The sequence below is a fragment of the Protopterus annectens genome, chromosome 4.part0 (assembly GCF_019279795.1).
Source record: "Protopterus annectens isolate FY-2018-M chromosome 4.part0, PAN1.0, whole genome shotgun sequence".
In the NCBI taxonomy this organism is placed as follows: Eukaryota; Metazoa; Chordata; order Ceratodontiformes; family Protopteridae; genus Protopterus; species Protopterus annectens.
In genome coordinates, this window is record NC_056733.1 from 801275590 (window position 1) to 801347678 (window position 72089).

Sequence of the window (72089 nt, forward strand, 5' to 3'; positions counted from 1 at the left end):
TAGGTGCCAAAGCATTTTTGGTCAAACCAAGCTTGCCAATAATAACACTGCCTGGTCCAATGCTCCCTACAGGTTAACTGGGTTTGGTTAGGGTGATGTCACACTCCGGATGGAGTGGATCTAAACCTGTGAATCTCAGCCCTGCTCTACTTTCTTCATTCTGTTATTGGCCCTTCTAATAATGGCAGCACTTGTAAATGCATGAGGCTGTTCTCTGAGCTGGTCATTTAAAGAGAACAAAGATATTCTAATTTATTAGATAGTCGTACCTAGATTAGATCCAGGAGTGAGTAGAAGATGATTGATATCTGGTAGAGATTGAGTGAGCACCTGTCTTCCCTTCAGGGATTATCTACTCCAGACAACAGTGCTGGTACAGGTAAAAAGACCTGCAGAAGCACAGGTCTGACCAGCTGGCTGAGTGGGTTGACCAGGTAGAAGCGAAAAAACAGAGTTCTGTTGTAAGCATAACATTTTTTCTCATTTTTTGGTCTTATTAAAAATACAAAAAAGCAATAAGGTTGCACAACTGAAACAAGAAAAATATGTGTAACTGTGTGTATATATATATATATATATATATATATATATATATATATATATATATATATATATATATATTGAAATCTCACTTAATCAAATCCCATTACATCAAGATGAAAACAGCAAAACCTCACTTATGTGAAAGACCACATCAGCAAAAACAATGCCTGGGAAAGGAACCATTTTACCACTTTGGAGGTATGTGCCCTTTTCCCCACTATAGTGTGATCTCAGAGTTGGTATATTTAGTTAGGGGGCAGAAGGGCAAACCCCTCCACTTTGGCGGGTTTGATTTACTTTGGTGAGTGTAATGTGTGCATGTTGGCCAAGTGGTTCCTTTCCCGGGTGTTGTTTCCACTAATGTGGTTTTTCATATAAGTGGGGTTTTGCTATTTTCATCTCTATATAGCAGGATTTGATTATGTGGGGTTTCAACAATGTGAAGTAGATCCCTATATATATCTGCAAAGTGACTGCTGTCGACTGGCATGTGGTCGAAAGGCAGTTTTCAAATGGGCAGAATGCCATCTCAAAAATATTGACTACACTACAGCAAATGGGTAGTGTAGTTCAATTATCTAAGTTTAGCATTGTGAATGGAGATCACGGTTCATTGAGGAACAGGGAATTAACCAATTACCTCACTGTATTGCGATCTCCGAGTTTTTAGGTTCATAGGTAGGTACTAGGCTATTGGGCCTAGGGCCTATATAAGCCTAGCAAAAAGGTACCCTGGCTTTCACCACCCAAGAAAATTATTTTCCTGTGCCCCTGTTGAGCAGAGCCCCAGAGGCGATCCTTGGGGTGATTTTCCTATTTCCCATCCAATCATCAAGATTTTTCTTGAAGAGTGCTAATGAAGAGCTTTGTTTGATATAGATAGGTAGTTTGTTCCAGAGTATGGGAAGTCTCTGGGACAGGAATCTATTCCTCCAGCATGTTCTGTATATTGTGGTAACAACGTTTAGGTCCCTAGAGCATGTAGCTCTGAGGGATTGGGATTTCTTTAAGTGGAGCATGTCCAACAGCTCTGGATTTGACATAGCTTTGTATGTTAGGCAGAGATCACTTCTGATTAGTTGATATGCGATGGAGTAAAGCTGGATTTTTTTAGACAGTCTGCGTAGGGCATCTGTTTGAGGCAGGTAATCCTCTTTGTGAAGTATTTCTGTGGCCTTTCCAGTTGTTGTAGATGTCTTGTGAGGTACATACCAAAAGGGCATTGTACTCTATAATGGGTCTAATGAGTGACGAGTAGAGGGAAACAATGACCACTTTTTTCCTGGATGAGAAACCTTTTGTGATGAGGTGTGCCATGTAGAAGGATTTCCTTACTACTGTGGTGATGTGATTATCAAAGGAGAGACTACTGTCCACCTGTGTCCTAAGGTCTCTTATCACAATGTCAGTGTTAAGTGGACTGCCACCTACGTGGTAGCTCATGGGTACAGAGTTTTTACCAAAGGGGATGACAGTGCACTTTTTGGCATTGAGCTTAAGGCCATGGCTTTGACACCAGGCATCTGTCTCAGTGAGGCCCTTTTGTAGGATGTCCACATCGTTAGGAGTTTTGATTATGGCTCCTAATTTGCAGTCATCTGCGAACTTCATTAGCCAAAGACCTTCTGTGTTAGCCTGTACTTCAGAAAAGTAGATACCAAACAGGAGAGGACCCAGGACTGAACCCTGTGGTACTCCACTTGTCACTGGTCTGAAGTCAGATTTGGAGTCTGCTACTTTCACAGTGTGGATTCTGTCAGTGAGCCTGTTGGCAACCCATCTTGTAACATAGGGATTTATACCTAGTTTAGTGAGTTTATCTATAATTCCAGAGTTGGGGATGGTGTCAAAAGCCTTGGCGAGATCTAGATAGGCTGTGTGAACCACCTTACCCTCATCTACGGCTTTGGTGACTGCTTCAAAGAAGTCTATCAGGTTTAGGAGACATGATCTGCCTTTTACAAACCCAAACTGAATGGGGTCCTATGTAATTTGCAGGGGGAGTGGGGGCACAGCCCCCCATGTGGGGGTGCAGGGGGGCATGCCCCCCCCTGCAAAATAGTAAAATACAGGAACCATTGACTGTGGAATTTTATGGTACAGTAAGCTGCATAGCATGGGTGACCGTTGTCACCTCCTACTATGTCGAACACATCAAACTATGGGTGTTGATGTATTCAGTTTCAACTTAGCCACATTTTCACTATTCCAGAGTCAAGATTTTGGGTCGACCATGTAACCGATCGATGTATGCAGTTTCAATGTTTCAATAGTAAACATATATATATATATATATATATATATATATATATATATATATATATATATATATATATATATATATATATATATATGCATGTAAAATCTTATTATAAAAATACAAAAGAAAGCATAAACATATATAAAGACCTTTATCTGCATAAAAAGAAATGGAATATTTATGTGATAACATAAATGTCTGTAATGTCTGTATTAATAAAAACATGTAGCATATCTATGAGTAAAATAATAATCTGCATATATGCATACATATACTGTATATAGATAGTTATATGTGTGTGTGTTTCTGTAAATTATAACTATACCTCTGCATGAGTACACTTATAACTGCTTTTTTCTTTTATATAAATGTATATATTTATACAGAACCCCCCCAAAAAATTTTGCATTGCTACATAATTTCATTTAGCCTTGCATAACCTTATGCAGTAACTAAAGTATATGTAGCCAGTTTTCCTAAAGAAATTATTTTGTTTGCGTAGACCAGAAAATATTTATTAGTATAGTGATTGCATAAGACAGTTATTTCTTCCACAATACTAACTGCATGTACAAGATGACGGAACTCAGGCACCACACATTAGTCAGAGTAGAAGTTGAGGAGGGGGGTGAGGGGTACAGTGTCAAGGGAATGACCAGTGCATATGTTAACATAAAGTGACCAGTTGTATTACCTCTGTATTACTTTTGTAAACACTTTAAACCATCCTTATATAACCTTAGAAATATTAGTCATCAGACTATCAAAGCAAACATTTTGTACAGTTAAGGAACAGAAAACTTCCTTCAATTGCTACATTTTTCTGTATGTGTATACCTTCTACCTGAACACAGTTCACAAACTGTTAATATGTAAAGCATAACCTTTTAAAACACCATTCCACCAAACAGACAAGCTGTTCACACATATAAAAGTATAACAATTTATTTATAACTTGTAATAAAGAGAAGACTTGCAAATCTGAGAATCCAGATAACAATAAATATTTCAACAAATGCATGGTATGCAAATATGGTAGTGAGTGAGTGAAATGTCTTGCATATTATTTATTTTATTTATTTATTTGTTTATTTGCTGTTTGATTACCGGGGAAGTCCACTGGGCCGAAATGACCCATTTTCCGTGCAGGACCAGGTAGGAAAGCTTCAAGATGCATTATACAATTTAGATACAACTGATAGTTAATATTAAAGATAATATTATGTAGAATAGTTACTCATAAATGCATTCAATATCATGCATAGTTAACAAATTCATTAAGCCTGAAGGTAGGGATCATACAGTTTCATTAGAGGAAAACAGATGTGTTAGGTGTGGAAACAGTTTGCATACAAACCTTTTAAGAAAATGTAAATATGCTTTACATACACACATCAACAGTAGAATGCTATTTACAATATTTACAAGGTTGCTACATTTTTCTGCATGTGTTCACCTACCTGAACACAGTTCACAGACTGTTAACATGCAAAGCATAACCTTTATTACTAAATATATCAGTAATATTAAGGGAAAAGGAGGTGACATACAAGTAAACAACAATTATTTTATGTTTTCTTTTTCTAGCCCTATGTGGGGAATGAATTACAGCAGGGATAAGCAAGGTACTACTACAGCTATGCTGGTTGAAACTGCTGGTAAGCATGAATAAAGTAGTAAGCAGTACTGTGTGTATAAAAGATTTCATTAATACATATAAATAAATAACTTATAAAGGATGGAAATTGAAGCACTACAGTGCATGCAGTACATTACTGCCACCAAATGTAACAGATGTGTCAGTATAAAAGTGCAGTAGTCTGTCTTTGATTGAAAAACTACAGCACATTACTGCCACCAAATATAACAGATATGGCAGTATATAAGTGCAGTAGTCTGTCTTTAACTGATTTCATTAATATATATAAAGAAATAATTTATAAAGCATGGTAACCGAAGCATTACAGTACATTCAGTATATTACTGCAATCGAATTTAAAAGATATCCCAATATATAGGTGCTGTATTCTGTCTTTAATTGATTTTATAAGAAGTATTTATAAAAGGTGTTTTCAGTACAATATTGTGAACAAATGAATGTTAGTCACAAATGTGATCATTTATGTTAGTATAGTAGAATGTAAAATGTAAACCCCACCAAAACGTGGCAGCTATACAAGTTTTATTCTTAAGTACACATAAGCACTTTTCATATCATTATTCCCACATACACTTAAATGCTTACCTTACATTCTGTTTACTTTAATAAATATTTATAAAATTAAACACTGAATGTTGTATAACATGATGTGTGAATTTATTGTATCTATTTTCTATTTTTTGTAATTATGCATTCCTTTTACCTTTTCTATTTGATTTCTCTCCCATTTATGTTCATATTTTTTAAAGATCTAAATTCATCAGGAGTAGCCCAGATATGTGCCTCCCAGGTTGGGGAGCATTTGCCCTCTGTCTATCCAGGGATGTCCTGGTGGGTTCAAAGAGGTAGCACTGGTTCCTGCAGGTACCCCAGAAGTGGTAGCCTGGTGAGCCTCACTGAACTGGGCTTTTGGGACTTGGTTGAAGATGTGCCGAGCAAGGTCATGGAATGGTGGCTTCAGATAGTCAAGCCCTCTCTTCAGCAGGTTCATGGCTCACTGTCCCAGTCAGTGTGGATCCTCTCGCCACATTGCCACAGGTCCCTACTTACTCCTCCACTGCAACACCATTTGGCAATGGAAATGATTAAGGCCCTGTGGTCTGGGGGCTCTTGCTGGTGCCATTTCTTATCTCCCCTTCTTCCTTACCCTTTCTTGTATACACCCTCTTAACTATTTCCTATCCACACTGCCTTCTTATATAAAAAAATCTTGGAAAAATGAGTGGCACTATTCCCCACAAAAAACATAGTGCCCCTACATTTGCATCTCCTCCAGTACAACCCTTTTGATGTGTTCCTACTGTGTCTCCTTTTTTGTTGTGTCCCCCCTTTTTCAATCATTCCTATCACCCACTTTATATTCTTTAAAGCAAAAACAGGGTTTTGTACTTGCCTTTAAGTCTTTCAAGCATGACTTTGCATAGCTATGTCTGTCTACAGTATCCAAATACATTTAAAGTTATATGAAGCCTACAGCTTTCACGTGGTGTTTCATATGTACTTAATGCTTAACTTTAGCTACTTTGTACTTTTACCATAAGAAGGCATGTTTTTCAAAACTCCTTCACTTTTCCTTATTCAGAGCTAATAGTCTGTGCTTACCTTATTTGCATAAACATGTAGTGGCACTCGTCATGGATAACCACTACGTAGTTACAAAGCCTTACATTATGAATACCATCTGTTGTCTTTATTTTTCTTTTCTTTTCTTTTTTTATGTTCTTTATTTATTTACCAAGCAAGTCCACTGGACAAAAAAGTCCCTTTTCAGGGAAAGCATCTGCTTAAAGTACTTCCTTAGAGCTGCACATTAGTTAGACGGGGACTGTTACTGACTGTAGGTCCATTTGAATATAATTTCCTGATTTTGGAATAGAGCAGTATCCAGAGACAAAATATGATACTTTGAAAGAGTTAAGCTGTGGGGTAGTGGTACTCTATAAATCTGAGTTGAATGTCACCATAGATGTAATACAACCTCCTCAGATTAATAACTCTGAGATTCTTGCCACCAAATTGCAACTTAATAAAAATAAATGCATTAATATCATCTGTATGTACATTCCCCCAGGTAACAATATATCTACATTTGAAGATATCCTGCACTGGTTATCATGTCAATACCCCCAAGAAACCCTACTACTTGGAGACTTTAACATAGACTGGGGCACCTGTTCCTTAGAATCCCCAATCACCCATATTAACCTGCATGCATTTACACAAATCATATCCACCCCTACCAGGATAGGTAAACCCAACCAAAAAGAAAGTATACTCGACTGGGTACTCATAAACAGTCACCCCCAACTGTACACGTCTGGTACCCTCCTTAATAGCCTAAGCGATCACCTTCTCACATATGTAATTAAGCACAAAACCATTAATTCCCAACAACCCTTACACAAAAAGGTTAGAAACAATAAAAACTTTGACCCTGCCAAATTCCAACAAGAACTAAATTCATGTAATTGGTCTATTCTAAAACACCTCCCCTTAGAGGAAGAAGTAGCATACTTTAACAACAAATTCCTTGAGATCCTTGATTTGCATGCACCTGTTCGTTCAAAGAGAACCAAGGCAAAAACTGCACCATGGCTTTCTATAGAGTCTAAACTCAAAATTACCCTTAGAAACAAAGCATGGACTTTATGGCGTTCTTCTAAAGACTCTCAAGATCACATTAAATACAGGCAATCCAGGAACGAAACCAAAAAATCAATTTTACAAGACAAAAACAATACTACTGCAATTTACAGACAGTAAATCAAAATAACCCTCAGAAGTTTTGGGCAGGTTTAAATAATCTACTACATCCTGGACAAACTTCAACCCCAATCCCTGCTGCTACTATTGATAAAACCCTGAAGATGTTTCTGATAGTTTTAACCAATTCTTTACTGAGACAATTCAAGCCCTAGCTAGCCAACTACCTCCTAGCTCCCCTGGTCCTGAAAGTAGCACCCCTAGAAACCTACTTGCGTTCAGCTTCCAACCAGTCGCCACTTCACTTATCCGTACCTTGATCAAAAATTAAAACCCACTACACTTTCTGCTGATCAACTCCCTGCCGAGTACCTACAAAAATCAGCTGATGCTATTGCTTACCCCGTCTCAATACTAATAAATCAAACCATAGTAGAAGCTAAAATTCCCACCATCTGGAAAATATCCTATGTAATCCCACTTCACAAAGGAGGCACCTCTACTGAATTCTCCAATTATAGGCCAATAGCTATACTCTCTCCACTTGCAAAGATTATGGAAAAATGTATTCATAGACAATTCATGCACCACCTAATCCAAAATCGCCTTATGGCAGACACTCAGCATGGCTTCCGTCCTCATCACAGCACTACTTCAGCCCTCCTAGCCTTTACTAACACCATAAACCATAATCGCAACAATAATTATATATCCTCAGCCCTCTTTTTGGATCTTTCCAAGGCATTTGATATGGTTGATCACCAACTTTTAATCCACACCCTGCAAACATTCTGTCTAGATACTGGAGCCCTCCAATGGTTTCAATCCTACCTGAATGGTCGACAGCAGGCTGTCCTCTGGCAGAACAAACTCTCTAACCTTCTACCTAACACCCTCGGAGTACCACAAGGCTCTATACTAGGGCCCTTGCTGTTCTCCATCTTCATTAACGACCTTTATACTGTCATCCCAAAAGTCAGCTGTATCCAATATGCTGATGACTCTACTCTGATTTGCTCAGCCACATCTCCAGTAGAGTTATGGTCAGCTACCCAGACCACCTTTAATACAATAGAAAACTGGCTTTCTGAACATCGTCTGATCCTAAATCCCTAAAATGCTGTTATTTTCACCAACATGTAGGTCTACCGCTTTCACCTTTACCATAAAATCAAATGATGGCACAATAATCTCCCCTGACCCATCTACAAAACTATTAGGTGTCATCATAGACAATAATCTCAAATTTGACCTACATGTTAACCAAACTATCAAAACCATCAATAAAAAACTAGGGTCACTTTACAGAATAAAAGCCTTCCTAACCCCTCCAGCTAAAATTGCCATAGCTCGCTCTCACCTTCTTTCAACCCTTCTGTATGCATACCCTCTACTCTCAAATTTGAACAAGACTGTCCTTAACAAACTCTCAATTTGCTACAACCACATTGCCAGGTTTGCCACTGGGCTGCCTTTTAGGACACATCATTGCATCTATCTAAATCAGCTTGGTTGGCTTGAGCTACCTAACCTAATCCAGTATAACCAACTGATTATGGCCTATAAAATCCTCTATAATCCTGACAATACTCCTGCACTTAAAAATATTATCACCCCCTATAACAATCCTAGACCGCTTCGATCCTCTAACAAACTACTAATTCAGACTAGCAAAATTAATAACACAGCCGGTGATTCTCTCTTTGCAAACTCTGTAAGTAGATCCTAGAACTCACTTCCAGCTGATATTACCTTACTTTCCACCTTAGGTCAGTTTAAAACTAGACTCAAACAACATTTGTCACTTAACTGGCTATGTCAATGTATCAAGCCTGGCTAACTCGAATGTGTAAAAATCTGTTAACCAGTTTACTGTGTAATTTAATTTAATCCTGACTTGTGCTCAGGACTAACTTTAACCTGTGGAACTTGTTTAACTTGCTTACTTATGTAATCTCTGTAAATAATCTGTTTGTAATATGTAATGCTGGTATTATGTAATGCTGTATCTGCTTACCCTTGGGGCTTTTCTCCCCGGGCCTCCGCTGAAAATGGACATGCATCCAGTCGGACTATCCCGGTCAACAAATGTAAAATAAAATAAAATAAAATTCTTTCTTTCTTTCTTTTTCTTTCTTTCTTTTCCTGTGTGTGTTTTTTTTTGTGTGCCTTTTGCCCAAAGCATGTCTGAAAGAGTTCTTTGACCTGTCCACATACCTCCTTAGTAAATTAATGCATATAGCGGTATCTGGTCAGAAATGAATGGGCATAAAAGCTTGTAGTTCTATGTTCCTAGTTAATAGCTACAAGAGGTCAAAGTCTCATTTAGCCTAATATGCTACAGCTGTGCTATTGCCAATGATTACATGGTTATCAAACAGATGCAATGTAAGGCATGCAAGACCTTATCTAGGGCAAGTGTTTCCCATTTTGGAATTAATTATTTGAGGAACTAAAGAAAGTGTCAGACATCATATAGCCCAGTTTAGAAAGCACAGTTTGGAGAAGAACTTCTGAGAACATTAGACGCTTGTGCAGCTGTGCAACAACAAGGCTATTCACCTGATTTGTCTTTTTTCAGTCATTAAATTCATATCCTATCATGAGGGAGCAAATCTTAAGGGTGTGAGATATTAGTGTTAACTAGCCTTGCAGAGAATTAGTATTATCACACTTTCATATCTGTGACAAACAGCAAACAAATCATATCACAGTAGGACTATTTTAGCAGCACAACTGTGTGCACCTTCAAATGAAGATTAGAAAGAAAAACACTGCAGAAAAAATAGTAGAAACATAAGAGTACTGCTGCAAGTATTTTTATCTTATATATGTTGTTGTGATGGGTATAGTGGTTTAGTTGGGAAAATGGTAAAGTGTTGGTTTTATATTCAAATAACCACTGCTTTGATTGGCATTAGTGGATTATTATGTCTGGCAGTTAAAGCAAAAATCTAAAGCTCTCACTTGTTAATAAGCTGCTTTCTGTTCCAAGGGTACAGGGTTTGCATCTTTTCACATTAATTTGCATTCTGCGTGACCTTGAGCATTTCACTTAACCAGACAGTCTTTGGGGGCAGTTGAGAATTTGGGCTAGGCTTCTTAATGCTTTCCTTGACTGCATGCATAGTAGCTGACAATGAACTCATAGGTTCATAGATAGTTACAAGGCTATCGACCCCAAGGCCATTTCAAGCCTAACTATTTAAACCCCGATATGATACTAGATAGTAATGTCTATTCCCACTATGTAATGTTAACTCCATGATTTATCTTATCTAGCAAAGATTACCCATGTCTATGAGAGAAGCAGGGACAATCCCTAGCAGAAATGTATGATTTCCCATCCAGTTGTCAAGATTGCACTTAAACAGGGACATATAGGTGTTCTGCTTGATACGAACTGGAAGCATGTTCCAGATGAATGGTAACATCTGACAGATGTGTCTATCTCTCCAGTGAGTCATAATTATGTCACAAGTTAGATTAAGGTCTCTGAAGGGAAGATTTGTCTTATGGATGTGGAGCATTTCCAGTAGCTTTGGATCACAGGTAGCCCTGAAAGCCAGGTATAAGTCATCTCAAAGGAGTATATACACCACTGAGTACAGTGACAGCAATTTCAGCCTGTCCATATAGGTCATGTGCTGGAGACCTTGATTTTCTTAGTTAAGAATCTCTGAGGTTTCTCAAGCTGCTGCAGGTGTTTGGAACTGTACATGCGAAAGGGAGCTTTATACTCAATAACAGGCCTGATGACTAGTATAGGGGAGCTATAACCTCATTTGCTCTTGAGGTGATACCTTTGCTAATCAGTTGAGCAATGTAGAATGCCTTCCTCACCATGGTAGTCACATGATGGGCAAAGTTGAGGTCACAGTCAACTTGTGTCCTGAAGTCCCTCCTCACTGAATTGACCTACAGGGTATTATTGTTTATCTTGTAGTTAGCAGGAACATTGTTTTTGCCGAAGGGAATGATGATGCATTTTTAGCATTCAGTTTGAGTCCATGACTTTGACACCAGCCATTTGTCTGTGTAAGCCCCTTTTGAAGTACACTGACATCATTAGGAGATTCAATTATTGCACCTAATTTGCAGTCGTCCACAACCTTGGCTAGCCACAGTCCTTTCTTATTAGCCTGGACTTCTGAGAAGTACATGTCAAACAGGAGAAGGCCCAATACTGACCCTTGAGAGACTACAGTGGTGAAAGGTCTGCTGAAAGAAATGAAGTCTCCCACCTTGACAGAGTGCAACTAGTCAGTGAGCCAGTTAGTGACTCACCTGACCACTTAGGGGTTGGTATTCAACTGAACATTTCACATATGTAGCCTACCATGCTTGTTTATGGAGGACCTGAAACCATATTACAATTGGGCAGAATTCCAAGCAGTATGCCATCCTTCTCCTTATAGCGGGCCACCAATCTATAGTGTTTTGGAAAAGTGTGGACATTAGCCATTGTTACAGATGCAGCTGCATCTGCAGCAGGAACAGTCTTGAAGGAGCAGTTATTTTAATGGGATGTCATTTGAAGCCATTTTTGAGGTTTGTTGTGGTTTTCATGACAAAAGGGCAAATCCAGTGGGCTTGAAATAAATAAATAAAAAAATAAAAGAGAAAACAAAAAACATTGTAGTAACAATACAAACTGTAACCCTTGACACATTTTGTCATGAAATACATCTGGAGCAAGAACTTTAAAATGGAAAGAAATCACAATAAACCTAAATATTGACTGCAGCAAGGAAATTAAGGCCATTTTAGGTGCAGCTACATTGAACATCAAATTATTGACATCTATGAAAAAATCACGCTCTAAAGATAGATACTAACAGCTGAGAGTTTTCAAAGTATTTGTCTGGCCAATTGTTACATATGGGTGTGATACATACCTCTCAACTGTCCAGATTATTTTTGGTCTAGTCCTCAGAAAATGTGTAGTTTCCTGGCAAATTATTGAGGATTGAAGTCACTAAATACTGGCAAATATTTCAGGCTCAGACTTCATATCCTTGAGGAAAAAAACTGTTATTCTAACAATCTTCTTAGTTTATGAGAGTAATATGTAAAATCTGTCCCTATTTTTGGGTCTTTGTCCCCCTATTATTTTATTTAACTTTGTCCAGATTCCTTACCCTAAGGGGTTAAGAGGTATGGAGGCTGGATATGCAAGAAGAAGAATATCAGAAAGACGTGTATGAGATGCACAGGGATCACCGCATTTTGAAGGTAAGGTGGACTGGAAATCATTCAAATGAACTGATCCTTAAAGAACTTTGGACATGACAACTTGTAAGCACTAAATAACCTACTAATTACTACAGCACTCAACCTTCCTCATTACATAGAGGAAAGCAGTTTTGGTACTTACTTTCCTCACTTGCTTAGAGAAAAACAGCTCTTGTACTCACTTTTCTCACTTATCTAGAGGAAAATAGTTTTTTTTATTCAGGCATGTCCAAGGGTCAGCTCCCAGTGTTCTCTCCTGTCTATCTGATGAATCTGGGCATCTTGGGGCAATGTAGAAATTGTCTCATGTACACAGACAACCCTCTCCTCCTACCACCCAACACTACAACCTGTGAGAGATGCACTTATCTAGCCAAACTGGAGGTAAAGCTCTCTCCAATCAAGACTGAACTTGACAGTCAAGAGGAGAAGGTAAACACTTGCATCACACCACACTCATCACATAGTCTCACTAAATCTGCACCACCAAAATCCACACATAGAAATACAAAAACATTTGCGGAGGCTCTCAATAATAATCTGCTCAAGCAACAGAGACTTCCAAAGCAGAAATGTAAGCAACCTCTACCCCCCAACACAACCCAAATGACACATAGCCCGCAGACTCAGTGTGCCACTCAACCACAGCCAATAGGCAAAACAACATGCCCAACACACTAGTCATAGGCGACTCTATAGTCAGGCACACTGATGTCCCACTCACCAGGCTAAACAAGGAGAAGGTTACTGTCAGCTGCCTGTCGGGTGCCAGGATCTGCCACATAACCCACGCACTCAGGTCACTCCACAACAAGTACAAATATGACTCTGTCATTGTCCATGTTGGTGTGAATGACCTGAGAAGTACCTCCCTGGACTACATGAAAAGAGACATGGAAGAGCTCTCCGATCTTGGAGCCCAGGCAGGTATGACCCTAGCCCTGAGTAGCATTCTGCCATCACCCAGAATGATGCCGCAGTACAAGGACAAAATGATTGACTTCAACAATTGGCTAAGCTTCTGGTGTCATTCTAAAGGGATCCGGTATCTGTCTGCCTGGGATGACATGGTCAACAGACCACGATGCTTTGCCAGAAATGGCCTGCACCTGTCACGCCTGGGATTCCGGATACTGGCTAAGGTTCTTGCCGCCCCTATAGTGCCTTTTTTAGGCAAGGTTCAAATGACAAATTCACCACCATAACAGGAACAGGCAAGCAAAAACTGAGGGTGATGCTACTCAATGCCAGAAGTCTAAATCTCAAAATGCACTCACTCAAGGCACTCATTAAAATGGAGAACATCAATATCTGTGCAGTGACTGAGACCTGGTTCAAGGTTCCAGAGAGCACCCCTGCACTACCAGACTATAACTCATACCACACTTTTCGGCCATGTAACCTGGACCGGAACACCAAAGGCGGAGGTGTATCCATATTCATTAAGGATATCCACACCTCCAAGCTAGTTGCTCAGCATAATGCAGCTGAGGTTATCCAAGTGCAATTAACTCTGGGCAAAACTACAATCCAAATTGTAGCTTGCTACAGATCACCCACCATGCCCCAGGATTCCCACTCCTCTTTTCTTGATGTACTGGAAAATATTAGGGTTCAACCAAACACCCTAATAATGGGCGATTTCAAATACCCCACCATTAACTGGAAAAACTACTCATGTACCAACTCCTTCACTCAACGCTTTCTGGAATTCATAAACTCCAATGCCCTGGATCAATTTATCCACACCCCCACCATGGGCAACAATATCATAGATCTAGTCATTACCAATATGAGTGACCGGTGTTCCACACCTGAAGTCAGTGCCTCATTGGTCCGATCCGACCATAAGCTAATTACCCTAGATATCCACACCCTGCCTCCACCCCCCATTAAGGAAACCATAATAAAAAATTTCTCCAACGCCAACTTCATGCTTCTTAAGACAGAAGTGGTGAACTTCATGACACCCATGCAGATGGACAATACAGTTACGACTACTGAATCCTACACAATTGCACTTTATAAGCACTTACATGAGTGCATGGATCATGCTATCCCAAACAGAACCAAGACAATATCCTCCAAAAAAGGAAGCCAATCTAGTAGTTCCCTGCCATAAACAAACTGTACAACAGAAGGAAGAAACTCTTGCAAAAGAGAGTAAAATCCCATGAGTGGAGGAGTTCGCTGGTCAGCCTCAGTAAGAAGCTGCGATCCCTGATAAAATCCTCCAAAGCTAGTTACAAAAACAAAATCGCCACTGATTTTAAAGACAACCACAAAGCATTCTATAGCTATGTCAAGATTCTGAATGGCAACACTCAGATCTGCTCTGAGTTACAGCACAATGGCACTAAATATACAGACCCAACTGATATTGCCAACATCCTGGCAGATAGGTTCAGTGCTAACTTTACCCCCCTCTCACTGCCTAAAGAGCCCATCTCTATACTGGAAGAATGCAAAGTTCCTGTAATCACGGCTGCACAGGTAAAAACCACACTCTCCTAAGCCAAGAACACAGCATCCATGGGACCAGACAACATCCCAGGCTGCGTTCTACATGAACTACAGAACGAACTGGCAACCCACTTAAGTACCATGTTCAATCATAACCTCACCTCAGGCTTTGTGCCTGCTGAATGGTGCACAGCAATGGTTATCCCACTCCACAAGGGGGGAGCCACCGTGGACCCTGGGAACTACCGCCCCATTAGCCTGATGAGCCTGGTCTGCAAGGCCATGAAACGTATCATCATGGAACTTATAAACAAAGACATTGGTAATCTCCAAACTCTGGATCCCACCCAGTTTGGGTTTGTAAAAGGCAGATCATGTCTCCTAAACCTGATAGACTTCTTTGAAGCAGTCACCAAAGCCGTAGACAAGGGTAAGGTGGTTCACACAGATGGGTTGCCAACTGGCTCACTGACAGAACCCACACTGTGAAAGTAGCAGACTCCAAATTTGACTTCAGATCAGTGACAAGTGGAGTACCACAGGGTTCAGTCCTGGGTCCTCTCCTGTTTGTTATCTATTTCTCTGAATTACAGGCTAACACAGAAGGTCTTTGGCTAATGAAGTTCGCAGATGACTGCAAACTAGAAGCCATAATCGAAACTCCTAACGATGTGGACATCCTACAAAAGGGCCTCACTGAGACAGATGCCTGGTGTCAAAGCCATGGCCTCAAGCTCAGTGCCAAAAAGTGCATTGTCATCCCCTTTGGTAAAAACTCTGTACCCATGAACTACAACATAGGCGGTAGTATACTTAACACCGAAAGTGTGATAAGAGACCTTGAGACACAGGTGGACAGTAGTCTCAGCTTTGATAATCACATCGCCACAGTAGTCAGGAAATCCTTCTACGTGGCACACCTTATCACAAAAGGTTTCTTATCCAGAAAAAAAGAGGTCATTGTTCCCTTCTACTCATCACTCATTAGACCCATTATAGAGTACAACGCCCCTTTTGGTATGTACCTCACAAGACATCTCCAACAACTGGAAAGGCCGCAGAAATACCTCACAAAGAGGATTATCGGCCTCAAACAGATGCCCTACGCTGACCGTCTCAAAAAACTCCAACTTTACTCTGTCGCATATCACCTACTCAGAGGTGATCTCTGCCTAACATACAAAGCTATGTCAAACTCAGAGCTGTTGGACATGCTCCACTTAATGAAATCCCAATCCCTCTGAGCTACACGCTCTAGGGACTTAAACCTTGTCACCACAATAAACAGAACATGCCGGAGGGATAGATTCCAGTCCCAAAGATTTCCCATACTCTGGAATAAACTACCTACCGGTATCAAACAAAGCTCCTCATTAGCACTCTTCAAGAAAAATCTTGATGATTGGATGGGAAATAGGAAATTCACCCCAGGGATCACCTCTGTGGCTCTGCTCAACAGTGGCACAGGAAAATAATTTTCTTGGGTGGCAAAAGCCAGGGTACCTTTTTGGCTAGGCTTGTATAGGCCCCAGGGCCAGTAGCCTAGTACCTACCTATGAACCTATGAGCAGCATGTAAATATGATTGCTTGACAGAAAGTAAGATATTTTGGTCAAGGCAAAGAGATAAGGAGAGTTGTTGGTTATTCATTTTACAAGGTAAAGTGATAAGAAAATGATCGCAATGGTGACAGAAGTGAAGGTAGATGGGAGACATTAAATAATGTACTGAAATGGCACTGGTGTATTGCAATGTAGCAGCAGATGATTGAAAACATTGGCACAATATAATTTCATGAGCTTTAATGATCTCCATCCTTCTGAAATGAGGAAGGAAGATGTCAAGTTAAGTCAACAATTTAGATGGTGTTTTTACTAGTATTCCTTGTTTATAGTACATGAAGGAAACATTCCATATAGCCTTATTATTGTGAATGAAATATATCAATTGTAAGATCATCAGTTATGCATAATCAATACCCTTTATTTTCTAGTATAGAAATATTATTTGCAGCTGAACTGACTGATTTCACTATTAATGCAGGAACTATGAAATGATCCATGTCAATGGAGAGGCAGGCATTGTGTTTGATATATAAGAGGGATTTCTCTTTGCTGACACTGTTCAAATATAAAATTATGATCTGAATTTCAGTTATTAAGGTCTGTGGTTCTGAGAATTCCTGAGCTTAAGTAATGGCTACCTGCAATAATGCTTTGATGAAAGAAATTGGTTTTCTACCAGAGCTGCTGGTCCAGCATTTTACAAAGCCACCATAGGTACCAGTATGATTCCGTCATAGTCCATTTGGGTATAAATGACCTGAGACATACCTCTCTGGATTATATGAAAAGAGATGACATGAACCTCTGAATATGTCTTTTAAACTGGCATGTGCCTTGCATTGAGCAGCATTCTACCTTTACCAAGAATGATGCCACGGAATGAGCAAAAAAATGATTGACTTTAACAATTGGCTTAGTTTCTAGTATCAAATCCAGGGAGATTCAATATCTTTTATCCTGTGAGGACATGGTCAACAGGCCATGTTGCTTTGCCAGAGATAGCTTGCAAATGTCCCTCCCAGGCTTCGGGATTTTGGCTAAAATTTTATCCAGCCCCTTAGAACCTTTTTAGGCAATGCATCTCCAGCAGGATGGCATGCAAATGTCCCTCCTGGGCTTCTGGATTTTGGCTAAAATTTTATCCAGCTCCTTAGAACCTTTTTAGGCAATGCCAAAGTGACAAACCTACTGACCTAGCACATAAAACCCAAAGGAACCTAAAGGTCTTACTGGTAAATGCTAAGAGCCTTAACAAGAAACTCCATACCCTACAAGCTCTCCTCACTCTGGAGAATATAGATCTCTGTGCCATTAGCAAGACATGGTTTAAAGTCACAGAAAATACTCTGGCAATGCAAGACTACATGCCTTCTACACATTTAGACCATCAGCCACACAGATAGGAGTTAATGGCAGAGGTGTCTCAATTTACATCAGCAACAGATATACGTCAGGATTGGTTAAAAAGGATGATAGTCTGGAGTTCATTCATAAGCAAATCACCTTAGATAGAGTCCCTTGCCATATCTTAGCAAGCTTCAGGTCACCATCTATGTTTCAAGAATCCAACAACTCTTGCCTAGCCCTACTGGAAGCACTCTCCATCCAACCAAATACTCTATTCATGGGGGACTTTAACTACCCCTCTATAGACTGGGAAACATATACTGCCTCCAACTTGCAAGCACAATGTTTCCTGGACTTTATTAACACAAATAATCAGTACAAAATGATCAGTCAGTGCACACTTAAAACAGAGGTTCAGATCTACTGGACTTTGTTCTCACCAACATGGGTCAGAAGTACTGGACTTTGTTCTCACCAATATGGAGGAGTGCTACACCCCTCCCCTCATGCCACATCCTTGCTGGTGAGGTGATGTCAAAAAGCTGTCTCATTCAAAATAAAAAACAACTTGCAAAACCCATCACAACCTGTTACAGTTAGATACTACATCCTGTTAAGTGATAGTTTGACAGGATTCAGTGTCCCACCCAACCCATGCCTTGAAACAGCCTATGCAGAATATTCACAGTCACTATATGAATATGTATATGGCTATATAGAAGCCACTGTACCTACCAGAAGTAAGCCCAAAACAAACATCAAAAACAAACCACACTGGTAGAATCCTAATCTTATCAGAGTATATAACAAAAGGAAAAAAAGTCATGCTCAAATTCAGAAAGAGCAACTCTCATAATGGCAAGAGCTCACTAATAAAACTAAACAAGAAACTAAGGGGGTTAATGAAATCCAGTTAGGCCAATTACAAGGTCAAGATAGCTTCTCAGGCTAAAGACAACCACAAGACCTTCTACAGCTATAACCAAAACCTCTAAGGTAACACACAATAATGAGCACAACTGGCAGTTAATGGTACCACCTACACTGAGCAGAATGACATAACAAATTTGCTGATTGACGGATTCAGCTCAAACTTTATCCCCCACTCCATCTGCCCCCCTTTGTGAGGTTCCTACCAGCACACTCCTCCCCAACTAACAGCAGGGAGCAGGTCATAGCACCACACACTAATGCTAAAAACACAGTCTCAATGGGGCACGACAATATCCCAGATTGCCTGCTAAGTAGCCTGAAATATGCCCTATCAAGACCACTTGAATCATTTTCCAACTACAGCCTCAAAGCAGGCTACATACCAAGTGAATGGAGAATGGCAATTGTTATCCCCCTCCACAAGGCTGGACCATCAACTGACCCTGGAAACTACAGACCCATTAGTTTGACTAGTCTAATAGACATAGCCATAGAATGAATTATCATGGAAATGGCTAACAAAGACATTGGCAATCTACAGATACTGGACCTCTCCCACTTTGGCTTTGTCAAAGGAAGTGTATGCCTACATAACTTCTTTGAGAAGGCAACCAAGGCAATGGATGAAAGGAAAACAGTGCATACTACCTACCTAAACCTGGCTAAGGCATTCAACCTAGTACCACATTCAGGTATTGTGGTCAAACTCACTCAACTAGGCTTAAATCCCTACACAACTCATTGAATTGCCAGCTGGCTCACAGATGGGACCCAAGAGGTCAGGATTTATGAGATCACCTACACCAAGAGGCAGATCAATGTGCTGGGCCCACTCCCGTTTGATATCTATTTCTCAGAGATCAGGGCTAATATCATGGGCCTCTGGCTCAATAAGTTTGCACATGACTGCAAACTGGGAGCTTTCATAAATTCGCCCCTTGACACTAACATAAACAAATTACTGGTGCCAATGCCATGGATTAATCTCAATGTAAAGAAGTACATTATAGTGCCTTTTGGGAAAATGTCTACACAGGCAAATTATTCCACTGATAAGACACCTAGAGTTGATCTGATAGTTAAAGATATGGAAATATATGTAGATAGTAAAATGGCCTTTGAACACCACATAGCCAAGTTAGTAAGAAAATCATTCTATGTCACCCAACTTATAAGTAAATGTATGGCATCCAGGTCCAAGGAAGTTACAGTACCACTCTACTCATCTGCTATCAGACCCATCATTGAGTAATATACCCCCTTCAGCATGTACCTGACTAAGGATATGCAACAAATAAATGCTCAGAGAGGTTCCTCACAAGTGAATCCAGGGTAATAGCACACTGTCCTATTCAGAGCTACTTAGAGCCCTGTTTCTATACTCACTCTCCTACAGCTTGTTGAGAGGCAATCTGTGTTTGGCATATAATGCATCCTTAGATCTAGCTCCTATGGACGTTTTGCATATCTGCAAAATGAGCACCACTAGAAACACTAGCTCCAAGGTTTGAACTTGGCTTATGATCAGAACAATTCCTCACCCAAAACACTTCAGAAAGGAACTAAAACTCTACCTTCTTAACACTAAGACTTGTCCTTGTCATGTCCCTACCTAATCCACTAGACTGCCATATCTTCTCTCCCCTTCTCCATTGGCTTCCATCTACTTATCCTCCATAGTTTCTTTTTTTTTTTTCTGTATTCTTTGTAACCTCTGTGTATCTATTTATTGTACTCTCTGTAACATATGTATAATATGTATAATATTTCTCTATTTTGGCATGTAACTAACTACTAGTGTAATTTAGAATATTTGAAACTATGTATGTGCTAGTAATATTTGTAATGTCTGTTGGAGCTTATCTGCTCGAGTCTCCACTGAAAATGGGCTACTATCCCAGTTGGACTAACCCAGCTAACAAATGTCAAATAAAATAAATACCATTTTATTTATTTATTTAACATTTGTTGACCGGGTTAGTCTAACTGGGCCAGAGGCCCATTTTCCGTGGAGACCCGAGGAGAAAAGGTCCAATACAGATAATTTATAGTACATAAACTTCACTCTCCAATACAGAGAAATTTACAATACATAAGCTACAAATACAGAGAAGTGTAATATATAATGATAATGATACAGGGAAGTATAATACACATGATAGAAGAAAAAGTGAACAGTGATTGAGCTTTCGTAGCGAGAGCTATCAATGTAGTGGATGTAATTCTAATAAAGAGAGGTATTTAGATATGAGCAAACAATATTTACATATGTACATGTGAAGAAGTAGAGCTTTAGCTTTCACAGAGCATTCTTAACCTCAGATAGAATCAGTAAAATTAGTTCTTCCATAAAAGGAATATGTTGGAGATGTGAGCAAGTACACAATGCAGATTGGAACCACATTTTCTTTGACTGTGTTAAAATTAAGCCATTTTGGAATGGTATTAATAACATTCTACAAGCTTTATTTAATGAATAATTTTATTTAGCTAAATCTCTTGTATTATTAAATGTGAACAAAGGTCCTCATTTGAATAGGTCAAACGTGTATCTAGTATGGACAATACTTGCAATTTCAAGGAAGTATATAACAAGAAGGTGGAATACAAACACAACACCAACTTTGGAAGACATCTACAGCCTACTGAAGACCACAGCATTATTGGAAATAAAAATTAAAGAACTAAGAATTTATCCAAAGATATTTATCAACAACCCTTGGGGAAAAGTCTTATCATTGTTTGACACTATACAATAATTGATCAGACACTCTGATAATGGATTGGATATACTTATAAAGTAACTGTATACATTAACATCTGTTATAGTGTCAGGCTAATGTAAATAGTTGAGATATTTTTGGGTATCTGTCACTGCAGTAAATATTATAGCCCAGTGGTATTATTTCATTGTTTGTGATATGGGGTTTTTAGCCAGGTTTAAGATAAGGCTAGAATTTGTGGGGAGGTATGGGCTATCCAGGTATGAAGCTCTGTGACTTTGTTAACAAGACTTTGAATATTTAGAGAATGGAATAGAACATGCTAGTGAGACAGATATGTGGTTCAAAGGATCTCCATCAGAATTCATCCCTAACCCTATTCAAACTTAATGCCAACCATAGGATCGTAAGTCTCAAAGTAATCCCTGGGCTGGCACCCATGCCTCTAATAGACAGAGGTTGACAATAAACATTCCTTAACTAACACTGGATGGGCAATCATAAATTCATTCCCAGGCTGGCCCCCATGTTTCTTATAGACATAGGCCAACAATAAACTTCCCTAATTAGCATATCCCTCACATAACTTTTTATCAATCTCTTAACAAACATCCCACCCCACAATTAAGGTGCACATGCTAGAAGGGGATGCAATTGGGTTGGACTGCATGTCTAGGCTTATAAAGGCCGTGATGGTCTTTAGCCTAGCATATGCCTAAGAACCTATAACCAACATCCAAATCTTGACATGAAAGTGTCATAGTAGAGATGGATTACGTTGGTGTTTTCTGAATATCTGCATATGACAAATTGAGACTGCACACTAAATGTGACACAAGTCCTAATATGAAAAAATAAAAATATAATTCAAGAACTTTAGCATAAGGCATTGTCACAGCAATGAATACTGTATGCAGTTGAATGAAAGACCTTGCTGATGTTAAGTACAGTATGTCTACTAATAATATCCCCTTGTCAACTTCCTCTTTAACTCCGTCATAAAATTAATAAGATTTGACTGACATCTCCTCTCAGTTATTAATCCATGATGGATATTGTCCTGGAGATCGCAGTCCTTCAAAATGTTGCATAAAAAAGCAGTTTTAGAATATGAAGAGGTATGTATTAACCTTACCTTCTTGTTTGGTAGTCAACAACAAAATACTGGTACCTGGCAATTGCTTGAGGAGTATTCCATGCTGCAGTTAAGTCAAGAAAAACTGACTTGCCCAGTGGCCACTCATAAGTCAGGTTCCGCTTTTATTCAAATAGTATGTTAAGATGTTATGTTAATATGGCAAGGATTGTGCTTGGAAGGAGATGATGTGATCCTCTGAAGTGCTCAATCTTGAAAGTGCATTGATTTACTGCAGAATCAATATGCATGTTGATCCCATTGTTTATTGTTGTGTCACACCAATGTACTTAACCAGGAAAAAATGCCTTGAATGCATTTCAGGTTAGAGAGTAGCAGAAAACGCCTTCTCTAATGAAGTTATTCAGTGCCTTGACTGTTTGGAGTACAGAACATTCATGATTTCTGTTTCACATAATCAATACAAAACAATTACAAAAATGTGGGAAACAGAAAATTTACCACAGGACTGCCCCCTGTCCTACTAATGGAAATTGTGAATATTCTGTATTCCATATAGTTGAGACACTGAATAACTTTATTAGAGAAACCATTTTCTGCTACTCTGTAAGCTGAACTGCATTCAAGGCAGCTCCTAAATACTTTATTCAATGCATGTGTCCTCCCCCTCCATATTATCTATGGTATTTATTTATTTAGAAGCCTAGGGAGAAATGCTCCAGACATGCCTTTAGAATATTGGAGGAAACCAGAGCACCTGGAGAAAACCCATGCAAATGCAGGGAGGACATGCAGACACCACACAGAAGGCACCCCAGCCAAGAATCAAACTGGAGAACCTCTGGCTGTGATGTGACAATGTTAATGGCTGCACCACTGTACCGGTTGTCATTAAGGGTAATATATATTTATTGACCATAAGATGTGTAAGGTCTATCTCTAAATAAATGGGAAAAGTTAATTTGAGCACAAAAAGGGAAACTTGCAAGGTTTAAAATGGCCCTCAAGGGCAGCTAGCCTAGTACTTACCTATGAACCTAAAATATCTTATCCTTAGTGTTCAGTATTAGTTCCATTGCTCTTTTCTGTTTATATTAACAACAACCATTTGGACAGCCTCAATTTGAACTGTGTAATGTACACTGATGGCATTGTCCTATTTAAGGCCAGCAAGAATGGAACTTTGCTTAACAATAAATTACAATATTATTTTGCAGCCATTTAGAACTGGTATCTTAAGAATAAACCTTCCATCAAGAACAACAACACTTCTGTAAAGCTGTTTGGCACTCAAAGAAAGCTTAGTAGATTAAATAATTTTCTTATTGCTTACCCTCTAGAATCATTCATCTCACAACAGACATAGCTTGGTATAATTTTAGATCAATATCTTTCTAGAATCATGCTGAATATCAGGTAACTAAAGTGCTTCAGCAGCTTATAGCAGGCTATAAAATCTCAAGCGTAATAAATGTTGATGCTTGATGTGCCACTGCCATTAATGTTCTCCAGACCAGACTGGAGCATGGCTTCCCTATTATAACATTGCTGTCCTCACAGATCACTACATTCCTGCAAATAACAGAGAATAAGATTCTAAGGTTCCACATAGCAAGTAATCAAGAACACCACTATGTTACTCTGAGCTCCAATAGGTACCTCCCAGTCACTGCTAGAGCCATCCTGTTATTCAACACCTTAACGTATAAGTTACTGATGAGAGCTACTGCCCACCATTGTGCACTATTGTTTAGCAAACTGTACTATTGAGAACAAATGTATTCACTTGGAAATAATGAGGGTGTGCTACTGCAGACACCTCCCTTCACTCTTGCCACATGTGAATGAGTCTTTCCAAAGTCAGTGCCACCATTATGGAATGAGATATCTGAAGACATCAGGGCATTAGTCAATCTTCTGCCCTTCAAGAAATCTCTTACAGACCACTTATTTCTTGAAAATAATTGCAACTGTTTCATGGATACTGGCTAGATTACATTAACTTTCACATACATTCAACAGATGCATCACTGTGTACTGTGTAAAAAAAATACAAGTAATGTGGATGACTACTTTAGGGCTAATTCTCTTTCTCTTTACCAGTCCCATTCCCTTTTAGGCTACCACAGCAACCCCTCTTGGAGGTAGTTCCCCCTCAAAATCTCCTCACCTACTTCTACATATCTCCCTACCAACTACTCTCACTGTCACTCCTTCGCTATAGCACCATCTCTCTTTATGCATCCTAATTCATAATTACCTAAATTTAAACTCTTTCCTCTCCCTAAGTCACCTCTCATATCCAAACCTAGATATCATCTCCATAATAGCCACTTCAACTTCCTTAGAAAACTAATAGTCTACCTACTTTTATCTGGTGACATACATCCTAACCCTGGACCCACCCCTTGCACTTCCCTTCCGGTCTACCCCTCACAACTCCCCAGCCCTACAACTAATTCTTCTCACATTCCTACATCCACTTCAACAAAGAATCTAACTATACTATTTATGAACAGTCAAAGTATCATGAACAAAATCTCCCCTTTCCATGCTTGGGTAGCTAAACATTCCCCTGATATTCTGTGCCTCTTTGAAACCTGGCTCAAGCCTCACATTGCTGATATTGAAATACTTCCTCCTGGATATAATATCCTAAGGCACAACTGTATCAAAAAGAAAGGTGGAGGTGTAGCTATCCTCTATTCTAACCAACTCACCCTGCAACCTCTCTCTATCACTCCTCCAGACTTTCATCCTGCTGAAATCCTTAAAGCTAACTGTCATTTAAACACACACAAAAGATTTGTTATTGCTTCCATCTATATTCTCCTTGGAAAAAACATCCCTACTTTAGAATACTTTCTCTCCTGGATCTCCCAAACCATCTCATATGAGACCATTATCTTGGGAGATGTAAACATTGATTGGAACACCCAAACCTTAGAATCCCCTAACTCCTCCATTAACGTTTTTGGCTTCTCCCAACTTATCTCTAACCAAACCTGGTTAAACATACATACTAACTACAGCTCCACACTAGACTGGGTCTCACCTGCACTCCCAATCTGTACCATAACCCCTCCACTCTACCCAACATGCTTAGTGATCAAAATCCCACCTACATATTTAGACACTCACCTCAAATACACAAATCCCATAAATTTAAAGACTGCTGTAAACTCTCAAAGTTTAATCCTGACACTTTCAACAGCCTGCTCTCTTCAATAAACTGGTCCTTCCTCCACAATTTTCCCCTTGAAAATGCTGTTCTTGCCTTTAACAAGATTTTCCTGGAGACACTCAATTCTCTAGCTCCCATCAGGAAACTAAGGGTTAAAACTCAATATGCCCCCCTGGGTCACACAAGACACCAAAACCCTAATGAGTAAAAGAGAAGTGCCTGGAAAACATGAAACAAATCCAAATCCATCTCTGATTTTTATACCTACAGAGAGCTCCCCAATCTAACCAAAAAAAACATCATCCTTTACAAACAAAGTTTTTTTCCATAAGCCACTTAACAACACTCACTCTAACCCCCCAAAATTCTGGAAATCTGTTAATAAGTTGCTGCAACCTGGGTGTCCATCTCCCACTAATCCCCGCCCAAACAGCTCCCCCTCTGAGGCAGCTGCACTTCTAAATTCCTTCATCTACTCCGTTCGCAACCTCACCAAAACCGATACTAGTCCCTACCCCCCACCACCTATCACTACCAGTTCCCCCACCTTCTCTCTTAAACTAGTCCCCTCATCCTACATCAAATCACTTTTGTCCAAACTTAAAACATGCTCTCTATCAGTTGACAACCTACCCCCTCAATTCCTAAAACTAGCTGCTAATTCTACTGCTTTTCCTATCTCTATACTCCGTCAAGGAAAGCTCTTTGCCTGATATCTGGAAAAAGTTGATGTTATTACACTGCATAAAGGCGGTACAGCAACAGACCCTTCAAATTTCAGACCTATTTCCATCTTATCTCCCATCTAAAATACTTGAAGAATATATCCACAAACAGATTCTTGATCATATTCTCCAAGAAAATCTCCTTACTCCCACACAACATGGCTTTCGGCCAAAGCACAGTACTGCTACTGCTCTGACTTCCTTTATTAATACTATCTCAAATAACAATAAATTAGTTTCTTTCCTGTTTCTAGATCTATCAAAGGCATTTGATACCATCTCAAATAAGTTGCTACTTTCCAAACTTTCTTCCCTCAACCTCTCTAACTGTACTACATTGTGGTTCTCCAGCTACCTCTCTAATAGATTCGAGGCTGTGAAATGGCATGCAACTACTCTCCCTTTCTTCCAGCACAAACTGGGGTGCCTCAATGCTCCACCCTTGGTCCCCTACATATCAACATCTTAATGACCTCCACTCTGCTTGTCCACTCTCAACTATCATTCAATATAATGATGATTCCACAATTATCTCTAGCTCTGACAATATCACACACCTTCATACCTTAACCCAAGAATCCCTCCACTCTGTCGAAAAATGACTTACTTCCCACCAACTACTACTGAACCCTAAGAAAACCAGAATCCTCTTGTTCCTCCCCACCTCCCTATACCATCACAAAACCTCCTTCACTGTCTCCTCCCTGAATAATACTATTATCTCATCTGAATCCCATACCAAACTACTTGGTGTTATTATTGGTGACCATCTCAAATTCGATCTACACACTCAGCAGTGCATAAAAAAGACCCATCAAAAACTAGGTCTGCTCTATAGACATAATAAATACCTTACAAATGCTTCCAGAGTCTCCCTTGCACAACCCTTTCTACTCTCCACACTGCTATATGCAGCCCCTATTCTTACATACCTCCAGTCTAACATTCTCACTAAAATAGAACTCATCTATAACAAAATAGCTGAATTTGCCTCCAACCTAACTTACCGCACCCACCAATGTATCACCCTAAGAAACCTGCAATGCCTTGAATTATACCACCAAATCCTAATAACACAGGTTCTTTTGGCTCATGCAGTTCTACATCAGCCTTCTTCCTGTCCCTCTCTCTCCACTGTCATCCAGTCCTATACCCCCAATCATTCTCTCTGCAGCTCTCAAACAGAACCTTTCGCAAGTCTACATGCCCAACACAAATATTGGTAAACTACTCTATAGCTATTCCATAACAAATGCAGGGAACAAACTACCCCAAGAAGTCAGAAGTATCACAGATCCCAACACCTTTAAAACAACAATTAAAGACTGCTTCCACAAATCATAGAAGTGTCTCTGCCATGACTCAACATAAGCTATATTTCTTTAACATTGACTATTGCCCTCTCAGATAATGCCATACTTGTCACATGACTTCCTACCTGTTCTCCTCCTTTCTAGTCCTTACTCCTCTTACTTTTTTCCACTCTATACCAGCTCTAATCATATACCTTAGTAGTCCTCTCCACACAGTATACTCTTTATCTTGTGCTATTTCTAGATTATTCTCTTCTGTCACTACAACTTTCCTCAAATATACTAAACTCTGGTCACTATTTGTCTTCTACAATATTTTTACAAGCCCATTATCCTGTCTTTAATCCCTGTTGATAAATCTCTCAGCTACTTCTACTTTTGTATTAACTTCAGAATATGTTTTCTTTTGTAAAAACTGACCTAGCTATGTACTAAGAATGTTAGTTTTTTATTGTATTATTTTTCTTCTGTAAGTACTGTCTTTGTTAATTAATGTTTAAGTAATGTAATACAGGAGCTTTTCTCCTCGGGTCTCTGCTTTAAAAGGGCTCTGCCCCAGCCAGACTAACCCGGTTAACAAATGTCAAATAAATAAATAAACAAATAAATAAATAAATAATCTATTTATGTAATATTTTGTCTGCTGACTGGGAAACTCTTTTTCATCAAAGGATATATACTATTTACTGTACTTTTGCTTGGTAGTAGTTTTAATTTGGTCTACCAGTTACTGACTTGTTTTTAATGCTTGGTCTATTAACTTCTTTTATATTACAAGGCTTTATTATTATAACACTATGTATTGCTATACATTTACCCCAGGATTCATGAAGCTCAGCGCAAGGCTGGCGTTAGGCTTGTGCCGACCGTGCGGAGTGAAGATGGCGCAGTAGCGCCAAATGCATATTAATGAAGGCGCGCTGCCGCCACAGCCACGTGCATAGGAAAGGAACGCAAGTGCATAGGGCGTGTCAAAGTGCTGCACAGAGGCATGGAAATGTCAGCTGTCAATGTGCAACCTAAAATGCTTGTATATAACAATTTGCAAGCAATAGTAATCACATCTGTCAGTGTCCGTGGATACTGAAACGTATGCAAAGTATGCAAGACAGCTCCTGCGAACACAAAATGAAGAAGCAAACACAAATGCATGGTAGGGAATAACGGGTCCCTATCCCATGAACAAATGACATTGAAAACCCTGTGCCCATAGTTCAATGCAGTGTAGATAGTTATACCAAGTGGAAGTGAAACGCATCATATGTTAGCATGCCGCCAATAGGTACGTCCAGCCCAAAGGTCAGGGTCACCAGCTGACCCATATTGTGAGGGAGGGTACACAGCTGGGCAGATGTGTCCATAACAAAAAACATGATAAATGTACATATCTGGCGACCGTATGACCGAATTATATCCCACAATGCATGTAATAGTCACATACAATAGGTATGTCCGTATTTCACATACCAACTGTGACAGGAAATAGAATAAGCATGTAAACGAAAGAGAAGGAGCATATAAACTGCTACAACAACAAGGCAACATGTAGGCTGAAATGAACAGTATTATCCATACCGTTGACTGTGGGTACGTGTTGTCCAGTACATTCGGATATGTGTCCAGAATATATCCCATCCTGGACATAGGAAAAGGTGGCATCCTACCAATGATTAGAACAGTCGGCCAAAATCCGCACATCAGCAGTCCAAGCCGAACTTGTCAGGATGTGTCACAGTTGAACGGGTATTACCCGGGTATACCAACCATGTCATGAAAGTTAAGTATGGGCATGTACCTATGTGCGTGAGGTATAGCATGTGGAAAGTCAAACATGGCAGGGTAGTCCACACAACCATACAGGTACCTGACATATGTAGGGTATGAAATGTGTTACCTTGACCGTGTCATGGGCCATCAACCAAAGCAGTGATGATGGAGTGTCAGGAATAAGTGTGTGGGGGGATGGGTAATGGTATAATCCTCCAAGGTGACACTGTGTCATATGCAGAATAGTTGAACTGGAGGTGTATGATGGAGCACCAGGTGAAGCAGAAAGAAACACAAAAACATGTATACACATTTGCAATACAACCAGACAGGCCATACTGTAGAACACATCCCACAAACATATGGATATTAAAATGTGCGATACAAATGTATAGACATGTCACTGGCACATACCCACAGATTGGTCCTGATGGAACTGGCCATATCAAATACAACACACCTGGATGCATAATTGACTACCCAGCATCCCCTCCACAGCACACAACCCGCTGCCATACCTGAACATCCACCAAATCCAGCCATACTTGGCCTACTGGTTTGGTGCAGCCACATCTACACATAGTGACCATTACGCATATGTAGTAGGTAGTGTCACCCTAGGCAGTTTCAGGATTGCAAACTATGTATCCCTTGCATGTAAAACCCCCAGCACATTTTCGTAATGCCAGAAGAATGTTCGGTATTTGTCTTGTTTTGGTCTTGTTCAATTTTTGGGATATCCCCCATGGGATAAGTAACCTGTGTAAACATTAGAATGGGTATGAAGACACAAAGTCCAATCCTGTAGATATCTGGACACAAGTTGGAATGTGCAGTAGTGATGCACGAGACTGTCCAGCTCTAGATGGCAATACAGTACCTACTACCTAGGATCAAACACCTGCCGGTGACGCATGTGTCCTGACACGAATAAGCGAGAGAATATATTACACACATTCGCATAGTGGCACATGGTATAAGGGTGATAAAGGCACTGACGTAAACAGGATACCCCCTGATCCACTGTGTGAGGGACAATTAATGTATGTGTAGGTGTGACCTGACCAACAATGATACAATGCCAAATGTCCTGTGATTGTAGGAAATAACTATGTACCATACTGCATGTAACAGTTGCCTAAAGCGGTCACGTCAGGATAGAATAAACGTAATTCGTAGAAGAAACAGGCAAACAACAAAAGTGCCAAAGGTATAAGGCTCACAGCTAGGAAACAAAATAGGGTTACCATCTGTCCCGCTATGTGAGGGACAGTCCCTCTTTAGACAGTTGTGTCCTGACAAAATACATTGCAAATGGCAAATGTCCTGGGATTGTAGGACATCATTATGTCCCATATGTTATGTAATAGTTGCAGAAAATAATTATTTCAGTATCTAAAATACCTAAATGTTACAAGAAACAGAATAAGCAACTAAACCACTACAACAATAGGCTTTTATGTAGGCAAATAAGTAAAGTTCTATCCTTTGTACTGACCGTGGGTATGTGTCGGATTGTAAAATCTGATGTGTGTTCAGAAAATGTCCCATCTTGGCCATTTGAAAAGTTGGCAACCCTAGTCCCCAGAATACATCCCAACCTGTACATATGACAATGTCAACGTTACCAATGGTCACAGCATTCGCACAATAACTGGCCAGCCTCTTAACCACTCACAAAGCCAGTGACCTTTGGGGGAAAGGTGTTGAATGAGAATGACTACTTACAACAATGAAGAGTAATAGATGCATTTAACTGCAGAAAATTAGTAGTATTACGAATCTGTCAACATGTTCCAAGTTAATAGTACTAATATGGTAGAAGTGCCCGTGATTGTCCCTGAGTTGTCATAGCCTTGTCCCTGTCACTGTAGAAATGAGTCCATGAGTATCACAGAGGTCTGTACACATAAGTATACCAACCAACTGTCACATCTGTTGACAGGACTATTGCATACCTGTAGTGAATTTATAACAGATGTCCAGAATAATATTCATTGTATCTATAAATGAATGAAATAGTCAAATGGGAAGGGAAACACATGGAAACCACCCCCCCCAACCTGAATTATGTAGTGTAACTACTCCCCGCCCTAAATTATGCAGCGCCGACCCAATAACATGGTCAGAGATGCCCAAACACCTGCGTCTGTAAACACAGGTAGAATGTTAAAATCTGAACTAAATCTGTCCATGTGCTATGTCTGATCTTTGAACAGTGCCAGGGCAGTTCTAGTCACCAGTTGGCCGAACCTAAACCCGAACCAGCACATGAACACCCTGAAAATCAAACACGCGTATGTGCAAGGACTATAAGCGTAGGAGTTCTGAATATCCTTGGAGTGAGAAGACTTGCAGCACGGGTCCAGAGCAGTAGGAAATAGGGAATGTCCTAACTGTAGTACTGTGGTTTTCTCAGCAGGAGAATGGATGCCTGCTGTGTAAGGGAAGTGGTGAGGCATATGTCAGAGTAGCTATGAACCATGGGTATACATATAAATGAGCCAGAAAACCAATAGTGTAGTGGTTAGCATCCGCCCAATGTAAAGGCATTCCCATTTCAAGTACGACTATAGCACATATTAATTGTGTAATGAATGCCTCTGTGCTGTAAAGCCAACATTTATACATGTAAAGGTGCCCGCGTTCGCATGGGTCCGTTAACCGGATTCCATCAAAGTGGTACTTTCATAAGGAATAAGGCACATGTAATCCCAAAGAAGTGCCTGTAAACATATGTAACTCAGAATAAGTAGATGCAAGTGCGCCTGCGCGGGTGTATTCAGCTATTAGCATAGCACATGTATGCTGTCTTGTACAGCTGTAACTTTTATATACATAGATAGATAGATGTGTGTATAGATAAATATCCACAGACATAACAGAAATATGCAATTATATATCTACATATTTATCTATCTATATATATATATATATATATATATATATATACACATATATATATTAAAACTTCAAAAGAGACCACAGCTCTCTCTGTTCTGAGTCAGGCAGAATTTTTTTCCCTCCCTCTCACCCATTTAAGTTGTCTTGTTAAATACCACTGTCTTTCTAGTTGCCCGCCTCTTATGTTAATCTGACCATATATCTCATTTCTCTCTACTTTCACTGGCTTATGTGAGTAATCACAAAACCATCACTTTTGAAATCCCACCCCTTCAATTATTTAAATTTATTGGCCATCCTACAGTATTTCATAGTACCAAAATACAAAAGTAACCACCCTTTCAGTCCATCTTGCTGTTTTAAAATAGTAACTCTCCACTAAACCTTAACTTTTTAAACAGGTAAAACTCAAGTTACCTACTTTCATATCTAACTTCTCTAGTGCACACTGCAGAGTGCATTCTTTTCAATCTTACCTTTAAACATCCCTGTTACTAGCACTTTCTCTAATACCTAAAGATCATCTCTACTTGACTCCAAGTAGACTTTTCTCTATCTGTTAAACCTAGCACTTGCTCCTACAGTACTTATTACCTTGATACGGCACTCTTATAGATAGCACCCCAAAAGGCAAACCCCCATTTCTCGGTCACCCACATCCCCGAATCTCTTTTAACATTTTTTTGTCTAGTCCTTCTAGCATGTCGAGGATCAGTTGCTAGTGTCCTCTCCTGCTCAGCTGGTGAACCTGGGAATATTGAGGCAATGTTACAATTGCCTCATGTACACAGACAACCCTCTCCTCCTCCCACAAAACACAAATACATGCGAGAGATGCAACTATACGGCCAAACTGGAGGCTGAGCTCTCTCAACATAGGACTGGCAAGACCAGTCAGGAGGAGAAGGTTACCACACACACTATAGACCCAGACTCACATAGTACCATAACAACCTCAAATCATACACATAAACACACAAAGACATACTCGGCTCTGATCAAAAATCTACCAAAACAGCAGAGGCCACCAAAGCAGACACCCAAACAACCACCACCTCAGAACACAACACCTGCAACACATAGACCTCACAGTCAGAGTGTCAAACAGTCACAGCCCTTAAGGCCAAACACAATGCCAGACACACTAGTCATAGGTGACTCCATAGTCAGACACACTGACGTCCCGCTCACCAGACTGAGTAAGGAGAAGGTCACAGTAAGCTGCCTGTCGGCGCTAGAATCCGCCACATAACGCAAGCACTCAGGTCTCTCAACAGCAGGTACAAATACGACTCAGTCATTGTCCACATTGGTGTAAACGACCTGAGACGTACCTCCTGGACTACATGAAAAGAGACATTGAGGAGCTCTCTGATTATGTAGCCCAGGCAGGTATGACCCTGACCTTGAGCAGTATCCTACCTTCACCAAGAATGATGCCACAATACAGAGATAAGATGATCAGCTTTAACAATTGGCTTAAACTCTGGTGTCATTCAAAGGGGATCCAATGTCTGTCTGCCTGGGATGACATGCTGGACAAGCCACGCTGCTCAAGGGACGGCTTGCACCTGTCACCCTGGATTCGGATATTGGCAAAGGCTCTTGCCACCCCATAGTGCCTTTTTAGGCAAGGCTCAAATTCTAAACCTACCACCTAGAACACAAAAAGGAAAAACTAAGGGTAATGCTGCTCAATGCCAGAAGTCTAAATCTCAAAATGCACGCACTTCAGGCCCTTCTCAGTATGGAGAACATCGATGTCTGTGCAGTGACAGAAACCTGGTTCAAGGCTCCTGAGAGCACCCCAGCACTATCAGGTTTTACCTCTTATCATGCGTTCCGCCCCAAAATCCGGACAATACCAAGAAAGGAGGGGGTATCCATATTCATCAAAGACACCCACACCTCAAGACTGGTGGCAACGCACGATGCATCGGAGACCATCCAGGTGCAATTAACCATAGGCAAGACTGCTCTGCAAATTGTAGCATGTTACAGGCCACCCTCACAAACTCAGGAACCTCACATGGCCTTCCTGAAAACACTAGGGGATAAATGTATCACCAAACACCATCATACTAGGTGACTTCAATTACCCTAATATAGACTGGGAACACTACTCAAGCCCAAACACCCTAGCCCAAAAGTTCCTGGAATTCATAAACTCAAATGCCATGGAACAACTAGTCACCATCCCCACAAGAGGAGAAAACATACTTGATCTCATCATCACGAACATGGGAGCACAATGTTCAACACCAGAAGTATACCCCTCACTGGTGAGATCAGATCACAAACTAATCTCACTGGAGGTCCTCATCCCACCCCCACCTGAAATAAAAAGACCACAGTAAAGAACTTCTCGAAGCCGACTTCACACTTCTAAAGACTAGTGTGGTCTCCTTTAAGGCCCCGAGCCGGCGGAAAACAGTACTCAAGCCGCTGAATCACTTACAAATGCCTTCTACCAGCACCTGCAGGAAGCATGGATAAGGCAATCCCAAGCAAAACAAAGACTCTTTGTACCAAAGGCAAGCGTCCAGTCTGGTGGACCCCAGCCATAAACAAACTCTACAACAAAAGGAGGAAGCTACTACAAGATAGAGCAAAATCCTTAAAAGGTAAGACACCCTTGATCACTATAAGTAAAAAACTAAGAGCTCTCATAAAATCATCCAAAGCAAATTTTGAGAAAAATAGCTAAAGACTCAAAAGACAATCATAAGGCCTTCTTTAGCTATGTTAGAAACCTGGGAGGAAACTCCCAGATATGCTCAGAACTAGTTCAAAATGATGTGAAGATTACTGATCCTACAGACATTGCCAACATATTGGCTGACAGGTTCAGTGCAAACTTCTCCCCCAAAGGAGAGATATCTATACCAAGCGATTGCAGCCCCCAAACATCTCCAACGCCCAAGTGAGAACTGCTCTCCAAAGCAAAACACAGCATCCATGGGACCTGATGGTGTCCCCGGCTGTGTGCTCCACGAACTCAACGAGGAATTAAACCCACAGCTAGGACAGCTGTTTAATCATAGTCTTACCTCTGGATACATACCCAGGAGTGGCGCACTGCAACTGTGGTCCCACTTCACAAAGGCGGTGCCCACCGACCCTGGAAATTACCGCCCATTAGCTTGACAAGCCTTATCTGCAAAGCCATGGAGAGGATCATAATGGACCTCATAAATAAAGACATAGGAATTTGCAGACTTTGGATCCATCCCAGTTTGGCTTTGTCAAAGGCAGATCATGCCTTCTAAATTTGGTTGACTTTTTAAACAGTCACCAAAGCCATTGATGAGGAAAGGCAGTCCATACAGCCTACCTCGATCTGGCGAAGGCCTTCGACAATACCCCAGGTATCATTGAAAACTCATCAGCTTAAATGTTAACCCATACATCACAAGATGGGTTGCAAACTGGCTGAGTGACAGAACCCACAGGGTCAGAGTTGCTAGCCATGTCAGACTCAAAGCCTGTCACAAGTGGTGTACCACAGGGCTCAGTCCTGGCCCACTCTTGTTTGGCATCTACTTTTCTGAAGTACAAGCAAACACAGGAGAGTTATGGCTGACAAAGTTTGCAGATGACTGCAAACTGGGCGCCATAGTAGAAAACACATCTGACACAGATATCCTTCAGAAGGGTCTCACAGAAACGGATAACTGGTGCCAGAGCCATGGCCTAAAGTTAAATGCCTTAAAATGCATAGTCATACCCTTCGGATATAACAAGGTTACCCCTAGCTACCAAATAGGTGGCAATCCACTGAGCACAGAAGAAGTTATCAGGGACCTGGGGACCCAGGTTGATAGTAGTCTGTCATTCGACACCCATGTAGCTAAAGTAGTTAGGAAGACCTTCTACAGTGCCCACCTTATCATGAAGGATTCTCATCTAGATCAAGGGAGGTCATAGTCTCCCTATACTCATCACTCATCAGACCAATGATTGAGTACAATGCCCCATTCGAATGTATCTGACCCGACACTTGCAGCAGCTGGAGAGGCCACAAAAGTCCCTCACCAAAAGGATAAAGGGTCTCAAACATCTGTCCTATGCTGCCCGACTGAAAGAACTCCAGCTCTATTCAGTCGCCACCGCTTGCTCAGAGGTGACCTTTGCCTAACATACAAGGCCATGTCAAACCCAGATTTGATGAATATGCTTCACCTCAAAAATCTAGATCCGTCAGAGCCACAAGGGGGAGACTTAAACCTCGACACGGCTATTAATAGGACGTGCTGGAGGGATAGATTCATCACCCAAAGACTCCTATGCTGTGGAATAAAATCCCGGTATATGTGAGGCAGAGCACCTCGCTGGCCTTGTTCAAGAGAAATCTTGACCAATGGATGGGAGATCGCAGATATACCCCAGGGATTACCTCAGTGTCACTGCTCAACAGAGGCACAGCAAAATAATGGGTATAGTTCCCCATACTAAAGGGGTGGCGTAAGCCACAAACTATGGGCTAGGCTTGTAAATGCCCTCGGGCAGATAGCCTAGTATGAACCTATGAACCTATGAACCTATATATATATATATATATATATATATATATATATATATATACATACATATAGATATATACAGATATATATAGATATGTAAGAAACGCCGAAAGAAGGAAGCAAACATAAAGGTTGTGAAGGGAATCCAGAGCAAGTAAGGAATTATGAAGTGCTCGCAGCGTATGTCACATAAAGCTGCACAAGTGTGAGTAGAGCACCGCTCTTTACACCAGAGGCAGGGTTATACCAGTGGCCATAACATCGTTGAAGTGCTATGTCAACATTGTAAACAGACGGAATGTAATACGTGTTGCGACCACCTACACTTGTAACCCGCAAATCTTTTGTAATCCATAACACCAGGAAAGGCACGTATGTGCAAATATGAATGGATGGTGAGCCTGTGAATACACGAGGCAGTACAAAATGTGTGTAGGGCCCCAATGCTCATCAGAGGGCAATGTGTAAAGGTGTGTCATAGCTGTGATATCAGGTGTATAATGGCTATTATGCGTGGAAACTCAACACGGGTGTGCAGGAGAAACTATGGATATGTGATTATGGACACAGGAGTGCTAGGGTATGTTGCGCCAGGTGCAATGGAGCAGCCCGTGGAGGTCAGCTAGTACATAGGTGCGATTCCCAGATAGAGCATCATTTGCATGGAGACATGCATGAATGGACGTATCGTTGTCAGACGTTGTGCGTCAGGGCTGGCAGCCCGGCACGTAAAACCTATATGCCACCCATGAGCTGAACGGAGTTCTGCTGTGACAACCCCAAACCGGGAAAAGCAGAAAGACACAACTACATGAAGACAACAGTATGTTGACGTACAGTCACAGTAACACAAACACACATCCTATCAATAGTATTAATATGAATGTACACAGAAACAAACACAGTAGCAGGAATAATAGGCTGCGCATACGAGTAATAGGTCGAATGACACTGTATCACATCCCAGTTAGCAGCGGCACCCCAGACATGAAAAACGTGTGACATCTGTCCGCTGTATAATGTGCAATATACTGAGCACAAGTTCACCGGAGTGAAGTGTCGGTGTCATAATGACTAAGACAATAGTATGCTGTTGAAGCAGAGATAAAACCCAATACGCATGTGTAAGTGTCCATGTCCGGGAAATGTATAGGTTAACGGACACACAGATGTATATATAGATAGAAACATATATATACATATATTTATATTAATTTACATACACATATATATTCATATGGATATATATATATATATATATATATACACACACAAGGATATACTACGGATATATATATATAGATAGATATATATACACAAACAACAGGTAGTGATATATACACATACACACAAAACAAAATATATATGTCAGTGTAGATATACACATGTACATAAATAGGTTACTTCACAGCAATTAGGGGTAACATATTTACAGCCCAGGCATATGTGACTGGGAGGTACAATAAATAAATGTTGTACCCCCCACATTGCCCAGCTAGGCCGGATAGACATACAGACAGGCAATACAGATTAATACACTGTCACTGTCCAAAACACTGGTAGGAAAGTACCAGTGGGAGAGTTCTGCAAGGTCTACACTTTAAACATGGATAATGGTGTCCCTTGCGGGACCCCAAAAATTCAGGGTATGTGTGAATCTGCTGACATTAATACGAGCAGGATGTAGGTGTACATGGAACAGTAGGTTGTGCAAGTGTGATAATACATGGGTTGACAAAATGTACGACATGTGTCCCGAGATGGGGAGAGTGGGAAATGTGTAGGGGTGTGCTCATACCCCAGCTGCGCTCGTAGTAAGTATTTGTCATGACTGCTGCAGAGGGGTTCCAGGTAGGTGGACCATGGGTATGCATTAATGGGTTTAAGTGTGCAGGTGCTGAATGGCAGAGATGTAGTAGGCCCGCCCAGTGGAAGTCATTAGTATTCCTATGTGGGCAGAGCACATCTACCGGATAGTCTGTAAACCATCGGGGGAATACATAGAGACCAAATCAGCGCCGTGTACCCGATTAGCATGGACGTCCATAGTTATGTATCAGAATGTAACAAAGTCCAACTAAACGCTTCCAGAACTAGTGATATTAGGTGAACAGGTGGCGGAATACAGGTAATGACATAGATGACAACATGTATGAGTCATAAACAGCATGTACCTCGACAAACATGAATGAATACATATGCTCTGTGACTGTGAATGTGTCTGGTTAATAGAACCCATTGTCTAAATGTGTCCCACAGGGTGTTATGCATTGTTCGTGATACGGTGTTCAGTCACACCCATTGGTATGTGAGTTCTGCTACTGATGGAAAGTGCATAATTTGCTGACCACCTTAGGTAGATGATAGCATAATAGAATAGGTTCAACACCCATACGCCTGCGGGGGACATACCCGTCTGGGCAGTTGTGTCCTGCAAAATGACAGTTATGGCACATGGCCTATGAGTTCAGGAATGGAGGCTATATAGTGTGTATAGTGGTGTCAGACATCAATTTGTTTTATCAGTAACAGCTACATGTAATAGGAAACAGTATTATCAATTATAATGCTACATGAATAACCTTAACGTATGCAAACTGTGGAAGTTGTCCATTTACTACTGGCTGTGGGTATGTGTTGCCTTGACACATGTGATAGCTTTACATATAGGGTCTATACGGCCACCACCATTCTGAATGGCCAAAGTGGAACCTGCTCTGTAGAAATGTCAGATGTACCAGGGCAGAACATACCTACAGCCATGCATAATACAGAAATATACATATCGGAACAAATGAAAGCATAGTCTAGCAGCAGTAAAGTTGCTTATGCTACTATATATGACATATCGACGTATCAGGTATACAAGACGTGTAACAAGCAACCAGTACAGACATGTACAACATGAGAATGTCCCCTAATCAGGACAGTTGCAATGGCTAGAGTATTGTCTATACCACTCAACTGTCCCTGAATGTCAGGTACGTCCCTGAGTTTGACTGAAAGTTTAACTCTGTCCCTCTTAATCCCTCCTAAAATTAGTGGCTGTTGAAGGAAAGGTGGTGAATTACACTTACTGACTAATGACAATAAGTAAGAGTTATAAACAACAGTTACTTCAGAATATGTGTATTAAGTCATATGCTCTGATTCTATCAATGTTTCAAGTTAATAGCACTACTTTTGTAAAAGTGTCCCAGATTTTTCTTGACCTGTCCCTGATTCTGTAGAAATGTGTCCCCGATTGGTGGAGAGTTCTGGTATTGTCAGATGAGATATGCGTGATGAGGGACTGTCCCATGCAAAGTGGGAAAGGTGTCACTCCTACAGTCTCCCGTCGTGCAATCTGAAAGGTGGACAACGTGCAGTAGGTATGCGGTAGCATGACTCGGCGGACAGCTGTGTTAACAAACTCAAGTCACATGTCAGCATTGCAGAGTATCGGTTCCCATTTATCAGTCAGATGGGAGCAGATCATATGAGGAACACGCATATAATATGATTATGTCACTGGACAGGCCACCGAGTCCGTACAGCCGAATGCCTGCTGTCGCAAAATGGTTATACATACCCGATACTGTGTCATGTAGTCCGATGTAATACGCATCACAAGGGATCATACACACCCAGCGTGAGTGACAAATGTAAGCGGAAATGTCAGTGAGCAAGCGGCTATAAGCATGTTTGTCTACCAGTATGCCAGTAGTGCACCGTCAAAGAAATGTGGAGTCTAAACTTGTATAAGGTGCTGTGACCAGAGGTCAGCAGTGCTTAACACTGTGCAAACCCACGCACAACTGCTCCCACCTGCTGGAATGTGCCTTACCCAGTCTGTATCCAAAGGCGTCGGCCTGTCATCAAACAAAGAACTGCCCTATACACGTGATGGTAGAAGTACCCTGCGCACATAGCTCATGTGAATTAACAATAGACCATGGCATATGTACAGACAATAGACCACACACACACCTTACAGCACAGACATCTAACAGTATAGCAATGTACTGGCAGATATGTCCGGACCACTGGTGTATGCATGCCTGGCCATCCTGTGTTTCAGTGTGTGAGCATGCCCAGTATGACTGTTACGCATGTTGTCGACCGACATTGCCGTCATACCATCATGTGTCTGAGCATGCCAAGTATGGTCAACTGTATTGCATGTGTCACATGTCCAGATAGTTAGTACTGTGTTGCTGACCCCTCCGTTCTACACAGACAGGTGTCATGCTGTGTCTGCAGGGTAGCTAATGGTAATGTGGCATTGACAGTTGCTACATGTCTGCAGAGCATTGGGGGACATCCAACCACAACCACAGTCCTACACAGCACCGTGGGTGGCGCACATGACTCTCACATGTGTAGGTTTGACGGGGGGGGGCACAGCCAACAGTTGTCCACATCTGCTGCTACTGTACTGGTATGCCGGGTACTCCATGTCAGTGTATGGACCTACCAAAATTGCTGGTTGGAGGGATACCAGGGTACGTCAGTTCCCAGCTTTAATTACCTACACAGTGGTGTTGGACATCCTAGCTTACACAACCTACATCAAACTGCCTGGTCTGCTGTTGTCTGTGTGTGTCTTAGGGGGTTGGGGTCATTCATTGGGCATATCCATAGGCCATCGTATATCATTTGTCTGTATTGGTCCACATCTGTCCAGCTGCATGGAATGTGTGTGGGCTGTATGGACACACATGATGGTCAGCCCATAATCTGAAGTGGGTTAGGACACCCTGTGTACTACAGGCTACCATTGAGACCCCTGTATGTGCTACAGAGGTCATGGTGCCACTATGGATGTGTACTGTCTGCTGCCCTAACATTTGGCCACCACAGTCACTTGTATGCTCACATACTACACATTCTAATACAACTGCCACTTGTTAGGTCAATAGACATACCCTGGGTGTGTTCTGGACTTGAGGATGGTGCTAGAGTGCTGCCTATGTCAGATGCACACAGTGCACCTCCTATACGTAGCCGAGCACAGGTACTGTCATGTTTGGCATCCATTGTACTGTGTGCGGGTCAGAGAGGGGAAATCCGTGGGTACCTACTGTGTCAATGCATATGCCTTGTGTTGCCTCTTTGCCAAGGGTAGGTCATACTGTGCACAGGCTTTCGCTGACTGTGCCCTGCTCAGGTACTTCCTTCACCAAGTCGCACTGTACATTACAGGCTTTGGCAGTGGTGTTGGGCTGAGTGGCCCTACCCCATGCTGTTCCTGCTGCAACTGTTACTGCAGGATAAGATTGTGTAGCATAGCAAATACCATAACAATTTGTATGCATGTAGCTTGTGAATACTGCAGAGCTCCAACGGATGTGTCCAGATACCAGAACTGTGAACTGAGCATCCCAAACACATGCACAAGTATATGTCTTGCCTGTGCATCCGCCTCAGTATGGTGTGAGTGTTCAGGTATGTGTGCATTGCTGATGGGTGTCATCAGCCACGACACCAGTATTTACTCAGCATCCCCCACTAGGAGACTGAACAGGATGTCCATATTGGCATTGGTGTGCTACAGCTGTGTCAGAAGCCATATATCGGACACATCATAGTTTCCAGGGCAGACAGCACACACATTCAATCTCATGCCCTGGCCATCGCATATGGCCTAGCTGTTGGTGGGTATGCCCCTGCAGTGACTGTAGGCCCTACCCCGCTCACCGGGTGGTGCTACAATGTGTATGTGTGTGCAGGTTATAGCACCCAGTACCCCAGGGTAGTCATCCATGTGGTTGAACAGATGCATATTGCTGGTCTACTAATCACGTGCGTTGAGGACTTGTGCGTGCTCACTAGCATGTGTTGACATGGTGTCTGTGAACTGGTGCAATACTCCGGATGCAGATGCCTGTGAGATACCCATGATATCCCCAGTTGTGCTGTGTGAGGTACCTGTGGCTAGTACACCTAGGCCAACACATACCATGGTATCCACTGTGATGTGTTTCCCTCGGCCTGTTTGATGTGTCAGGTGTGGCAGGCACAGGTCAACAAGCTGCTGTAGGAGGTCTCTGTCCACCCCATAGTGCTCCAGCATCCCCAGCCCATGTAGCCCCTGGTAAGTCACCCTTGATCTATAAAGTCTTATGTCACCCCAGTAAGGGTTGTTTGGAAGCATACACATCCTCACTGCCCCAGCCTCCTGCACATGTTGGTATATGTTGCCTGCTGCAGCCCATGTCACTTGGTTGGACTGTGTTGTGAAATGTCCCTGCAGGAATACACCGGTGGTGTAGAGTGCGGACGAAACCTGTGTGTATGCTGCTTGCTCGCATTAACATACTGTTCATGTGCGGGCTGGCCATGTCGTCTGTTGATTGTGCTGATCAACACCTGTTTGTGCAGCCTGTACACCCTGACTACCCCACCACTGCTGTCATCCCTCCCAATGTCACCAGGCAGGTATAGACACACCCCTAGCTTAGGTGTGCTAAGGCAGGAGCACTCCCGAGGCACAGTTCTGCAATGTACGTACAGTATGCCTGACCCCCCTCCCATGCTGTCAACTATATTCGAGACCTGCACCCGGCTGACTACACACATACACTCCAAGGACCAGCAGCACACCCTGGTGATAAATGTGATACACTATAGTCAACCTCATCTGCATAGTATAGTCTTCTAATGAATAGTTATATGACCCATATCGAACTTCCAAATTAATAACCACTGCTCAGTGTCGCTCAGATCCATACACAATTGGCAACTGGTGCCTTACTATCACCATATTCAATGTCCCATGGTCTTCCCAGAAACAAAATAACCGGTGTCTACACGACTACAACCCGTTGCCCTGCACACTACAGACGATGTGCATTACCACCACGCCATGGCAGATATACATAGATCCCAGGTTATCACGTACAGATCATCCAGCACAAACATTCAATAGTGCTGATGTCCCCAGACATATATGTTCACATCTATGTCCACCTCTACATCTGCATATATCATATATATATTATTTGTATACATATATACATGGACATATATATAGATATATATATATATATATACACACACACACACATATATATATATATATATATATATATATATATATATATATATGTATCTCTACATACACACATGTACATGTACACACATATGTAGATATGGCATTTATATCACAACAGCGGACCACATGACAGCAATGCATTAGACAGGAATGAAAAGGAAACTACATGTGCCACCTGCATCATGTAGTGTTGTTACTATCAAGGCACGTGTGTTATGTTGTGTCATACTGGTCAGACCGTATCAAGGGTAAGAGTAGGGCTGCTGACAGCTACTCACCAGACCTATTGGCGAATGTATGTGTTGACAACCCAGTGTCTTGGCAGAATATGCAGGCTGTGGACACTATATAGTTCAGCAACAAAACACACTGAACACATCCCACAGCTAGCCACCCACAGATACCAACACATACGTTATAACTGTCAAACACACACACGTGCCATGCCTTGGAATCAAGCACCTACCTGTCTAGTCTACCACATTACAGCATTACGCAGTTACAGAATGCGCTATCGAGATTACTGAAACACAGCACTCCCAGAGGCATACTTCTAGGTGGATGGCATCATCCGCAAAGGCAAAGATGCCGATAGGGAATGTATGTGGAGTGAGCCATCTAAAAGCATTACTCTGTCCCCAGGTATCTGGAAACACACACCCACACACACACACACACACACACACACACACACACACACACACACACACACACACACACACACACACACACAGACACACACTTGGCAGGGTTGGGAGTCGAACATACACCTAACTACCTTACCACACTACAGCATTACACAGTTACAGAACGCGCTATCGAGATTACTGGTACACAGCACTCCCAGAGGCATACGTCTAGGTGGATGACATCATCCGCAAAGGCAAAGATGTTGATAGGGAATGTATGTGGAGTGAGATGTCTAAAAGCATTACTCTGTCCCCAGGCAGCTGGAAACACACACACTTGGCAGGTCTGGGAGTCAAACGTACACCTAACTACCTTATCACACTACAGCATTATGCAGTTACAGAACACGCTATCGAGATTACTGGTACACAGCACTCCCAGAGGCATACTTCTAGGTGGATGACATCATCCGCAAAGGCAAAGACGCTGATAGGGAATGTATGTGGAGTGAGCCATCTAAAAGCATTACTCTGTCCCCAGGCAGCTGGAAACACACCCACACACTTGGCAGGGCTGGGAGTCAAACATACACGTAACTACCTTATCACACTACAGCATTACGCAGTTACAGAACACGCTACCGAGATTACTGGAACACAGCACTCCCAGAGGCATATTTCTAGGTGGATGACATCATCCGCAAAGGCAAAGATGCCGATAGGGAATGTATAGAGAGTGAGCAGTCTAAAAGCATATTACTGTCCCAAGGTAGATCTAGACAAACACATGGCAGTGGTGTGAGTGGGACAACTGCCTATCTATGGAGCACTATTACAACACTACATAGATACGAGACGTGCCACAGACAGTACACCCTTCAAGACAGTCAACCAGTGTGTTCAATGTAGGCGTCCATCCTGACGTGGGGTATGGATATCTGTTGCCTGGATGACCATCATTGCTACACAGGATGTCAATGGCCATGCCCATACACAGAGCCACATCACCAACACAAGGTGTCACTGGGCATGCTCACACACTTAGTATCACATGTCCGTTTGGAATGTACTGTGTGTCCATCTACACAATGGCATACTGGGCATGCTCACACACTTAGTAGAAGCGAAGGGCTATCTTGCATGCACATGGATTCTAAACATGGAAGGGCACAGTTTGGAATGTACTGTGTGTCCATCTACACAACTGAGTACTGGGCATGCTCATGCACTTAGCAGTTGCAAAGGACTGTCTTGCATGCACATGGATTCTAAACATGGAAGGGCACAGTTTGGAATGTACTGTGTGTCCATCTCCACGACGGCGTACTGGGCATGCTCACACACTTAGCAGTAGCAAAGGGCTGTCTTGCATGCACATGGATTTTAAACATGGAAGGGCACAGTATGGTGTTACTGTCCCCACGTACATGAAGGCCACTCACATGTACTGACCAGTACACACTCAAGAGCCATCACAGATGTCTCAGGTGCAGATCACAGAGGTAAACACCGCATTCTACTATGTAGCCCACAGACATCACCATGTCCTTGGACCAGCAACACACTTCCATACATTACCACAACACTGTGTGACTCATGACCAGTGGACCGTACATAGGTCTACAGCAACTGTGCAGACTACACATGTACTGACAGGGTTCCATCATGTGTTATGCAATGCAATGATACCACTGTACATAACCAGGTCGGCTCTACACATAACAGGGGCCCTGGGTCTTACACAGCTGTGACAGATGACTGTTGCTGTACACCAAAGAACACACATGTTTGGATATGACATACATGTAATCGCAGTGGATATGTGCATGGACCACACACACACAGCACATATGTACATAGCATAGCTTTTGCTGTCCTCCGTGCAGACAAGTGGCTACAGCAATCACACGCATGCACATGGAAGGCAGGTCCATGGCTGTTGAATGCTAACAGTACATGAGGTAGCAATGTTGACTGAGGAAACATTCCCTCTGTACTAGTTACCCATGACACCCATCATATCATAAAACAGTCCATGTGTTATGTATGTCATCACACATGTCCACCAATTGCAATGCATACAAACATGGCTACATGACAGGCATGTAGCACCAACAGACATGTACATGTAGTGGTGTGCATGCAGCTACCATGCATGTGCAGTAGCTGATGTATGGAATTCATCTGTGCCTAACTACAACATGCAGTTGCAATGCAGCCCCATTATTGACACCTGTATATGGTGAAATACTGACAGTACAGTAGGATATACATCAGGTATGGATGGATGTGTGTACATAAAGTGGTGATCCACCTTTGCAGATGGATGTTTGCCAAGGACGGCTCACAGGTGTGTCACAAGCCCTCCTACCATTACATGTGCAAATATTATGCTATGTTACTGTTACTTGATGGTGAAGACATAAAACCTACACAGTGGTCGGATGTTACTAACTGTAAGTCACTTGACACCTGCAACACTTACATCCTCCCGTGTGCATATAGCAGCACAATTGCCAAAGGTAGTGTTGGTACACATAATGCAGCCAATACTGTTGCATGTCTGTCAGACATATCATCATATAGCATGTGTATCATTCACAGTACTGCCATGTGTGTTTGCTTGTGTGCCACATATGGTGGGGAATACATCCCAATTGTTACACACCCCTGTACACTGTTGTAGAGATCTGTACATACTGCAATGTGGAAAGCATGACGTAGGCAGGGGTGGTGTATGGATCACACACATCAGCTATCTGTATGTGAATGACATTTGTGGACTCCACAGTGTGTGTGTGTGTGTGTGTGTGTGTGTGTGTGTGTGTGTGTGTGTGTGTGTGTGTGTGTGTGTATGTATGGCTGTCTGGTGCATGGAGTGAGGGTGTATGCTACCATACAGAACAGACAGGATCCCTAACTCCTCATGGTGATGCAGTCTACTACCCTGTTGATGCCATCGGTCTCAGCCTTACTGGCTACCTGTACATGTTCATTCTCTGTGCCGTGTCGTGTGGGTGCACAGTACTGTGAGGGTGATTACCACATAGGCAGGGGTCCTCACATCAACACTATCAAGTGTGTGTTATAGTGTTGTTGACCCCGTGAGTGTGGGCATGTTATTGTGTGTTTCTGTTTATGTCTGTGTGTGTTCTCATCCTGTAATGTGACAGGATATTACTGCTACGCAGTGAGGCCTCATGCTATCAAGTGGCCTCTAACGTTATCATCGGCCAGACCGCTGTGTAAAGCCCCCGCACCATGTCAACATACCTGTGATGTGACCTGGTATGGATGTCACGTCTCTAGCCACTGTAGCCTATTAAACAGCCCACATGCTTCTGAATCAGTAGATGTGTGGACATCTGTGGTATGGTAGCCTTTCTAACAGTCAGGTTGAGGCTATGTATAGCATGCTGGTATTGCCATACATGCCTGTGAGTACTCCACATTTACACATGGGAAACTGCAAACACTGCTACTTGTTGGCACATGCAGGTAGACCATAAGGAGGGAACCAGGGCATCATTACCAACATGCTGTTACTGTTGTTACCAAGACACATACTGTGAACATATAACAATGCATTAGAAACCTGTACTACATGGTATGTCTGGTGCATGTCAACAGTAGACAACTAATGTAATATACACTTCTCTCACTATTCTGTTCACCCTGTGCATCAGACCATTTGAGCATGTCCCTGCACCGATGGTGTGGATGACAGGAATGCAGCACAGGCATCATCATATGCACATGGTGATAATGTTTGCCAGGGGCATAGGCTGCACCAGTGGATGACATCATGTGTGTGGGTAAGGGCCGGTGATCTGAGTGGACATGTGTGGTCGTTATGCATATGGGTGTTGCGGTGCCCTACAGATGTTTTTGCTGTGTGTGTGTATGATTGCACACAGTTCTGCCTTTTGCCAGGCCTACACAGGGGTATTATTGACAGCTCCTGATTGTACAGACCAGGATGTACAGCTCACTGTGTCCGGCCACAGCCACGGGACCTGTGCCTGCCAGGGATTGCACGAGCCCTACCAGGCAGCGGTACAGATTGGCTACTGTCCGATGACACATGTCCACTGGAACCTTGTCCCCACTGGGAACATCCAGGGCCATGTCCACGTGACCTGCTGTGTCCTGGTGTGTACAGTGCAGCACCAGCTGCACTGCTACTGCTACTGGCACTATGGGATCGGGCATGTGAGGTGGCTCGTTCACGTTGACCTGCACTAGGTGGTGTAGCTGGCCTACACCCACGTGGCCTACACCTCACTCCTACCAGATGTTCCAGCACAGACAGCTCACACTCATGGATTGCCATGCCACGGTCAAGGATTCCGACCATGTCACCCAATCGCCTGTCCAGAACATCAGCAATCTGCTGTTGAGCATTTGCCAATGCCTGGATGTTGTCATTTAGAGTATGGATAGCAGCCCTCTGAAGCCTCTGCCCTTCTCTGTTCTGCCGTTCAGCATGTGCCTGTGCCACCATTACAGTCTGGAACATGCGTCTGGTGACACCAGCTGCTGTACTCTGTCCTGCAGGTGCATGTCTGCCAGAGGTCCTCCTACGAGCAGCACTGGCCACATGCCTGTGTGGCACATCTGCAGTCATTACACTGACACCATGGTGTGGAGACACACCTTCTGTAGCCACCACATGTTCCTGTTCCAAACTAACACGCTGACTGTCCTTCCTCTATGGCCACTGGTGATGGTGTATGTGTTGGCATGAGAACTGTGTGCGGGGAAGAGTGGGAACATAGCTGGGATGGCAACCACAGGCACAGATTCAGCCCCTGACAACCCTGCCTGTACCTCATGCATATGTTCATCACTGCTAGTATATATGGGGACACTAACATCAGATGGACCGCAGGAGGGTAACGCACCTACATCACCTGTGAATGCAAAGAAAGACTCTGCATTACAATAGACACACACACACACACACACACACACACACACACACACATACAGACACACCATGCATGTGATTTGACAGACAGCATGCAGCACGCATGTGATACAGCAGACGGCATGCAGCTCAGACATTAATAGTGGTAGTTAGCATACCTCCCTGTGTTGCACACAACAGCAAGCAGGTGTAATATCAGTAGCCATGCAGTTCACACAATCATGGTAGTAAGCATGCATCCCTGTGATATACCATGTGGACCAGCACAGGTTAACAGTACACATGGCTGAAGTGACCTTGACATGTAATCTGCTGATGTGTGCATTGACATGCATACATGTCTGACACAATGGTGTCCTGACACATGTACAGCATTGTAATGGGTATCACATTGCAGTGTTATCTGTATGCCCTACAAATAGAATGCACATTTAGCAAATATGCATGAGCATGGAAGGGTAGTGTGAGGCATCTACATTGCTATACAGTGTGAAGTACAGACATTGTGCCATTGCATGGCATCATGAGGTGTCTATATTGCTATACAGTGTGTAATATGCACACATTGCATAGCCATAACTGTGTGCATACACATGACATAACTATGGATTGTGACCCACGTTGCTGAGGTGTATACACACCAAACCATCCTGTGTCATGTGACAGGTCACTGGAAGACCTACAGATGACAGCCCTGCACAACTACTACAGAGTGTAATATGCACACATTGCATAGCCATAACTGCATGCATACACATGACATAACTGTGGATTGTGACCCACATTGCTGAGGTGTATACACACCAAACCATGCTGTATCATGTGACAGGTCACTGGAAGACCTATGGATGACACCCCTGTACAACTACTACAGAGTCTTAGATGCCTGGCAACCATGTCCCCACATGGCAGACTTGTCAATACACCATGTCCCATATGACATTGATGTACCACACACACACGAGGTGCACGGCTGACGGTGATGTCCTACAGCAGCAAGGGAAATGTACGGTATATGTGGCCTGATGTGGTGTCAATGTCTGTGGAAGCTGTACAGGTGACTACTGTCATGCTATGACACAGTCGTGATGTTCAACACATCTTATATGGTCGACTTACGTGACATCTCCACTAGCTGTGCACAGACTTTTAGGATGTCCAGTGTACCACATCAACTGTATAATCAGTCAACTAAGGCTATAGTTGGACTATGTGTGGACAATGTGCAACAGGGTGTATACACATCACATCTACTGTGTGGCTACATGTCTGTGGCCATCCTTGATGACCATGTGTCAACATGTGTTGGCCAAATGTTTGTGATGGCCATCTATCTCACATGTCTGTGTAGTCCCATATGACATACACCCATAGATGTCAGATATGTCACTGTCCACAGGGCTATGCAGACAACGGGTTGTATGTTTGGTATGTGGGGTATGTATTATGGGATAGTGTGATAATATTGCAGCCAGAACACTACATGTCTGGGACATGTCAGATGGCACATCACAATGTGTGCACCCATTGCAGGGGCATATAACACAATGGTGACTCCTGTCGGCTGCCCATATCACAGCTCACTCTGTGGTATTGTTTGCGTACCACACATGTGTTGTTCCAATGTATAGTACATATGCTTACATTGAAGTGTTCCCTGTTCCCATATATATATTTACATATATATATATATATACATATATATATATATATATATATATATATATATATATATATATATATATGGGTCTACTTCATAACACTGAAATTTCATAATGTTGAATTTCATAACATTGAGACCAAAACATCTAAATCCCAAAGCACTGAAAACCCAAAACATTGAAAACTCAGGACATTGAAAGTGTGCTTCATAACACTGAAAACTACAATGCACATGTAAATAACATCCCCTCCACCTAGCAAGCCTCCCTGCACCACCCCACAACCCACATAAAGTAAATATACCAACTCCAACATCACATTACAGTGGAAAAAAAGTTAATTTCCTATCTTCACTGTTGAGGTTAGGAAATTAACTTTTTTTTCACTGTAGCACAATCATGGAGTTGGTATATTTAATTTAAGGGGGGTGGGGGCAGAGCCCCTCGCATGGTGGGTGAAGGAGGGCTTGCCCTCCTGCAGAAATGTAGTAGAAAGTCTGTTTGCTAGTTAGGTGCTGTTGTAGGTGGAGGGGATCTTATTTACTTGTGCAATTTAGCTTTCAATGCTATGAAGTACACTTTTAATGTGCTGAGTTTTCAGCATTTTGAATTTTCAGTGTTATGGTCTCAGAGTTATGAAATTCAATGTTATGAAATTTCAGTTTTAAGAAGTCGACCTATATATATATATATATATATATATATATATATATATATATATATATATATATATATATATATATATATATATATATATATATATATATATATATATATATATATATACACCTGATTTTTCTACTGTCTGGGACAGGAAAGTGAAGTGGTAGATGGTGTTTTCCCTCCTCTAAAAAACTGGTCAACGGTGATCTGTGGAATCAGGAGAGAAGTCTGGATCCAATAGTCCCATGTCTGTATCTGATCAGCAACATATACACATTTATGTAATGTACACGCATATACTATATATATATATATATATATATATATATATATATATATATATGTGTGTGTGTGTGTGTATATATAGGTTAAGTATAGAATCCTGGAATACTGAAATCCCGAATTTCAGTATTTCGAAATTCTATAGCCGAAACCTTTCAATACCGAAACCTCATAACCGCAAAATTTTAAATCGCAATCCTACAGTGCAAATACACCACACACATACACACAATTTCCCCCCACAATCAAACAAACAATCCTAACACTACAGACAAGCAGGGGGGCAAGCCCGCCTGCACTCCCAAGTGGGGGACAAGCCCCCCACTCCCCCCTACTTATATATACACTAACTCCGAGATTGCACAATCACACACACAAAGGTAACTCATACACACACATTTGACAGCCCCTTGCACACACACACATCACAGCCAAAACACACACTAACATACACTAAAGCCCCTAACCAACACACTCATACGTACTTACCTACACTTACACCTTTGCATTCACACACCGCAACACCAGAAGCTCCGAACTTCATTATTTTGAATTTCTGGTATTTCGGAATTTCAAGGCTTCGGTATTATAATTTCGAAATACTGAAAGTCAGGATTTCAATATTTCGAAATTATAAAGGGAACCTATATATATATATATATATATATATATATATATATATATATATATATATATATATATATATATATATATATATATATATATATGTATTGCGGTGGTGGTGCTGCGGTAGCATTGTCACCTCACAGTAAGACATTGTCCTGTTCAGTTCTCAGCTACAGTGTCTTCTGTGTGGAGACATGCATGAATGGGCGTACCTTCATTGAAGGTTGTGCGTCCGGACCAGCAACTCGGCATGTAAAACGACTGGAGTTCTGCTGTGGCGACCCCTAACTGGGAAAAGCCAAAAGACACAACAACAACAACAACAAAAAAAAATATATATATATATATATATATATATATATATATATATATATATATATATATATAGCTGAAAGACACAACAACCTTAGCCTTATTGCTAAACTTTGTAATACTGCAATAATTTGTTTGCTACTGTGCTGTTGCCTGTTAAGACTTGACGTTCCATGTAGAATAAAGTATTTTATTATTTGCAACCTTGGTGTGTTGGGTGTAAATAGGGGTGACACCAGAGTCAGGTAGGAAGGAACCCGTACACTATTCAGCTACACCTGCGGGTGCGCTACATTTGTGGTCTTGTCTGGGAAGGTCTGTACTGCCAAGAACTCTGCCCTATTCCCCTAAACATGTGTAAAGCAACACCAGTAGCAAGATAAACCCAGAAGTAGCCGCTAAGTGGTGCAAACAGCACAATTGTCAGTCAGAGCACTGCTTAGTTCTAGTGTTGCCAGGTGTCACATGGACTGGCATGCAACTACATCATAGGTTCATGGGTTCATAGATAGGTACTAGGCTATCGGCCCTAGGGCCCATACAAGCCTAGCCAAAAAATGTACCCTGGCTTTCGCCACCCAAGAAAATTATTTTCCTGTGCCCCTGTCGAGCAGAGCAACAGAAGTGATCCCCGTGGTGAATTTCCCATTTCCCATCCAATCATCAAGATTTTTTTTGAAGAGTGCTAATGAGGAGCTCTGTTTGACATAGATAGGTAGTCTGTTCCAGAGTATGGAAAGTCTCTCGGACAGGATCATATCCCTCCAGCATGTTCTGTTTATTGTGGTGACAAGGTTTAGGTCCCTAGAGTGTATGGCTTGGAGGGATTGGGATTTCTTTAAGTGGAGCATGTCCAACAGCTCTGGGTTTGACATAGCTTTGTATGTTAGGCAGAGATCGCCCCTGAGTAGGTGATATGCGATGGAGTAAAGCTATAGTTTTTTGAGACGGTCTGCGTAGGGCCAGTAATCCTCTTTGTGATGTATTTCTGTGGTCGTTCCAGTTGTTGTAAATGTCTTGTGAGGTACATACCAAAGTTGTAGATGTCTTGTGAGGTACATACCAAAAGGGGCATTGTACTCTATAATGGGTCTAATGAGTGATGAGTAGAGGGGAACAATGACCTCTTTTTTCTGGATGAGAAACCTTTTGTGATGAGGTGTGCCTTGTAGAAGGATTTCCTGACCACTGTGGTGATGTGATTATCAAAGGAGAGACTACTGTCCACCTGTGTCCCAAGGTCTCTTATCACATTTTCGGCATTAAGTAGACTACCAGCTATGTGGTAGTTCATGGGTACAGAGTTTTTACCAAAGGGGATGACAATACACTTTTTGGCATTGAGCTTCAGGCCATGGCTTTGACACCAGGTATCTGTCTCAGTGAGGCCCTTTTGTAATTTGTTCACATCATTAGGAGTTTCAATTATGGCTCCTAGTTTGCAGTCATCTGCAAACTTTGTTAGCCAAAGACCTTCTGTGTTGGCCTGCACTTCAGAGAAGTAGACACCAAACAGGAGAGGACCCAGGACTGAACCCTGTGGTACTCCACTTGTCACTGGTCTGATGTTGGATTTGGAATCTGCTACTTTCACAGTGTGGGTTCTGTCAGTGAGCCAGTTGGCAACCCATCTTGTGACATAGGGATTTATACCTAGTTTAGTGAGCTTATCTATAATTCCAGAGTGGGGGATGGTGTCGAAAGCCTTGGCGAGATCTAGATAAGCTGTGTGAACCATTTTACCCTCATCTATGGCTTTGGTGACTGCTTCAAAGAAGTCAATCAGGTTTAGGAGACATGATCTGCCTTTTACAAATCCAAACTGGGTAGGGTCCAGAGTTTGGAGATTACCAATGTCTTTGTTTATGTGTTCCACAATGATATGTTCCATGGCCTTGCAGACCAGGCTCGTCAAGCTAATGGGGCGGTAGTTCCGGGGTCCATCATGGCTCCCCCTTTGTGGAGTGGGATAACCGTCGTGGTGCAACTTTCAGTGGGTACAAAGCCTGAGGTGAGGCTATGATTGAACATGGTACTCAGGTAGGGTGCCAGTTCATTCTGTAGTTCATGTAGAACGCAGCCTTGGATATTGTCGGGTCCCATGGATGCTGTGCTCTTGGCTTTGGAGAGTGTGTTTTTTACCTGTGCAGCCGTGATTATAGGAACTTTGCATTCTTCCGGTATAGAGATGGGCCCTCTAGGGGGTGAGAGGGGGGGTAAAGTTAGCACCGATCCTATCTGCTAGGATGTTGGCAATATCAGTTGGTTCTGTATATTTAGTGCCATTGTGCTGTAACTCAGAGCAGATATGAGTGTTCCCATTTAGATTATTGCCATAGTTATAGAATGCTTTGTGGTTGTCTTTAGAGTCAGTGGCAATTTTGTTTTCGTAAGTAGCTTTGGAGGATTTTATGAGGGATCTCAGCTTCTTACTGAGGATGACCAGGGAGTTCCTCCAGTCATGGGATTTTGCTCTTTTTTGCAACAGTTTCTTTCTTCTATTGTAGAGTTTGTTTATGGCAGAGGACCACCAGATTGGCTTCCTTTTTTTGGAGGATAACATCTTGGTTCTATTAGGGATAGCATGATCCATGCACTCGTGTAAGTGTTTATAAAGTGCATTTGTGTAGGATTCAGCAGTCATACCTCTATTGTCCATCTGCATGGGTGTCATGAAGTTTGCCGCTTCTGTCAAATCACAGAATCCTTACCAGTATTAGGCCGTGGATTTTTATTAGACAGCATCATGGACGCTATAGAACAGAGTACATTGGCTCTATTAGAATGGAAAAATCCTCTAGTATATGAGCATATACCTTCAAGTGTATCAATTTCAGGCAAGAATGCAGTCAGTGTGGTAATCCCTGAGAAGTACACTACCACAGCAACAGAACAAATACCTGTAGAAGCTATCCAAGCAAGTCAGAACCTTACACCAGAAATTGAAGCTTCACTGCCCACAAATACTATAGGGCCTGAAGTTTTGAATGCTTTGGGAAGTCTTGTAAAAAAATGCTTAAGGCCTACACAGCCATTCACTGGGTTTGGGTACCACAAATTACATTTCTTCTCTGGCAAACAACCCACACCTCAGGGAGAGGAAGATTTTGAATCTTGGATGGATCAGGCTTCACAAGCCCTAGAGGACTGGGATATCCCAGAAACTCATAAGAAGCAGTGGATAACTGAAAGTTTAAGGGGAAAAGCCTAGGTCCACAGTCCCAGTTGAATCTATAGCACAATCCTATGAAAGTATAAAATGGCAGCCGAAGCCTCTCACCACTCTGTCATTTATATTCTGGATGTCAAGCACTGCAGTTCCACTGATGAGAAGTGTAGAGATCACCCAACAGTTGTCTGGTAATTGAAAATGGCTTCTTTATAATAGGTCCAACAGTATTCCTGCTGATCAGATGCAGGCGTGCGACTACTGGTTGCAGACTTCTCTCCTGATTCCACAGATCACCATCAACCAGGTTTTCAGGTGAGGGAAAACACGATCTGCCACTTCACTTCACTGTCCCAGACACTAGAAAAATCCATTTTTTATGCGAGGCCCCTTATTCCTTCACCCTTTGTTTCACTCTCCTTCCTTTCACTTTTGTTTCTTTCTTTTATATTAAATGAAAAGGACCTCCACCTTGTGGACAGTTTGGTCTGATTAGAACTGATCGAGGTTATAGCTGCTGTTAGTATTGTTGCATTATAGAATCTTTATTGCTTAATGACATTGCATTTTTGCTCATATTTGAATGACAAGACCTCTCTTATTGAGTTCTGGGAGGTGTGACTTCACTGCATGTATACCTCATATTGCCTTATTGCTAAATTTTGTGGTACTGCAATAATTTGTTTGCTACTGTGCTGTTGCCGGTTAAGACTAGAGTTTCCATCTAGAATAAAATCTGTTATTACTTGCAACCTTGTTGTGTTGGGTGTAAATAGGGGTGTCACCAGAGTCAGGTAGGAAGGAACCCATACATTATTCAGCTACACCTGTGGGTGCTCTACATACATATATCTATAGTTATCTATATATCTGTCTATATATCTGTGTGTGTGTGTGTGTGTGTGTGTGTGTGTGTGTGTGTGTGTGTGTGTGTGTGTGTGTGTGTGTGTGTGTGTGTGAAAATATATATACACGCACATATACCACATACATGCACTAGGCTTGTTGCCCTTGCAGGCCATTTTAAGTGTAGCCAATTTCCCTTTTTTGTTTGCTCCAATTAACCTATCCTATTTGGCTACATATTGGCCTTACCTATCTCATGGTCAATAGTTATATAGCACCCATAATGAGAATAAATGGAATCATACTGTAGATAATTTGAGGGGGCCCATCCATGGGATAAAACATTTAAGAGTTACCTCCATCCATTAGTAGCACAGGGGAAGTCCTGCGGTAAATTTTTTATTACCCATTCCATGGTCGATAATTATATATTACTCCTAGTGAGAAAAACTGGGATCAAAAAATAGTTAATTTAGCGTTTAGGAGCTGCTTCCATCCATTAGTAGTACAGGGCTAATCCTGGGGTAAATTTTCTATTAGCCATCCCATTGCTGATAAGTATTTATTACTCCTAGTGAGAAGAACTAGGATCATACCATAGATAATTTAGCATTTAGGAGCTGCCTCCATCCATTAGTAGTACACAGGCAGTCCTGGGGCAAATTTTCTATTATCATGCCATGGTCGATTATTATATATTACTCCTAATGATAATAACTGGAATCATACAATAGATAATTTGAGTGGACCCATGCATTGGATAAAGCATTTAGGAGCTGCCTCCATCCATTAGTAGTACAGGGGAAGTCCTGCAGTAATTTTTTTGTTTCCTTTCCATAGATCTATGCTGTGCTTGAAAATGGACAAGGATGAACTTTGTTTTATGTGGATGGTGAGTCTGTTCCGCAACAGCTGCATCCTCTGCTAGATATACCTCTCCCTCCAAACAATTATGTTGATGTTGCTGAAGAGTTTCAGATCCCCACACTGAGTATTTCTAATGTTGTCTGACTTGTTCATGTGCAGTAAATTCATCAGAGATAGATGGCTAGACAGATAGACAGACAGCTGGATAGATGACTAGATACATTTGTATATGTTAATATGCACACAGATACTGCAATAAGCTCTGCTGATATACACTACTGCTGTTTATATTAAACAGTCATATCAAAGTTAGAAAATTAAAATTATAACAATAGTCCTTGACCATATCTGAAGTTAAATAAGTAAAAAGTACTCTAATAAAACCCATATGGCCTGACGTAGCACATTTCTGAACACTAGCATAAGCCTGAGATTAAATGTGAAAGAAAAATCTACAAATTTCACTGTGTAACTACTTAATATGCAAGATGCTTGAATTTGAGCTGGAAAGTAAAAGTAAACAACCATAAAGCCAAGTCTAACACAGTGAACAAGTTGCTAACATCTTAAAGTCAACAAACGTAGTCTAACTAAATTATCAAGCCAGCTACCATTTCTTACTTAGCATTGAAAAGATAATTGTACTGAGTTCATGTCACATCACTGAAAGTAATTTAAGCAAATGGAAACACACCAAAAACTGTTTGCTGAAACTACTTTGAGCAAACATTGCATTTTCTTGCAGGGGGAAAGTCCCCATGTGGAGGTACACCCCACTCACACCCAACATACTTCTCAACCTCTGAGAGCAAGAAATCTGGACAAAGCCATAAATAATGGGGGTGCACGCCCCAAAAATATGGACAATTTATAAATATTGCTCTTGCAAACATGGAAAGTTGATAAAATAGCTTTTGCATTACCATTATATGTTTAATGGCTATGAAGTTTAAAATTCAAATTTCTGTCATTGTTTTTTTTACTTCAGTTCTCAATGATTTGCCAGAAAACCATAATTTTTAGAGAAACAGACCAAAAATATCAGGCAAAAATCTGAATATTCTCTGAAAATCTGGACAGTTGAGAAGTATAGCACCCAGACATAAATAGTTCAGCTCAAAGGCTGCATACCAGTGGGGAAAAACAAACCCTACTGTTGGCAAAAGTAGTTTCTGCAAACAGCATTTGCTGTTTTTGCTTTCACTGAAACTATACTTGTTTGCATGACAGTTTCCAGTTGAACCCAACCTTGCACAAAGCTCCTTCCATGTCAACTTTTTTCTCATTCCAAGTATTTCCGGGATCATAAATCAGGACTAAGGACATAAGGATAGACTGCAGATCACACACAAAAGAGTTATACAAGAATCAGATATAGAAAGGAGAAATTTAATAAGGACAACAGTGTCAGAGGTACAAAAAGGAAAGGGTGTTGACTGCACATGTGTGCTTTGATACAAGGATGAAGCTACCAGAGTAGCTGAAAGTTAACATAAGGGATGGAAGAATAATGTTCTTAGTTATTTAATGCATAAAAATGTAATGTAATGTAAAATAAAGAAGATAGACTCAAAAGGGGCAAGAAATAAGGAAGACAGAAAACTTGGAGAATGAGTAAAAACCTGCATTGTCAAAAATGGCACCTAATAAGTGTGGCATGGGAAAATACAGATGTGTAAATGCTGAGGAAATCTGCATGTTGATAACGTGTAAAAAAGTGGAAGAAGAAGACAATTTTCATCTGTATATTAAAAATTGTATATAGCAAAGAAGGTATGTAGAGCGAAGAGTTAAAATACTCCAGTACGCTTTATGAAGACACTTACAGGAAGGAAACAAAAGAACTTGGTTCAACTAATGTGGAATAAATGCTGGAATGAGGATGTAGCTGGGTTGGAAGAGAAAAAAAGAAAATAGACTGTGATCTTATGCAGAGATAAATTATTAAATAAAATGATTAATGGAAATTTCATAAAATCCCAATCAGTAACGATTAACAAGCTAACTTTCTAAAACTACTAAACAGGAATACTCTTCTGAAATTTGCACATTTCAGGTAGAAAAACAAAATAAGGTTGTTACCAAATTATATTAAATGCAACTATTACTCTGATCCCTAAATAAGCAAATTCATTTTAATTAAAATGTATCCTGATAGATACATACTTTCATTTTATCTGTAAATATTACGATTGTTGTTATGACTGGGTTAGAAAATTAAATAAACAAATTAGCAAGTTTATTTACAGAACCACCAAGAAATGTAGAATAACTTTGGCTAAATCACTCAGATATAAAGAAAAAAGATAGCGTGCTAGTCTGAAATTGACAATACTACTGTTTTACCTTGCAGACTGTAAAACAGAATAGGTGGGAGGAAGAGACAGAAAAGGAAGAAGGAACATGTGGGATGAAAGCTAGAGTAATTGTATAATTGCTTGCATATTGAATGACGTACAATTAAACCTCTCTGCCTTATTGTACATAAGGTTGTTAAGTGTCTGATGAACTGCTAATTTCATGTCAAGGAAGGTAGCAAAATAGGTTGTTGGAAAGTGTGATGGCTATTTTTTATTTGATTGGACATGTCTTTTGCAGATCACCATTGATATGAGATGTGAGGAGGATGTAAACTTATGATTGTTAGGAAATGGTGAAGATGTAACCTTAAGAGATGTATCCAAACATGGCACTTAACATTTTTTAGTACTTTCCATTTGTACATATGGTACTGACTGGTACAGCTAAACAGGATCTAAGAAGAGAGATTGGTAAGTTGGATATGTAGCAAGTTATAACATGCTTTTTCTGAAGTATATAAGAAAAATCAATATTTTTGGAGTTATTAAGGCTGTAGAATAAGCCACTTGCCATAAACAATTCATTGTGGCAGCCAAACCATAGACTACAGGTCTGTGAAATTCCTCCAGTGTACTAAGTTAATGTGGATTCATTTTAAGATGACACATTGGAGAATATATGGGCTCCAAGATTAGTACTAGGCTAACAGCCCTTTTGGGCCATTTTAAGCCTAACCAATTATGTCATGTGAGTATCAAACCCTGCATCTTATGTTTGTAAGGTAAATCCCTTTACCGTTATGCCAACCTGCCAATACAAATGGGATGCATTGGCCATTCATGATTTTATAAATTATAATCAAAAAAATATACTTGGGTGAGAGGGTACTCAAAACTGTGGAAAGGATGATGACTGAACTGTCATTTAATATCTGTTTGGATTGGAATAAACTGATATCTAACCTAATTAAGTATGGTAATGATGCAGACTGACTGTATAACAAAACTGGAAAGGATAAGGAAATAGATGGGTGAATCTTCCAACTTTGCAGAGTCCTGGAGAGGAGACACACTCAGAACTGAGAAAAAAATAACACAACTAGAACAGGAAGGATAATGCCTGCTGCTTGAGCAGACCAGTGGTTAGGAAAATGTTTTTAAAGAGCATAGTGTTTCAGAAGTTAAGATCTCTGTATTACATCTCCAGAATCTGGGATTCTTTCTTGATTGCTAATCAATGTCTCTGTGGTGTCTTTACAAATTTTTTCCTTGGAACTCTGTTTTTTCTCTCTCCCTTCCCCCTCCAACATACCGCTTCATTGATTACTGGAATATATGCTTATATGTATATGTGTGTGTGTATATATATATATATATATATATATATATATATATATATATATATATATATATATATATATTGCATTTATCCTTGTCCTTGTGGCTGGTCATAGGTAAAAAGGATGTTTGTCAGTTCCCTTAATTGGTTAACAAATGAATAAACTAAACAAATTAATAGGTAGGGCAGTATAATAGCACAATATCTAGCAGCGATAACTCACAACACGTGGTTTACAGGTTCAGTTTCCAGAACCGGAGCCTTCTATATGGAGTCTATGTGTCCTTCTTTTGACCATGAATCTTTATGCTGGACGTTGTGTATTTTTTCTAATATCCTAAGGGCAGTAATGTAACTGAATTGGTGGCTGTGGTTTCATTTCAGATCATAAAGTCAGTAACATAAGTTAATCAGTGACATGTCAAATGGCCTGTACGTGTGTGTATCATATCTGAGTGAGTCTTTCCAAGTTTAGTTCATTCAGTGAGGGCCAGGGTAGACTCGGACACTCTGCGAGCCTTTCCCTGGTAGTCAGAAAATGAATGCATGAATGAGTTGTATACAAAAGTACAGAAGGTGTAAGGCTACTAACACTGAATTAGCATTTGACATTGGCACCGTCTTTGTAATGATATATTTTTTCAAAGTATATTGCATTGAAATTTCTGTCTAGATTATCTGGTGAATATGGTATAAATTTATACTTGAGACTGGCTGCTATATCACTTTAGATTATGACGGGGGATTAATTTAATTTATAAGTGATAAGAAAAGATAAAGTATATATAAAAATAAACCCTTGTAAACCCCTTTGTATTAAGCAAAGTACAAAAACTGTATATTTCCCTTCCGTAGAATATTAGGTAGGACCACAGTATTATTTATAATGACTATGAAAGTAAACAAGTTTTAATAAAGTATGTGCTTAAACATGCCTGGCACTGCTCTAATCATATAGAAACAAGTCAGGGGATCCTACTATAAATTCTTAATGGAAAGAACATGAAGACCTATACCCATTCTGAACTAGTCATTCCTTTTAGCAAATGACTCATGACATTCTTTACAAGTGAACTGTTTACTTGACTAGTACACAGACAAAATAATTCCAATTCAGTAATGGGACTTTAATTTTTTTTTTACAACATGACAGTCTTTATTGAAGACAACACCATCCATCTTAAAAAAAAAAGAATGAAACAGAAACCAGACTTAGAAAACATGAATATATCACTAAATACTGATAATTTGCCATATCAGTCAATATCCCATACCCCATTTGAGCAGGAACATATACCAAGAGCTAACAACACACAATTAAATTCTTGCTGACATACTAACCATTTTTCTAATAGAGGCCTTTCATTAAGGTTTCCCATATTTCTGTAACAGTTGTCCTATCTCAAGTGATATACTAGGAAACACCAGTATTCATTCCATTTACCCATGCCTAAATTTTTATCATGCCATGCTTAGAGTTTGTAACACTCCCCCAGGTTGATGGGATTACCAACTCTTTTACTTACAAGTCTGTAAGCAGGCACAGGTTGATGGGATTACCAACTCTTTTACTTACAAGTCTGTAAGTAGGCAGAATTTAGATCACTTTGAACCAAACAGCTTTGGTGCTCCCCTAACTTCTTTGTCCAGATAGACTGACTTTTTGTATTTATCTGCCAGCTACCCTATGATGTCACCTTACTCTGTAATGACCCACCCCTTGCACATTTTCCATTGCTATTATCGCTGCCTCTTTTGGATGTTCCCCATATTTTTTTTGCTAGTACTTTGTTAGATGTCATACCTTTAGCCCAATAAATCAATTGGCATCTTTTCCATTTTTCCATAATACGTGACAGGTTTGATGTTTTAAAATTCCTGTCTATTGCATTTAATTTTCCCACCAGACTTCCTTATACTGGCATCCTACATGTGCGCATCTCCCTTCCAGCTCCTTGATCCCAGAATATGATTCTTCCATCCTTGCTGACCACTCTGGGATATTATGGGATTTTAGTTGCCATGAGAACAAGGTGCTCTGCTGTTTAAACTTTAACCATGCCAGCATTGCATCCCCATTAGTTATTTTCTGACCCTTCCAGTAGCACGTTATTGTTTCTTCCTAAAATTTCAAGTTGTAGCTACACTGTAGTAGGAGTGGATCCATTTTCATTCTGCCCTATATGGTTACTGACCCTGTAACTTCCTTGTTATTGTCAGCATTGAGTGGTCAGATAAGGGCCCTGGACACAATCTTAACATCCTGGATCATGTGCGTTAATGACAGATTAGACAGCCACATATCAACATGACCAGCCCCTCCTCCTACGTGAAATGCACAGTCCACAAAACCCCCTCCAGAAGTCCACTAAATGCCATCTCTACATAAGCCGCAATAATTTCCTTCTCATTCATGACATCCTCACTCATGCCACCTATTGGTATTCTATCTATGGCTGAGTCTAAAGCAACTTTGCAGTTTCCTCCCACTACTAGTTGGGAACCTTGATTGTAAATTTCAGACAGCACTGTTTGCAACCCTTCTAATGTATTCATGCACTCCTTATTTGTTCCATACGAATTTGCTAAACATAGATAAGTTTGTGGTACCACCCAATGACCCTTAGGGTCAGATTTATTTTCCTGCAATGTCTAAGTCAGGGATCGGTAAATCAAGATTGCCACTACCCTTTTTGCAGGCATTGCACTAGCAAATATTACATTGGAACTTCCACTTTGCAAAGGCTCTGCTCTCCTGTTTCCATCCTGAGCAGCAGGAGGCTAGTCAATCCCTTTATGTCCCGAGTTCTTCTAAGTCAGGAAATCACTTGATTCCTGAGAGCTCTTCTCCAAAATCTGCTAGTATAACAATGCTTCATACAATCTGCAATATCTGATAAATGATGTGAGTTGCAAAAGTAAAATGTGAAACATCTTTGATATACAATAGGCTATACACTAATGTTAGTATCAGAGGTATACCTGTACATGCTGATTTTAAATTGCAGACCTATGGAAGATAAATGTCATTTTATTTGCTGAAAATTGTTATTGTTGTGGTGTAACAAAGTCTTATATCTCTGCAAGTTTGCAAGATAGTTCTAGGATATCAGAGAGAGAGTTGTTCACCTGTTCATGGACTTTCCATTGATGTATGACAAGCAGGTGGCAGCATGCTGTTGCTGTCCTGTGATATTGCAGTATCTATACACATTATACCTATAATTGTTTCTCATTATTTCAAAACAATATTAATCTACAAAACCATGCATTTTAAAATTCAGGTATCAGTGGAAATAGTGGGTGCCTCGATGCTTTGCATACAGTGGCACCATTTGGTCACCTGTAGGTCACATACCTTTTAGTAAATTAATGTAGTTATCAGAATATAGCAAATAGTAATGACTACCTTATGAAAAAAGCATTGATATGTCAGACTATCTTAATGTAGGTTCCTAGTTTTATAGGTGCATACTAGGCTAATGTCCTCAGGGGCCTTTTCATTACTACTCACGCTTCCCAAATATATTTGGCAATTTTGGTACCCAAGCTTACTTTAAGGGGCATATGTAGCTTAGGCAATCTAGCATTCACAGACTGTATCTGTCTATCACAGGCATAGTTACCAGGCCAGGGTTACATTTCTGATTCCCCATCCACTGGTCCAAGTTATGCATTAATTGGCTTAAAGAAGAACTCTTCCTACATATGGGTGAGAAGTCTATTTTTAGAGAAGGGGTAGTCTCTGAGAAACATACCTATCCCTCTAGCATGTCCTATTCATGTCACAGATGAGGTTTAGGTCCCTAGATAAGGTAATCCTGATGCTGTTTGTTTTGTAAATGCACAGTAGGGCAATCAGAGTGGGATCAGAGAATGCAGTCTGTAGGAGACAGTGTAAAAGGATAAGGCTTTGAGGTGGACCTTAGAGGACATGTTGTTTACACCCTGTTCTTTTTGTCAGGAACATCTGTGAACATTCCAGTTGTTGCATATGCCTGGTTAAGTACATAGAGAATGGGTCTTGTACTCAGTGATTGGCTTGATGAGTGATGTATGTACTAGAACAATGACATCCTTGGACTTAGATGACATACCCTTGCTTATAGGTTTCATAAAACAGTCTGATTTCTTTAATACCATAGACACATGATAGTCAAAGATTACTTGGTTTTCTCTTAGGGGTGTATTATCAATATGGTAGTTTACAGAGGTAGCCATTTTCCCAGAGGATATTGTGATGCATTTCTTGGCACTGAGTTTGAAACTGTGGCTCTGGCACCAGTTATTAGTCTGTGTCAGGCCTTCTTGGTGGGTATGTTTGTCATTGGGGGATTCGTTGACTGCACCTAGTTTTAAGTCATCTGCAAACTTGGCCAGATAGAAGCCCTTTACATTGGCTTTGACTTCAGAGAAGTAGATGCCAGAACAGACCCAGTACAAAGTCATTAGGGACTTTGCTAGTGATGGGCCTTTTTGTGGATGAAGACTCCCTATCCTAACTTCTTGGGTCCTGGCTGTGAGCCAGCTGGATATCCAACAGGTGACATACGGTTTTATATCTAATGTCAAGAGTCGGTTTACAATGTCCAAGTGGGGTGTTGTTTCAAATGTCTTGGCCTAGTTTTGGTAGGTATTATGCACCATCTTGCCCTCATCCATTGCTTTGGTGATCTTCTCAAAGAAGTCTATCAGGATGAGTAGGCATGACATGCCTTTGACAAAACCAAACTGGGTAGGGTCCAGTGACTGAAAGTTTCCTATGCTGCTGTTTATCATTTCTATCAAAATTCTTTCCTTGACATAACATATGAGACTAGTCAGACATAAGGATTCCTAGTTACTAATGTTTGCAGATTGCCTACCCTTGTGCAGAGGGACGACAGTTTAAGTCATCCATTCACCTAACATGAAATCTGTCTGGAGACTATGGTTAAATAATGATTCTAGTAGTCCTGAAAAGTCATGTTACATGCTATTAAGGAAGAATATCACCTTAGGATACTTCAGGACAAGTATTCATGGAGATCCTGTGGAATGTAACAAAGATGCTAAATGGATAGATAGAAGTAAAAGAAAGAATAAGAAGTGTAAAGGTACAAGATATGAAATGGTATGAAGTAACAGCCAGAGAGACTGAAGCAATGTTAAGAAAAGCTTCTAATTGGAAAACCCTAGGTGCAGATGCAGTACTTAACTTCTGGTTAAAAGTATTAACATATTTGCATGAAGATTTATCCATGAGTAGAACTATTTATATGCGGACCCTAAAAAAATACCAACCTGGCTAACAAGAGGAAAAACAATGTTCCTACTTCAGAGTGAACCTGCAAGCTACCCTAAAAATTATAGACCAGTAACTTGCCTCCTGATGACATATAAACTATACAATAGAATTGATGCTGACAGAGTTTATAGTCATTTAGAAGAAAACTCAATTATGGCAATAGAACAAAAGGTCAATAAAAGAAAGTCAACTGGAACAAAGGATCATTTGTTGTTAAATAAGTCATAGTGGAGAACTGTAAAAAGGGGAAGAATCTAAGTATGGTATGGATTGACTACAAAAAAGCATTTGATAGTATCCCATATTCATGGATAAGAGTGCTTAAAAATGTATAAGATACACCCCACACTGATCGGCTGTATTACAGTGACCATGAAACAGTGGAAGACCAATTTACAATTAAGCCAATATAAAGGCCAAATTATTACTCCAGGAGTAAAAATTCAAAGGGGGATATTCTAGGGTGAGTCTCTGTCACTGCTGCTATTCTGTCTTGCCCTTAACCCATTAAGCTGTCTACTTAACAGATTAGACAATAGCTAAAATTTGGCACCTAAAAAACAACAAAGTATAAAGACTTCTCATCCTGTCTTCGTCAGTGATTTAAAACTGTATAGCTCATCAGATGAGGAACTGGAAGCACAGTTGTCAAAACTTTTTCAGATGATATAAGAATGTCATTTGGTTTTGATAAATGTGGAAAAGCGACCTTTCAAGCAGGAAAACTGCAGCACCAAAAAAACATAAGTTTGGGACAGGAATGTGATATAAAAGAATTTGAACAAGAGGGGGTTCTATAAATATTTGGGAATTGATGAAGAATCAACAATAAGACATGGACAAATGTGAATAAAACTTAGTAAGGAATACTTTAGAAGACTTAAATTAATCCTGAAAACAGCATTGACATCTACAAACAAAATCCAAGCTATAAACTAATTTGCTCTTCTTGTACTAACTTACAGTTTTTGAGTGATTGACTGCCCAAAAAATGCCTTGGATAGATTAGACAGGAAAACAAGAAGGATGTTTCATGCTCACCAAATGATTTATAAAAATCAGCGCATACCAAGATTATATATTCCTAGTTCCGAAGGAGGTATGGTCCTTCTTGAAATTGATTACATGTAGAGATCTGCAATCATGGGACTGCACACATATCTGCTGACCTCACAAGAACCAAATGCAGTGAAAATTTTGAAACAAGAGGAGAATAAATTTAATATGACTTCCCAGCTTAATCTAGCAGAACCATATCAGCATCAAGCAGGAATGGAAATCAAACTACAAGGAGAGGGAAATCAGGCAGCAACTGAATGTGCCAAAATAAAAGAAAGAATACAAGGTGAAGGACCACATGAGAAGGCAGGAAATGTGGAAAATGTATAAATATAGTTGCAAGTATAGAAAACTTCTGGAAGAACCTCATGTTGATCAGGATCAAACACAGGAATGGTTAAGGAGAGGGGAATTCAAACCAAGAGATGAAAGGTTAATATTGGCATCCCAAGATAGTGGGTTACATACACACTGGTGTGCAAAGCCCATTGAATATGTGGGAGAAACAGACAAATGTAGGTTTTGTAAAGCAGAATTGGAAACAGTTGCACACCTTGTGCTGCTTGTGACATACTGACAGAAGGACTATATACTGAAAGGCATAATAATGTGGCAAGACTGTTGCACCAGGGATTGTGCAAACATTATGTTATAGAAATGGCTAAAAAACACTGGAAACATGAGCCACAAAGCATCATAGAAGATGATGATGTCTACATCACATGGGATCATCCATTATTAGCAGTTTAAAAGACAAATGCTAGAAAACTGGATATAGTGGTCCATGAAAACAAGACAAATGTAGAATTGATGATTGAAATTATCACACCCAGTGACTACCATGTCTTGAATACAGAGACATACAAAGTCATAAACTATCAGGATTTGCAGGCAGAAATGAGAGCAATGTGGAAGAAAGATATGCAGACAATTCCAATAGTAGTAGAAGCAACTGGTCTTATAAAAAAGGAATCTGCAATTGTATTTAGATATGTTACAAATAGATGTAACTCTGTACAAATTGCAGGAGTCATTACTGGGCACATTGTGGGTGCTGCAAAGAGCAATTCTGGCTGACAGCAAAGATTGAAACAATACTAATTTCATGAACTTTAATTGTACTTTGACTTTGGAATGGGGTCCATTCCCATCATGGTCTTAGAAACCAAAAAGATTTGGAGAAATTAAATAAAGAGGAATCCTGAGATATTATCAGGGGTCATTGATGGGGTGCTTTTGGTCTTGACAGAGAACTGAGGATCTGTTCCCTTGTGATAGATGGTAGTTATATTTGAGGGCATTTCCTGAAGAGTGTCTTGGAGGAGAGAGGGTTTAACTGGAAATAAATGTGTGGGTCAGTAGATTTGCAATATTTTCTGTCTTGGTGTTGCTGGCTCCATTAACAATTAGCTTGGCACATTGTTGTGTACTGCTTTTGACATTGTGGACATAGCTGAAGAAAGCTTTGTGGATGTCTTTGGCCTATGAGGTTATTTTTGCCTGAAACTTGGCTTTGGTAGACATGACTAATCCTCTGAGTTTCTTGATTAGATTAATAATGTAGCTTTTGTTTTGCTGCAGTATTGCACCATTTTGTATTCAATAAGTATATCTACATGCCCTGTAGAACCACAAAAACATGGTAAACATTGTGGTATGCTAATTACAACATACGCAGCTGAACTGTATGCTAATCAGCTAATTCAAGATTGACAAGCTATTCAACAAGCTATAAAGGAATTGTGTAGACTCATTGTATGTTTTCACTGCAAATTCCAAAACCCACTGGAATACAGCCAGGGAAGGTACTCTACAAAGAAACACTGTTAGGGGCTGCAGTTGCTGTTATACATACATAAGTACAGATAGACCTTGGCCATGAAGGAGAAGGGTATCTAGACCCCTGTTAATTTACCACAGTCTGCATGATGTGCAAAATGTAGAGTATTACAGGGCAGATAGAAACAAACTGCAGGAGCTCTGCAACCTCTGTCTTCCACAACTGAAAGCAAGGGCAAACTGAAGGGAACAAATACCTGTGGAGGCAAAGGCGTTTGTAGAACTTACAGTTTTAGCTACAGGAACCTTTCAGAGACCAACATGGTATATGCTGGGGATATCACAGTCATCAGCCTCCAGGATACTACATCAGGTCCGCAATGCTATGTAAGAACATCCCACTGCTTACATGCAAGTTTCTCATGCATCCATGGAAATGCCAGGATGACTACACAATTGAAAGAGCAAAACTCTTGAAACTCAGGTTGTGATGTGGAAACACACAAATAGTACTTGTCTCCCAAACAACAGGAAAATGATAGTTTGTAAAATCCAAGGAATAACACATAAATCACCTATTTTGAATGCTTTCATCACAATTTTCACAAAATATGTACACATGTGCAAGCAAAACGTAAATTGTGCAAGATTGCTATGCACCCCTCACTGTGCCCAGCACTCCCCTGGTGGTGTATATGGGCTATCTTAGAAGCATTGCACCCCTGTGTCATTGACAATATACTCCTTTACATTGGCATGGAATAAGATAGAAAAGACTGTAAGGTAACCAGATTTAACAATAATGCTTGTAATGACAGTTAATATGCCTGTTTATCTGTGAAAGTCAATGCATGGCAAAAATGCCTATGGCAAGAGTAAAGTATGAGAAGTGCATACAGATAATAGTTTAATCCCTAATGTGTATGTATATATATATATATATATATATATATATATATATATATATGTGTGTGTGTGTGTGTGTGTGTGTGTGTGTTCATATATATATATATATATATATATATATATATATATATATATATATATATATATATATATATATATTTATACACACACACACACGCACACACACACACATATATAATACTGTTTTCTTCATAACATGTAAACAAATCTAGCATGTACCTGAAAAATACAAGAATACCTTAGCCACATTAGAATCCTTCTGTGAAGATAAATATAAAGGAATGTCAATCCTCTGTGTTCTACAAAGACATATGAACTCTCACCTTCAAGTGCTACATGGCTATCTTGTTATGGTGTAAACTCATGCCTCTGAGCACAGTGAAGATGCAAATGAGGTGTGAGCTAATTAGAATTGCTGAATCCCAAACATTTGGCTTTGTGTAGCAGATGCAAACATAGAGTAGGCACTACCTCAGTGTTTGTTGCTAATGGATTGCAACTGTGAATGATTAGTGGAAGGCAGAAGGAATACATAACAACAATTCAGACTCCCTTAACTGCACTGGATGTGTCAGCCAGGATACACTTACAAAGTGTAGAAGTAATTGTAGCAAGCTTTAAATGGAAATGAGTAGCACACATTTCTCGGTTTCTATTCACTAATATCCAAACTCCCCTGTCTTTGTTGAAAACTGTATATTATTGTCATTTTTTGAATGGTACTACATTGAAAATGTCATTTGTCAAACTGTTCTGACTGAGATTGCATTATGGTAGGGATTAGGAAATTTGCCTTTTCCTCACTGTAGTGCAGTCTCAGAAATGATAAATATAATTAGTAGGGAGGGTGCAGTCACCCACATGTGGGGAGTTCGATGAACTGCATTTCCAATTAAATGGCATTCATTGATGTGATCATTTGATGATGTAATATAGATCCAATATTCTCATACATCTTAAGGACAATGATACAAAATGCCTTACAGACTGCATGTCTAAGATCACTGTTCAGATAAGAGAAGAATGAACATAATACAAAGAGAAGACAGAGCTGCATTGCTGTGAACACTACTCATAAAGTGTTGTGTGATCAGTTATTGCACAAAATATGCAACTAACATATGTACAAACAACTGAGAGTGTGCAAGTGTTATATGTCTTGTTAATACTGTGGATGAAATGGGGCTTGCTTGTATGCACAATAATTTACATTCCTCCTGCAAAGCTATTTCTGTGGCAAAGAGCAATAAGACCTCCTTACTGTGTTTTGTAGCTTCATTGGTCTGACAGTTCAAATCCAGACTTGTGTAAAAATCTTTAATGTTTGCTACAATTTATTTTGCAATGTTGTTGTTTTTTATTTTATTTTTTTTAGATATTACTATTTGCATGGCTTAAGGTAAATGCAGGCAAATGGATAAATACGATAAAT